Source organism: Prunus dulcis, chromosome 7 (genome assembly GCF_902201215.1).
Source record: "Prunus dulcis chromosome 7, ALMONDv2, whole genome shotgun sequence".
NCBI classification, from domain to species: domain Eukaryota; kingdom Viridiplantae; phylum Streptophyta; class Magnoliopsida; order Rosales; family Rosaceae; genus Prunus; species Prunus dulcis.
Genome location: NC_047656.1, coordinates 13096178 through 13163387, shown reverse-complemented (window position 1 = coordinate 13163387; position 67210 = coordinate 13096178). Strand labels below are relative to the sequence as shown.

The following is a 67210-nucleotide window of genomic DNA, read 5'->3' as shown; positions in this document are numbered from 1 at the left end:
ATATCAACAAATGAAAGAATCTTTGAGTCCCACGAAAAGACAAAGAAGAACAAAAGAGAAAAAAAGAAAATCTACTTGCCCAAAAGAAGCAGAAATGTTCATTTGATGCTTAAAACATCTCATTCTTCTCCAGGTTACTTCATTGATTGAACATCGCCATCTTATAGACCTGTGGAAGTCCACAATCTACTAATGCAGTCGATAAATTTTGTTAAGCAATTTCATCCCTTTTGAACATATAATCATCATACGGTCTGTTGCCACCAGCATCTCGCAAAGCCTTCCTATTATGCTCATCAATCATGCACATATAGTTCAGACCTATAAGAAGCTCCACAATTGCAGCTTCGGTTTTAGCCTGATTCGCAAAGTGGAGGGTCTGTACCAGAAGCACATTTGTCTTGGAAACTTCCTGCTGCTTCACAAAATTTCGCTCAGAATGCCACCTCACCATGTTATGGGCAAGGGGAGCAAGCCATTCCAGTATCTGCTCCAGTGCCAGACTCCACTCTCCTGCAAGGGCAGGATCATAGACAGATGTGCCCATAGTTCTGGCATATGACTTTAGTCTAGCTCTGAGAGTAGTTCTTATAGTTGTGGTTAACATATTGTATAGATCATATCTTGCGTCAAGGCTGATCAAGTGAGGTGATGAAGCTATATTTTCAATCAAAACAATCACATTTGCATAATGGAGAGCCAGAGCAGCATCACCAAGGGTAGACGGCGAGGCAGCCAACAGTGTACATTTTGAACTAAACAGGGATAATTTAGAATAGATACTGTGGCTGAAAGATTGAGATCCCATATGTGTGTACTTCTCACAAAGTTTCATATGGGTACTTCTCAACCTCATAGAACCACCAATTTCTGGCTTGCAGCTATGGAAAACAGGAGATTCACTTCCACCCGTCATGCATCCTTTAAAAGGTCCAACATGAGCAAAACTTTTGGCTTTTAACTGAGAATAATTTCCATGTTGGATGGATGACTGATGATGAGCTTGCCGCTGTTTGTTTGTTTTATTCTTACTACTAGCAATAAGCCTTGGCTTTGTAAGCGACCTCCCAAGAGGTCCTGAATAGAACCCACAATGATTACCATCAGATGGATGAACAGAAGAGTGCATGATAGCAGAAAATGAATGACTACGAGATAGACAAGCAGAATTGGTAATTTCAGAATTATTGTTTCCTTCTCCAGAATCCATTTGATCATATCCAAAGACCAGCTTGATCCTCTCTAAAATAGTAAACATGGATCTAGCCAGAAGTCGGACAGTGTAATCGTAAGTTCTACTCCATGGAGACATCTCTTGTAGATTTTTCACAACTTGACGCTGCCACATTACCTTTTGTTGAAACTCGAGCAATTTGACCCGATTTAACTGAGGATTAGCCCGCATTCTCCTCAAAGTTTGCTCAAGCTCAGCCAGCACTTCTAGCTCCTGAGACAATTGCATTGTGGCCTCAACAAATCTCTCCATTTTCTTCACTTTCCTCTCCATTTTCTTCCACCTGTACTCCCACCCAAGCCATTGGAAACCATTCTCAAGAGGGTCATCAAAAAATTCTTCAAAACGATGATAAACAGGGTCAGTGCACCTCTTACCAAGCCTGACCACTGACATGGCAAGATACCCCAAATTCTCAATGATCTCATTCAGTGCAAGTTCCATCAAGTAACCATCGTCGTCAGCCACAAGCCTTCTCATCCCAGGTGAGTTAACAATCTCTTCCCTCAACCTAAGCATCTCCTTTTCACCCACAATATTCCATAAATTCACCATCTTCAGCATCAACCCCGCAACTTCAAACGCCAGAATCCCAACCACTGGCTTCTCAACCTCCACCACACGATTCCATGAGAACCTCAAACTACCGAACCACGACTCGGACACCATCTCACCTTTCATTAAAGCTCATACACCAAAGTGCAAACCAAATCTCAACAAAAAATCTCAGTAGATCCCTTTATCCCTGCGCCAAAAGAAGAGGTACAACTTGTATTATGTTCTTAAACACAAAACCAAATCACAACTTTTCAAACAAACCCTAAATCTACCTTAGCTCAAAAGCAAAACCAAAAACGAACATGAAACAATTCTAACTCTAACCCTCCATTTGGTGGCTCAGGAAGCATAGAAAATACAAAAACGTGACTGATTACGAATTGTCTACACTCTCATCTCAGCTAAGTTAAATACCCAGAAATCAATAGGCGAAATTGATACTTTCCCAGGTTTCAAACACTAGAATTCCCACATTTTCTCACCAACCAAACATACATTGCCGATTGCCCTCCCAGATTCAAACAACAAACTAACATAAGCATATATTCGTACCTACTGCATCCATACAGTATGTTGAAAACTCACCGTTTAGGTTGAAAAAGGTGGCAGATTCACATCAATCTGGAGCACAAAAGCAAGCAAATATGACTGAGCTACAGAGAAAAGAAGAAAAGGTTGGGCCTTTTTGGGGTTGGAGTTGGAGGGTGTGCGTAGGCTTTGACCGTAGGCACCCAGCTGCGTACAAATAGCCGCGGCCGTAGAGCAAGAAACAAAGACAAGGCCGAAAAGAGTTCCCAAAGAGTCGTAAATCGGTCAAACCGAGGTGAAAAACAGGATATTACATCGGCCCTTGGGGAATACCAATGGTGTTCCCAAAAATGTTTCTAATTTTGGTACTGTTTTATAATTTGTCCACTAATGTAATGTTGATTGAGATAGAGTTTTGGGTTTTGTTATTTCCCTCGCTTAGATATTTTACTAGCCTCCCTAAATAATATAGTTTAGATTTGTTTTCTGAATGATTTAGTTTGATGAATGTTGTTAGATTCTTAAAATTCATCGAAGAACACGGTATCAGTATATTAAATACCCTATAATAAGATGAAGAAAGCTTGAATTTTGAAATACCAACTTATATAACTATTTTATTTAATGACAAATGTGATGTTGTCAAGGTAAAAGTATGTTTTTAAAGATTTTGTTTTTGGTGGAATATTTTGAAAGATTTGGTTGGTGGGTTAATGGGGACATGTAGTTGTAAGTGGTGGTTGCTCATGGTTTTTGTGGTTAACATCATTGGGAGTTTTGGGTTTGGGCTAATGAAACATTGATTGATTGGTTTGAGACCAATAAGGAAGAAAGGCTTTGCTTTGTTGAATTTTTTGTGTCATCACTTTGCTGGTTTTGTTGTCAGTGAATTGAGTTTGGGGTATTTGCAGGCACATATGCTTGGCACGTGAGACAAACTTGATGCGCAACTGTCACTCGTCTGAACTGGTGATTGCACAATGAACATAATTTAAGAGAGAGAGAGAGAGAGAGAGAGAGAGAGAGAGAGAGAGAGAGAGAGGTTCTCATTGGAGGATGCTTTGGTTCCATTTGTGTGAAGAAAGGCTCCAACTTGCATTGCAATTTGGTTGTGTTTGCACTTGGTTCTTTGTTGATTGTTGCCTTGCTGTTGCTGATCAGATTGTGAAATACAAAAGCTATCTCAAGCGTGTCAATTTTACCAATTATTAATTTTATTGGGACATTCTTGCTCTTTGTTTGTTGCGTTGAAATGCAAATAGCATTGCGATTCTAGAGAGATTATTATTCCTTTCACACTCTTGCACAAGAATATAGAGGGGTTGAGATAGCATATATAGAATGTCCCCTTAAGACTCAATAGGGTTAGTTCAAAGTTCAATCATTTATCCTTACATCCGAAGTCATAAGTTCAATTTTCCATTTTTTTCAAATCGCATGTATCAAAAAAATTTGAACTTGATCAATTCAGTCTTTATGTTTTATCACAATAAAAATCTTGGTTTCTTTTACTTAACTTGACGTTAATTTACTTAAATATGTGAGTTTTCATGTGTATCACATATCCACATTAATCACTCAAATTAGACGAACATGTCCAAAATAATTAATATATTAAAACACAAAGACAAAATTGACCAAATTAAAAGACATCAGGTTAGAAAACGTATTTAACCCTTTGGTCAATAACACTCTAGAGTTACTTTTTTTTTTTGGGGGTTCAAACGGCAAGAGAAGAGACTATCTTTTTGGTTAGGTTTGCAACGGCCCAAATGAGAGATAGCGAGTATCTTTCTTCATGGCCTTATTTCCATTTGTGTAGGTTTTATTAGAGGATGGGCGTTTAGGCCACATTCTCATCAATTATTTTTCCATGATCCCCATATCGATTGTTACATACAATTACTTGTTCTGTGTTTTTTCAAGATATTTCTTCGGATATTTATTACCTTTTTCTTTTTGGTATGTTCTTACATATTCTTTGATTATATATTGATAAGTAGGAAGTAATCTCCCCAAAATATTTCATAAGTTTTAAATAAATAAATAAAAATTCGACAATATATTAATCTCAAATTCTCTTATTACGTTTTTTGACATGTTACGTCACTAAACTGCCCTAATTTTAAACTATACACGAAACAAAAATTCTCTAAGTTATATGTTCACACTAAACATGTTAACAATTTAATAAAAGGGTTTCTCTGGTTTAATATAATGAATTGAGGCTTCGATCCTGGGGTGTGAACTGAAGTGTGAATATGAACAGGAAAAGGAGAGTTTGGTTCTATCACTTTAATAATAACTTTGCAGCTTTATTTTCATGCTTAATTTATTTAATTTATTTTGTGAGAGTATAGAAATGAAAATATTATGACTGGTCCCCCTCTTATCCATTGCTCAAGGCACCTCTTAAACTCAAGTGATTTGGTTTGTCTCTGAAGAGTAAAATATAAAAGACTGCCTTCATTCTGAAGAGATATGTTCTTTTTCTCTTTAATATATAATTAATTCTATTTGTTGGGACTCTTCAAGGGTTTAAATTTAATTTTTATATATTTGATTTTAACAATTAAATCTTTTTTATTACCAAGATTCAAAGGCACTTATTGGAAATCCCAATTTGAATAATTAATTAATAAGAGCCCACTTTGAAGTTTTGAATTGTGACCGAAAGGAGATAAAAAAATAAAAATAAATAAATGGAAATGGTGGCCTTGAAAATCCTTAGCCTCACATGGGCATCACTAGTGGAATCTGCCTTTTTGGATGCTTTTCTTCTTTTAAAATTTAATAATTTCGATATAAATTTTTTAAAATTTTTTGTGAACGCATGTAAAATTGAAAGAAGGAGACTATTGTTTGTGATGTTCAATGGTTTGAGGAGGATCTTGATCTCCATTGCTTTCAAAGAAGGAATGAGGAATTGAACTTAGGACATTAGATATAAGGATAAATGCTCTTAATCGTTCTTTATACAATGGTTATAATTTTATTGATAAAAACTCGCCTCTCATCGAGTCTTTAATAAAATTGTGAGTATCCATATTTGTTTTAGGTAAATCATCAATCACTTACTCATTTATAACCTAATATAATGTTACTAACTTTTGTAAAGAGCGATTTGTGTAAGCCCACTTTGGGATTCATTGCTCACTCAATAAGCCAAGGGTACCCAGATATTCTTATGCGTGGTAGCTTTTTCCAACTTCTTAGCTAATATAGGTGTGTTAGGTGAACGTGATTTCAAAGCTTTGAATGACCAATTGGTTGAAACGTTTCGAACAATTTGGGGATAAAGAACTTCCATGAACAGAGATCCAAAATGTAGATAACAAATTTCTACTAATGTCTACATCCACTACTAATGTCCACAATTTTTTATTTTCATTTGCCATATGAAGAGGACCACTCCATAAAAAATAAAATAAAATCCTTTTTCCATTTACATATAGCCGAAGTTTGAGAATTCTAAAAGTTTAGTTGACTTGGAATGTTTACACCCATATATTCTATATACATTTTTAAAAATTATATAAACTATTGTGTAGACACAAAAGTTATTGTTGCGACAGTGAAGAAGAATGACTAAGGGTTCATTTGAGACTTCTTCTTTAGGAAGTATTTATGCTCATAAATGCTTCTAACAAAAGTGTTTTTATTATAAAAATATTGAATTTTCATAAATAAAAATATTCAAGTGCTTCCTGAAGAAGCGCATAGCATGTGCTTTGGCTTTTAATTTTTTTTTTTTTGGTCAAACGCTAACTAAAAGTGCTTTATGCCTTTTGAAAAGCACTCCCAAACCGGCCTTAAAGCTCTATGTTTTTTCACAATTTGACATAAAATAAAAAGTTGGTTATCACACATTTGGGTACCATGATGATCTAATGGAAATATTATCATGAACTTACATGTAAAAAACCAACGTGAATGATAATCTCATCAAATCATAGTATCAACTAATTATTCCAATAACAAACTATGAAGTTATGTATGAATTAAAAAAATGAAGAAAATGTGTGTAAACTATTTCTTTTTCTATTTCAATTGAGCAATTAGTGATTATGGGTGGGCACAATTCGATTTGATTTGGTATAAGCTTCAAATTGCAATTTAACAAATGTTAACATCAAAGTTTGATTTGCTTCGATTTAGCCCTCAAACTAATAACATAGCCGAATCAAACCAATTCATTTAGTGATTGGGCTGGTTATTTTATTTCTCTTCTTATACAGTTAACCAAATATTCTATATTGTCTTACACATATCCAATGAACTTCATAATGCAAGTTACAATAATATCAATATGTTAATAAACAATAAGAAAATTTCAAGTGTAAAAGAAAAAAAAGAGGAGATATATGTGATTTAGTTCAATTTAGGCGGTGGTTTTTAAAATAGACCAAATCTAACCAAAATAAATTAATTGTGGATTGGTTCGGTTAAGTAAAAAATTACATTTTTAAACATAAAAACCGGAACAAACCGTCCGACCCAATTTAATTTAACCCGGGCGGTTTGATAGGTTGAAATGGTAGTTTTGCCTACTCGTACTAGACACTGAGAGGATATTTTTATTTTATTTTTACGGTGGATGTTAAACATCAATGTCCATGTGTACGGACAGAAAAGTGGGAGAAAGTAAAGGAGTCAGTAGCTAGCGATGGCAGAGACAGTAAAAAAAGTCTTTGTTCGCTTGTACTATTTTATAGGCCGTGGTCGGCTTCGTCATCCGGACCGTCAACGGTCTTACGGAAAGAAACACTGTTTGCTTTTTCAGAAGATAAATTTGTTTTCCTCTTGTTTATTTATCTCCTACTGTATTTTCACATTATCTTTTGAAGCCTTTTTTTTTTTTTTAATCAGGGCGCGCAGCGCAGGGGTTTTTGTTGTTGAAGTTATTGCCTTCTTTTTCTTTATTTTATAGAGTAAGGGAGGGAATGATCCAAAAAGAAAATAGAGCAAAGACCAAGAGGAAGGCATGATCCAAAAATAATAATAAATCCTTCAAATGTTTTAGGACTCGCTTGATTATTTGAGCTACAAAATTCTTTATATTTTTTGTTATTTAGTATATCTCTTGAGTTATAAGCTTTCTCTAATAGGAATTGTATTAAACGATACAATCTTAGCATGTTAAAAGAGTATTAGCCAACGAAGTCTAGTTTAGTAAAAAATGGTCTCAAGTCTAAACTTCCATTACACTTTAGTAGTGTATGTGTGAAAAATCTCATGCCAAACAACAGTAGAAAAAAAAAAATCCACAACCAAAAATAAGAAAAGTAACAATAATGACACATGAACCTTGCCATTTCATTGGAGGGGCCCACCACCACCACAGTAAATGCCATTTTACATCGAAGGAGGGAGGAGGAGGAGTTGCGTTTATCAAAAATTTAGGCGCCCATTGGCATAACTTTTTGGAAATAATAAATCCAGAGAGAAAACTAATTAGAGTTAGGAAACGTAAGCTTGGGATTTGAACTTTTCTTGTAAAATAATAAAATAAATGATTTTTTAAATTATTTTATGGCAGGTTATAGCTTTAACAGCACAGCGCTAAGTTTGACTGCATTTTTTATCTCCCAACAACTTGTTTTTCAGAATTCCAAAACAAGTTATCATTTTCCCGGTCTTTCATACACCAAAAATAAAAAGCAGAAACCGTATTTTCGATGACCAAATTGCCCTTCCGTTGTAATCGTGATATACCATCAATGTCCTCTATGCGGTCCTGTGTGCTACCGGTATTACCCTTCCTTTTTCTTTTATAAGTTTCATTTGTTTTTTTTTTTTTTTTTTTCAAAGTGTGAAAGTTCTTTTGTTAGTGGCTATATTTGAATACATTCAAAATGTACTTGGATCTTGCCTAAAAATAAATGATTTGCAAGATGTTTCTTGTACTTTTTAATTATTTATTTTCATTTAGTTTCGAAGCCAAACCAAAATGTTAAATTTGGAAAATTACAAATATATGCATTTTTTAAAGGAAGTATTTAGTTTTAAATGGCAAGATATTTATACCTTATCAAATATCATGAAATTTTTTGGTCAATATGTTTTAATATTCACCCAAAAATAATGAAATTACAAATTAAGAAAAAAAAATTTTATAAATTGCCCTAAAATGAGAGGGGTAAAAGGGTAATCTTAATTCTCAAAGAGAGGAACAGAGTCTTATGGTAATTTTGTCTCATGAGAGGACAGTGGAGTCCAGACAAGAAAATCTGAAAATAGCAGTTTCACAGTCCTTTTCTCCTCCATTAATGGAGGGAAGTTTGTATAAACTCTCACATCACCAAAGTTAAAAAAGCCCTCTTTACCACCTTCTACTTCTGGCGCCATTTGCAGTCTAAACACTTTGTTCAAAACTCCTCCAACCCCCAACCACACAGAACCAAAACCTACAATTCCTTCTCAAAGCTCAGCCTCTGTTTTCTCCATGGAGGAAAAGGAGAGCCCTTTTTCTGGGTCACCGGGCAACTCGGGGACCGAGTCACCGCCAGCGACTCAGATGGTGAATATACCCATGGGCATGGATGTAAACATGAGCTCAGAGATCATCAACAACAATGGCAACAACCCTGTTTCAACAACAACAACAACAACAACAGAAATTGCAGAAATTGCAGCAGCAGCAGCTACTGTTGGAAGTGGTGATTTGTCTGGGAAGAAGAAGAGAGGGAGGCCTAGGAAATATGATGCAGATGGGAACTTGAGATTGGGGTATAACAGTAATATCAACAAGGGTGGTGGTGTGGCCCCACCACCACCACCTGGGTTTTATCTTTCTTCCCCTGCTTCTGAGTTTTCTTCTTCTTCGTCTTCCAAAAGAGGAAGGGGGAGGCCTCCTGGATCCGGCAACTGGCAGGTTCTTGCTTCTTTAGGTAAGTTATCAGAGGGAAGGAAGGACTGATAACAAAGTTTGAGATTTTGAGTGCTGGGTACTTCAATGGGGTGTGTGTGTGTGTGTGTGTATGTTTTGGTGTTTCTTTGTTTTCTCTGTGTTTGATTTTTTGCCAAGAAAATGCAGCAAAAAGGAAAGATCTTTTGATTTGGTTAAGATAATGTGGTTGGTACTTGGTTTGGTTGCTTGTCTTTTGTGTTTTCCCCAGTTTTTGATGTGTAAAGCTCAACTTACCCACCTAAAAGAAGAAGAAAATAAACTTTCTTTTTCCCTTAAAATAGGTAAATTGAAAGGGTAGCCATAATGACCACAACTCTCATTCTTTTTTCTTTTTCCTTCTTGTTTTTCTTCCATTTTTCCCATCAACCAAACAGGTTCTTTGTGGTTGAATACCTCATTTGGGTACTAGGAAAATCAGTCTCACTTATGGCTAGTAAAAGATCTGAATTTTCCGCTTGAGAATAAAACAAACAATAAAGCTTTGTGGGGCTATAGGGATTTTTCTCTCCTTTTCAATAGGGACAATTTATTGAGGTTCATAGCAGAAGAAAACAAAAAAGTGGGGACAGATTTGGTCAAGTTGCATGTGTAGATTTTGGTCTATAATTCCAAATTTGATGGTGTGAGCAACATTAACATAGTAATTTGTTGAGTTTTCCCACTTAAAAAGAGTCATAAACAAGCTTTACAATTATCTTAAATTGGGCAATTTCTAATCTTTGCAATCTGATTTTGGCAGGTGAGTTGTTTGCAAACACAGCTGGTGGGGACTTCACACCGCATGTGGTTACTGTTAGCACTGGGGAGGTAATGTATGAGGATCTTTCAACAGATCCTGAATGTGCTTTTGGGTTGCATTGCATGAGCTGACAAAGGGTCCAAATTTTTTTTGACATGCAGGATGTTGCAGGCAAAATTCTTTCGTTTTCTCAGAAGGGTCCTCGAGGAATTTGTGTTCTCTCTGCCAATGGAGCTGTCTCTAACGTCACCATTCGCCAACCAGGTTCTTCTGGCGGCATTCTGACATATGAGGTATGTTTTCGGATTTTCTTTTTCTCTTCCTGTCAACATCATTTGGCCTTTTTCCCTTTTCTTTTTGGTTGCAATTGCTTACAAGTAAATCTGCCTTACAATATGTTCTTTTTTTAAATAAAAAAATGGATTGGATTGGATTGGATTTTTTACCTCATGGTGCTTAAGAAGTCAATCTAAAATACTACAATGAGTCAAAGAATTTCTGCATTGTTGATCTGGTTGCTCAGTCTGTAACTAACAACAATGTTATTGCTTCCTGCTATTTGGTGCTGCCTTTCTACAGCTGATATGCTAATTTAGTATGTCATTATTGGTTAGATTTATTTAGCACCCTTCTTAAATATAAAACTTTGTTGCAGGGCCGCTTTGAGTTATTGTCTTTATCTGGATCATTTACAGTCACTGAGATTGGTGGTGTAAGAAATAGGACTGGTGGCCTGAGCGTCTCATTGGCCGGCCCTGATGGTCGCGTTATAGGTGGTGGTATTGCTGGTTTGCTAACAGCTGCAAGCCCTATCCAAGTAAGGCCTTTTTTCCACATTTCCATTTGAATTGCCTGGGAAAAACCCATGTCTGTTGATCCCCCTTTTGTTGAACAACCGAACAGGCACAATCAACATTTGCTTGTTTTATAGTTTGCCACAAGGAATAAGCAGTTTAACTAAACCAGTTCGTTTGTCTCAAAACAATTGAAATGAAAATCAAATCCGTTTTATTAACTCATTGACAGAATTGTGTTCTGATTAATATGTCAGATTGTGGTTGGGAGCTTCACGCCAAATGGATACAAGGCACATAAAAGGAAGCATTATCGTGAGAACAATGTAGCTTCACCAATCTCAGGTTCTCTAGATACAGTCACAGTAGCAACACCCATTTCGCAAGCGCAACCCGAAAGTGAGAGCAGATTGACCACGATATCCCCTTTACCAGCACAAAGTCATGGGGAAGCAGATAGAATCATGATCCAAATGCAGACCTCCAATGCCATATCCACCAGTGCTGTATGGAATGGAACAGAGCTCAAGTCAGAACATAGGCCATCACCGGACATTAATGTATCCGTTCCTGGTGTATCAGTAACTGGGGAGTAGAATAAGGTATGATCCAATCATCCCTTCCATAAAAAAATGAGTGTTGTATAAGACAAAAGGCTAAACGTTTTTACCTGAATCTCATATCTTATGCCTGCAGCTTGATGAATGCTTAACTGCAGATGTACTTAGAGTAAGACAGGATGCAGCATCAGACTAATCATTTTTTATTATTGCTGTTGTAACATTATGATTCGGTGACAGAATTGGACAATTTCAGCATTAGATTGTAACAAAGTAGTGACATATGCAGCATCAATTTTAGCTCGATATGCTAAAATTATCGATTGAATATTTCTCAGTAAATTTTAGTTATTTGACATGGATTCTGTGCTTAAAACAAACTTGCATGCATGCATTAAATCAAAGCACAGCTACATTAATAGAACGTTCGAAAGCACAAGACATACTGAAATAATTTAAAATCAAGGCCAAAATTTAGTTCAAGATTCGAAATCAACAACTGAAATAATTAAACAACATAACACCCTGATAACAATTTCATTTAAATCACTCCAGCTTCATCACAGTGGATTTTTATTTTTTTTTGGCAGCTGCTCAACCTTCTGAAAACGACTGATAATCTTTTAATAGTAATCCTAATCAAAATGGGCAGTGGTTACTGCCGGCTGGCCAAATGGATGCTCTTTAACATAAGAGCATCCACAGTGTATTTTAACATAAGAGCATCCACAGTGTATAATGGAGTGTATGTTAAATATACACCTGTTGTGATTGGAATCACCCGCAATGGGGGGTGTAAATGAATGTATAATTATATCACCACCATGAGATGTGATTGGAATCACCCGCAATGGGGGGTGTAAATGAATGTATAATTACATCACCACCATGAGATGTAAATTTAGATGCAATTGATTGTACATCTTTTTTTACATCTCTTGCAAGTGGGACCCAGCTAAGAAAAGTAAAGGAAAAATGGAGAAGAGTATTTACATCTTTAGATTTACATTGTTTCCCATTGGAGCAAAAAACATATTTACACCCCCCAAAGGTGTAAAGAGGATGTAAGAAGGAACATCTGCATCTGCCAGTCCATCCAAATACACCCATGGGACCTAATGACACAATTAGAAAAGTAAACCCCTTGAGTAAATGAGAAATTAGATTACATTAAATCTAGAGACCAAGGAATGACCATGATTATATTCTACTCACCTAAAGCCATGTCATCAACTTGGTCAACCTTGTATTCAGCAGGACAGATAGCTGTGTGAGGCTGCAGAGGAAACAAATCCAAAAATTAAACACAGAAAAGTCTGAGATTTATACAAGAAAATGGCAGTAAGCATAACATATTACAGGGTTCAGCAGGGCCTTGTAAGGCTGGTTATCCATCAACAGTGTATTTGATGAAGAATATTTCCCAGTAGATGAAGATCTGGTTTTGGAGCACTTACCTTCCCATACTTTCTTCAACTCCTTCAGAAAGAGAGGCTTGTCTCTCTTCTCCAAGGTCTTGAACCCAGAATCAGTGCATTTAACTTGATCCTAAAGAAACTAAAAACACAACAAAAAAATGTTTGAAACTTCCAGAAAATAACCTATATCAATGTCTAGAAATCGGACAGAAGCGTTCGAAGGTTAAGAGTACAGTATTTACTTACCCAAGCAAATACCAGTTTACTCCTCAGTCCTTTCATCACACAATCCAAGGCAATGTCCAAATAACATCTGTTAATCAAATAAAAGACCAGAAAGGGCATCAAGCAAGGAAACAAATCTAGCTAAGCAAATTTGGATGTAGAGTTGTATACTCCTTTGCAGAAGAACATATTCCAACATCAAATCTTTCTAAACAGAATTTCATAAAATCTTCAGAGTGTGGCCTTTTGTAAACTGTGCAAGAGAAGAGCAAAAAAAAAAGGAACAGATTTTCAGTGAGGAACAAAATTCTAATTTGCTAACAAGTTGGAAGAAAAACAAAAAGCTTCCATATGATGCATCAACATAGCGAAAGCGTGGTATATTGGCTCTTTCGTAGCGGTGTACCCTATGACAAAGCAACCCGCCAAGGCTAAGAACAAGAAGCTTCTTTCTTGGACCAAGGTTCAGTTTCTCCAAAGGGAGGCCACATTCTTTGGCTTCACTACTACTGTTACCAGAACGTTCAACTTTGCCCTTCAACTTTTCTGACATCTTTGGCATGCATGCACCATGGAAAGACAAAAATATGTATATATCAGGATTGGAGGACACACAAAAAACTTAAATTTTGACACACTTCCTTAAAGGTTAAGCAAATACTTGAAAGAAAGCATAAATTTCTTTAGTAAATGCTTAACCTTGAGATCTATTATCATCTAACGGTTGAAATGCTTTTAGAGAAACACCATGGAAAGACAAAACTATGTATATAGGGTCAGGACCAGGGAAAAAAGAAGAAGATAAATTTTGACTCACTTCTTATTCTTTAGATTTATTATCATCTGAAAATTGAAATGCTTTTAGTACTAAAGAAAGCAACTTCTTTTATTATTTTATTAATAGCACCCACAGCAGTAGTTGATTTATAGATTAGATGAGATTTATGAGAGCCTTTTTATCAGTTGTTGACGACCTCTTTATTGAATGGGTGGCTTTCCAAGCTTCATGATTATGGGGTTATGAATCATATTTATTGAGCTCGACAACGATACTATCCTAACCTTAATCCATGGCTTTAATCACAAACTTATCTTAAACACTCTCTGAATTTTTTAAGGGTTGTTGCCCCCTTTTGGGGTTGTCGGCCTCCTTTCCTACCTCCTCTCCTCTCCTTTCATCCCTTATTTTCTCCTTCCCTCCTTTTTTCCTCAAGATTGTTAGTTTATTCTGTGATGTGGAACCAATCGCCTTGAAACGATGTTGTCGCCTTGATTTAGTCACCAAATTTTGGCCAACGTACACAAGGAGTTGGCTCCCTTCGACATACTTTGGAGCTCTAAAGAGGGGAAGATGTTTGGTTGCGTTGGGTTCAGGTTTAGCCAGTGCGGGACTATGGGTTTAGCCGGTACGGCGCTATGATTTTCTTCGGATTGCCTGAAAGATGTGAAGCGGTGGTCTTGTTTCTTAGTTTTGTTTTAGACTAATAATTTTCATAAACTCTTTAGGAGTTTGTTGTGATTTGTTTTCTATTTAAGATTTTTATTTCTTTTTAGCTTTTGGCTTTCGATACGGATTGCATGGCAGATTTGTATTGTAGATCTAAGTACATGTGCTTCTGGTTGCTGGACCGGGGATTTAGTCATTGTTTGGGTTGTGCGTGATTCTCTCCAGATAAATTCAACAAGTTGTTGTGTTTGGTCACTGAAGAAGATTTACCCATATTCGGCACATAGTTACTTTCTACTTTTGTTTGTTCATCAGGAATATACTATCGCTTATTTTCAAAAATCACAAACTTATCCGATTGTCATTTCACCAGCATTAGCAAGGCAAACTAAACACTTTAAATTGTACTTTGTTGACCTATGTGACAATTTGAAGAGTGAAATTTGTTACTTAACGCATGCACCATATGGGCCCGTTTAGTTCGCAGATTGAACTTCCTATGAGATGGGAATGGAAAATGTTCATTCCTAGATTTGGAAACATTGGGAAATGAGGATCATGAAATGTCATTTTATCTCATTCCTATGTTTGGTTTGTACAATATTACGACTGAAAAATTATTTAGTTTTTCAACAATACCCTTAACTTTTTTTTAATTAAAAATAAAGAAATACGAAAGAGTTTTAAGAATAGAACAAGGGTAACTTAGTCATAAAAAAATTGCATTAAATATTTGGGTTAATTACATTTTAGTATCCTGTTGTTACAACATGTTAGTTCATACCTTCTCAATTTTTACAATGACATATCTCGGACTTTTAAATTTGTTACAATGTAATTCCGCCGTTAGAGGTTCTGTCAGATCTTTTCGTTAGTTGCCTATGTGGCACTGTGGGTCCCACATTTTTCAATTTTTGTTAATTTTAAATTGATTAAAATATTAATAACAAAAAATAAAAAGAATAGATTCTCCGTGAGGAACAAAATTCTAATTTGTTAACAAGTTAGAAGAAAAACAAATTGTGTGATACCATGAAAGCTTCCATATGATGCATCAACATAGCGAAAGCTTGTTATATTGGCTCTTTCTCTTTCGTAGCGGTATAATGATATGCAAATGCAAAAGAGACACTGCTGCTGCTAAAAAGGCCAAGATTTTAGTTAAAAGCAGAACATATCCAACAAATCCCTGGACAACAAAATCACTTAAACCACTTCAGCTTCATAACAATGGAGTTTTTTTCTTTCTGCAACAGCTCAATCCTTCTGAAAATGACTGATAATATTTGAATAGAAATCCCAATCAGCATGAGCACTAGTTATTGCAGGCTGGCCAATTGGATGCTTTTCAACATAAGAAGTAACATCATCTGCATCTGCCAGTCCTTCCAAGTAAAGCCTCAACTCACCTTTAGGGCCTAATGACACAATTAAAAGGTAACCCCTGTGAATAAATGAGAAAGCAATTTTTCTCAAGACAATTAAATTCTACTCACCTAAAGCCATGCCATCAACTTGGTCAACTTTGTATTCAGCAGGACAAATGGATGTGTGAGGCTGCAGAGAAAACAAATCCAAGAATTAAACAAAAAACAATCTGATAAGATGAGATGAGATGTTCATCAGAAAACAGCACTAAAGCATAACATAAATTACAGGGTTTAGCAGAGCCTTGTAAGGAGTTGTTATTAATAGTGTGTTGGTTGAAGAATACTGCACAATCCAAGATGGAAGGGTGGCTTTGGAACCCTTGTTTTCCCATATTTTCTTCAACTCCTTCAGTAAGATAGGCTTGTCTCTCTTCTCCAAGGCCATGAACCCAGAATCAGTACATTCAGCTTGATCCTAACCCCCAAAAAAAAAAAAAAAAAAAAAGGGTCAAAACATCACACATAAAAACCTCAAAACACGTAAATAACCAACTAGTGTAGTGGTTTTGAGTCTTAGTATTTGTGTATTGTGTGTGAATTTTGTATATTATCGCCCCCCTTAATAGAAAAGTTCCTAAAAAAGAAAAAAGTTGAAAACTTTGAATAAATTACCAATATATTATTCTGGAAATGAATAAAAGGATTAGAAGAACAAGAGCATGATATGTACTTACCCAAACAAATACCAATTTTCTCCTCAATCCCTTCATCACACAATCCAAGGCGCTGTCCATGTACCATCTGTCACAAAAACACCAGAAACAAATAAACCACTCCAAATTGGGAAATTAAAGCATGATGCAAAACGATTCATTTTAAATCGAAATGGGAAAAGTGGGGTAAGAGTTACACACTCCCTTGCAGAAGACCATATTCCTACTTCAAATCTTTCCAAGCAAAATTTCATAAAATCTTCACAGTAAGGCCTCTTGTACACTGTGAAAAAGATTGAGAAAAATGAAGAGGTCTTCATGAGCAAAAGTTGAACTTCCTACAAACTTAAAAAAGAAGACGAAAAATATGTGCAAGAATTTTAATACCGTAAAAGTTTCCATATGCAGCATCTGGACAGCGGAATTTCGGTATGCTGGATTTTTCACAGCGGTATACCCTATGACAGAGCAATCCTCCTACACCAAGAATAAGAAGCTTCTTCCTTGGACCAAGTTTCAGTTTCTCCAAAGGGAGGCCACATTCTTTGGCTTCACTACTCTTGTTACCAGAACATTCAACTTTGTTCTTCAACTTTTCTGACATCTTTGGCATGCAGGCACCACAGAAAGACAAAAATATGTATATATCAGGATCGGAGGAAACACAAACAACATAAATTTCGACACGCTTCCTTAAAGATTAAAGGAATACTTGAAAGAAAGCATAAATTTCTTTATCATCTAACGGTTGAAATGCTTTTAGAAAAAGCAACTTTATTTATTTATTTTGTTTTATACAAGCGATATTCAAACATAGTACGAGGACGTGTCTTTTGCTTTCTCCCCCACCGCAGTAGTTGATTTATACATTAGATGATATTTATGAGAGCCTTTATCAGTTGTTGACCACTTTTTGAGTGTTTTTCATAATTATTGAACTGGTGGCATTCCATGCTTCATGATTATGGAGCATTTTTATTCACCACATAAATTAAAGGTGTATGTTCACCACTATCTTTAAAAGGTGACACATGTCCCGTATGTGAGAATAAATTTAAAAAAAATCGAAAAAGAGCCCACATCACAACACACTCCCCTTTTTTCCTTCTTTCCCTCTTCCTTTTATTTTTATTTTATTTCATTTCATTATTTCTTTTCTCCTCCCCCGACCTTTCTCTGTCTCTGTCTCTCTCTCCATTAAAGTCACTCAGCTTACAAATCTTAAGAAATTCAGCTCAGTTGATGGTGCCTACTTCATCAATCTCAAAATCTCTCTTTCTACAGCGCACTAGTATTAGTAACCAACTGCCACACCCATCAAAAATCAAAGAGGGAAGCTTTGAGCTTTGAAATTGGAATTAAGCCTAAGAGCAAGCAATTCCTTATTTTATTTTGTTAGATTTTGATTGATTCATAATTTGGTGGTGTATTGAATTTGGAAGATTTTAGTTTTAGTTTTAGTTTTGGGTTTAGGGGGCAGCCAAATCATATAGAGGAAGATGACATGGATTCAATGTTTGAAGGGATGATGTTGTTTACCCCTAACAATACCAATAATAACTATAATTCCAAATTGGATTTAAAGACATGCAATCATTCTGCCCTCTTTCGATTTTTTAATTTATTCTCACATAAAAGTTAACCAAGGTTAACTATGAGATAAGTGTTTGGCAAAAAAAAAAAATATTAAAAAAAAGTATGAAAAAAAAACTATGAGATAAGTGTCATTTTTTAAGGATGATGGTGAGCATATATTTTTGATTAATGCGGTGAGCAAAAATTCTCCATGATGATTATGGAGTTATGAATCAATATATTTATTGAGCTCGACAACTACTTTATACCTCCTAAAGGTAAAAGTATTTACTTTAACCCCTCACACTTCCATGGCTTTAATCACAAACTTATCTGATTATCAAAAAAGTAAAGATTGGAAATAATTATTACATCAATTGCAGGTTTGTACTACAAAAACACAACACCCAATATTTTTATAAAAATAAATGGTTTGAAGAGCCCAAATTCACTAGCCTAATCTGAAAAATGGAAGATATAAGAAGTGAGTCTGAAAATATTGATAAAGAGAGTTTTGCAGATATGACTTACTAGTTCAAGCATTACAAAGTACTCGAAGGTCGCGTTTAGTTCATGAAAAAGGAGGTTTGGGGACGGGAAATCAATTACTTTCACATGGTTGGTAAATTCACGCATGAAAAATGGTTGCTTGACACAAAGGAAAATAAGGGGGGAAATGTAACCCTCCTCCCCATTTGAATTTCATTTTCTCTCTTCCATAGGAAAGTTTGGTAAAATAGGTGAACATTATATGCACATTTTTCATGACCATTTTGTCCCCTTAAGTTTGGTAAAAAGAGGCATCAAGTACATTTTTTGAAGATGTTAAGTATATTCAAACAAATATAGACTCTTGGGCAGAGCTCCAAATTCCAACTTCAAATCAAATCTTTCGAGGCAGAACTGCATGAACTCTTCAACAAAAGGTCTTTTAAAGACTGCACCAACAATGAAGAAGAGAATGAAAGCCCACAGTCGCTTTCATCACTGTCACATGAAGCACTATTTTCATCATCATCATCATAATCAGTGTCATGGCAAACTATTCAATGCTCTAAAACTTGTGCTGAGTAACACATCGCCAATTTATAGTAGAGCAAGAAAGGCAGCTCATCAACTTCTGTGTTCCAACTTCCAAGGTTCATTTTATTGGGAACGTTACTGAAAAGAACACCCTTCAAATTCTTTAATTACTAGGTTATTTACTAGTTTTCTGCCTTGGACACAGTTAACGTCGTTTTGTAATACAATACAAGGGGTCAAAGATATTCAAAGAAATGTTAATGGTGTCGCTTGGGACTCGCAACTCCTGCATGCAGTTCATATTACAATAACTCTTCATTTATCATCAAAGCAAATAACTGGACCAGCACAAGAGAGGGATGATGAGAAATGCTCTCTTCTTCTCATGTAACATAGAGAATGTTTCCATTGTCATTGTGAATCTGGATCGTTGATCTCATGTTGATTTTTGCTAGAATATATGTTGTTCAAATTCAATAGGACATAGTTAAGTTCGGCACAAAGGGTTTGTAGCTCAAATCAAATAATTAAAAAAACATCACTTGGAATGATAATTATGAGATGAACAAGCGAAATCTTGGCAACACTCTTCTTTTACGTATTCATTCAATTCAACTAGGTCTTCTGGGCTATCTGGGTGTCCACTTTATTGATTTGGGTCAAAGATTTATTAGAATTAGGCCCAAGTTGCAGTCTTTTGAATAATTTGGGCTTGTTCAAATTGAATCCATGAAGAACCATCCATAACACACAGAAGTCCAAAATGTTACCTTTAATAATAATATCCATGCAGAACCTTCTCAGATTTACCAGAACAAAACGTGGGAATCTGCCATACACACCACACGGCAGAAGCTACTAGAGACACCTTTTCCAAACGCCCAATATCTTTCCAGCACCTTCCAGTACTCTCTCTCTCTCTCTCTGTGCCTCTCATATCTTATATAACAAACACAGAGACTTGGGTCTCCTCCATTACAAAACGACGAACACGTAGAGTGCAGAAAACACAAATGAAGCCCATCGACGCCAAGAAAGACACGGTGACGATCCGAGCGGTGAGCCACGACGAGGAGGGTCGAAAGAGAGAGGAGAAGACGGAGCTCCACACCCACAACGTCGACACAATCAAGTACATCGAGAAGAAGCTCGTCGACAAAGGCGTGCAGCGCCTCGAGCGCCACCCGAGAGACGGGACTGGGATCGGGCAGCGGCCGCCGAAGTCCGGCCACGGGGGCAAGTACACGTGGGAGGGGCCTGATGACGTGGCGGAGAATGAGATGGACCCGGTCCCACCGGCTATTGATGAGGGGGACCCGAACTACGTGGACGAGGTGGCGGAGGAGAGGATTGTGAAGGGGGAGGATGCTGACGTGGCGGGGTTGGTGGTGGGGAAGGTTGAGGTGGCTAAGGCTGCTGAGAACAGGGAGGGGGTTGCTAGGGTTGAGGTGGTTCCTCCTCACAACCACCTCGAAACTTAGTTGATTCCTAACACCCACCAGAAGTGATGTGGTTTTGTTGACAAAAAAAAAGAAAAATCATGTATGCTGTGTTTAAATTTGTTGTCTAAATTTATGTAACTTTGATTTTGTGCATCTTTTTTGTACCTATGACATGAAATGTTTCGATATAAGTTTGTTAACCACACTTCCTCAAAAACTTGCACTTGTTGCCTAATGCATGTTACATTACTTGTGCCCCACTTTAGGTAGTTAAGCCGCCGGAATCCGCCTAAATTGAAGCAAATTACTCGGAAAACCGCCATAAGTTCCACCTAATTGCTTATTTTAGTTTTATTTTATCTTTGTACTTGGGCATTTTATTAGTAATCATCATGTATTATTATGTATGTTTTATCCTCCCACATGTTTGCTTTTGTCAGTTATCACCATGTATAATGATGTTTTATCCCAAACTTTCGCTTAGGAGAAATGATGGAACTAAACTACTCACTACATGTGGTAATTTAGTTCGGTTATAAAACTAATTTGAGGCTTTAAACTTAACCAATTTCAATTTGGGGCTTTTGAATTGTAAAACCTCACTTTCTTGTTTTCATAAATGAGGATTTTTTTTTTTTTAAAATTTTTTATTTTAGGGTTTGGGTTTATAAAAATAGTCATATTAAAATTGTTTTCAATAAAGAGGATGTTTTTTTTAATTTTTTTTGGGTTTGGGTTTATAAAAATAGTCATATTAAAATTTGTTTTGAATTTATAAAATTGAATCCGAGTAGGATATTAAACTGGCTCTGTCGATAAGCCAAAGCCAAGTTGAAATTTGGACTGTGTTTGATGAATCCAAATCCAAGTTGACGATTGACCATTGGGTGTGTTTGTTCAAACTTCAGAATTCAGTTGGGTTGTGTCCTTATTTCAAAGGGCGTGATGGGCTCTAAACACTTGTTTTGGGACCCAAAATGGAACAACCTTGATAAATAGGCTAATAACCACTATTATGGAGGTTTTAAAAGTCACTCTCCCGATAAATCTTTTAAATTTAATTTAAAGTGAGTAAATGAAGAAGCACGGAATGAGATTTACATCCCAAAATCACTTCCAAATATTGTAGAAATGTTGATGAACCATCCCTTTTATGAAGAATTCTGATCCCACTTCTGTTTTATTCGATAGGCCAGTTTGTGCGTTCCAAGTCCTTTCAGTTCCTGCCTTGTTTCCAACCATTCTGACAAAGAATACATGAAGCTACGTTTGATCAGTAACATTATTATAATCCATTCCAAGTCCACCAACAATCACGTGAAACAAACTAAACTATCACACCATGACTGCTATCTAACTTATGTTTTGAACGTTTAGCGGCCCCCCTACAACATGCGATCAATTATTTGTGAACCTAAATTGACCTAATTGCTTCTAACTTAATTACCTATCCAAATGGTGACCCTCACATCACAAACGTGCACGTTTCATAATTCTAATATTATTAAGAACAGGTTGGTGAAGCATTACAACTTGTTGAACATTACAGTCTTTTTATACAAATGTTTTATTCCCTAATTCTGTTTGGTAATGGAATATGATCATTGATCATATTATGTAAGTATTCCTTAGTTACAAAACTTGTTATTAGCGGCTTGTTAATTAATAGCTAAAAAGGTGCCAAAACACTCTCCAACCTACCTAACCTTTTTTTACATATATAAGATTCGTATGAATACGTCATTTCTTGTTTAGGCGTAATTCTCTCTATATCAAATTAATATTTTGTTGTGTTTCGTTACTGAAGATATTATACATATATTCAGCATTATAACTCTTTTGTATTTTGTTATGTTTCATCAATAATTACTATTATTTTTCCTATGAAAAAAAAAAAAAACATTTGTATGAATTCATAGAAACTTAAACCACCAAATGTGTTTTCAAAAGATCTAAAAATTGTGGAAGTAGTACGAGATTTTCTTGACTGCGAGTCATGCACTAACACATGTTTAGAGATGCTGTGGATCTGTCACCAAAATGGTACAATCATTTGAACTTATTATTGAAGATTAAGAAAACCATCAAGCTTAAATTTATTTTCCAACACAGACAGAACACAAAATGGATGACAGCGCAGGGCTTGAGTTGAAGAGATGATTTGATGGCTGGTCGCTGGTTGCTGGTTGCTGAAAACGAATCATGCCTTTGGTTAAAAGGATAATTCTGTATGCATCTTATGGTGCTGGCAAAAAAGGAAGTTCTAACGTTTCCAATGGTAACCATTGTCGGTTCCATGTGTTCTATGTTTGTAAGATTACCGACGCATGACCATAGCATACTTGTTTGTATTTTATAAATGTACTTACCAGTATTCGTTTCAAACGTTAATTAACTGCGTGTTTGAATTGGATGCATTAGCGTAAACGAGTAATTTTCTACTGTTAGTCGACGTCATGAAATTATGATATGGCCCGTTTGTCAACATAACACGTTATAATGTTCAAGTAATATATCCGTTGTTGTTAGACAATTTATCATGTTATGTTATCGGACTATCGATTTGAATCATTAGTTTATTGAATTCTTATTAAGATGCATGATGTAAGTTAACAAACAAAATCACCTATATCTGTATACTTGGATACGCCCATCGGTCTCATAATATTATGGCGGAAATGATTAGCAGCATCAGCAATTGGATTCTCAGCTGGCTTAGAAATGATAATTAGAATGATTCGCCATAAAGCATGTAAAAAAGTAATTAAAAGGATCCAAAGAGCAGATCTCAAAATCAACTCAAAAGAAGTTATGCACTAATTTAATCTTTCAGCCACTCGTGTTCTGGCCTTAGCTACTTTGAAGACACTTTTCTTATTCTAATGCTTAAAACTCTGGGGCCAAAACAAACCACCAAAAAAGATACAATTAATCCTTTTAAAAATCAATAATGGAGACGAAGAAGGAACTTTTTTTATTTATAAGAATTAATTAGAAAATAAAAAGTGACTAGTTTTGAATTTTTTGCTCTAAATAGACTATACAAGGATTTTTTTGTATATTATATCATCTTAAAATAAGTTTATTAGTGAAATTCTTGACAAAGAATGAGCTTGGATAAGCAGTTTTTGCTGCGAAAGGAAAGGAAAAAGAGATAAGAAATTATTTAATTGTGAAGTACACATTTTGGTTGCTTTCAAAGTTCAACATTTGTCTTGGTTTCATACTAAAACAAGTAATCTCATAATCATTGTAACTAAGACCATGAAGAAAGAATAAAACACTGTTAAGATTGCCACATCTCTGGTGGAACACACTGCCCTCAAGTTTTCCTTATTGTGATTAATGGTGGCAAATTTCAGCTATAAGCCAAAATAATATATATATATATATATATTATAGCAAAAAATGCCCACACAATGAAGTTTTATTTTTAATTTTTTTTTTCCTTTCTTTGCTTTAAAAAATTAGGAGTCAAATTCAAAATGGGTATGAGATGAGTGGAATAGGTAGGGTGTCTAGATCAACATAGACGTAGAGACTTTCAACATTTAGGTTTTGAACTACGAAGGAATGAGATTGAGAGCTTCATGAGTACAACAAACAAGGTGCACAACACCAATATATCAAGTTTTTTAGGCAATGGAAATGGTAGATGGGATATCATTTCTATGTTTCCTATGGGCGTCCAAGCCCACCAACCCTGTCAAATATAAATAAATATTTTCATACCTAAAAATAAATATATATTAAAGAATAATACAATATGACTGAGTTTTTTTGTTTTTTTTAAGACTTTTCTTATTGAGAATGACGATAATATATTAAACTCACACATACTGCACGGATGCTATGACATGAACCAAAAAGGTTAAATGCACTACCAAGAATGGAATATCTTTTATTTGTATAAAAAAAAAAAACCATTTTTTAAAATATTTATAAAATACACATACAAAAAATAGCAAAAGCCTTACTGGGGATCATTGTAGCTGTGATATATGAGAGAAGATCATTCTAAAATTGAAAATTAAGTTGATTAATTATATTAAAATGTTAATGCCGTTGATTGTAGATTGGATATGCTTTGAAAATAACATAATAGTTTTAGGTGAAGAAAAGGAGAGATAGGTGACAATTAATTCAGACTTTCTTTTTAATTCTTGTCAAATAGGGTTAGTTGTGAATAAATAAAAGAAGAAAAAGCCTAGTCAACCATATTTCTCCCAAAAAAACAAAAAAATAGTGTGACAATTACAATTAGATAACTCAAAGCTTGTATTCAGTTGAACAAGCAACATGTAGGTGATTATTAATTCAGACTTTCTTTTTAATTCTTGTCGAATAGGGTTAGTTGTGAATAAATAAAAGAAGAAAAAGCCTAGTCAACGATACTTCTCCAAAAATAATAATAATAATTCTAGTGTGATGCATACTGCAAAAAAAAAGTATAGATTGTTTTAAAATGCTACATGCTCAAAAGAAATATAGAAAAATTCAGGTTGACCATAACTTTGGCGGTGGCAAAGGAGATTGCATGTTCTGGAAAATGTTTTTATTGTACATGTGATAGTTGTTCCAATTTATTCATACTTTTTGTCGGTGCCAGTGATATTTTGGTCTACAAAATACCAAATTAGAAATTGGAGAGCATTCGTATAAACATGCAAAGGTACAAATTCGTTGAAAAACTAGAAAACCACACTCCGATCTTCTCACTAAAAAGCATGTCACACGAGAACCATCTGAGCTGTCCCATAGACATAGACATGGACGACACCAACACCAATACTTTTCCCGTCGTTACATGATTTCTGGACCGACTACAACAACACCTCATCGCCCTTTCTTTCTTTCCCTTCTTTTTGCTTTCTATTTGCCTTTTTTGTAAATAGCTCATTAGCATACCATTTTACAACCTCTTCATTTCTTTTACCATTCTGCTTGCCCCATTCTTTGTAAGGAGATATTCATTTTTTATGCGAATCACAATTTGAGTGCACACTTGAGCTATAAAACACTTATTTAAAGAAAGAAAAGAGGATGTCATATATATTTTTTGTTTCTTTGATAAAAAATGTAAACAATAAAGGGGTTACACCTTTTTGCGTTGTAGCCGTTGTTAAGAAAAATGTACATTGTACAAAGTAGGTGATAGCTCTGGAGTGTGCTATAATTCATATCCTTTCTCAAAATACGAAATTTAAACACAAAAAAAAAAAAAGATTGATCGACTCCTTAAATTATTCTCTATTTTACGTAAGAGCATTTTGTGGCTCCACTCTCCCCCTAATATAGGGCAGAAGAGAGGAGGGAGAGAGAGAAGCTCTCAAATCTTCTAATTGTACATCAATTTAAGCTCACTTAAATTAAAATTGGTTAATTTAAAACAAAATTGTTATCCAAATCTTAACATAGGAAACATGGTTGGAATATCCACCTTTAAAATTGATGACTTAAAATAGTATTTTTAGTCGTTTTAATCAAAATTTAGTAAATAAAAATGGGTTTTTTTTTAATTTAAAAAAAATTATAATTTCTCCACAAGTCTAATGATTATAAATGTTAGGTGACAAAATTGGTAAAAGTTGATAGCGCCACATAGCCGTGATATGACGTCAGCTGTCGGTTATCTTACCGCCGGCACATTGCATATTTTCTTCTTCTCTTTTTTTATCCGTCAACCTTTTTTTGGTTTACTTTTTATCCCTTGAACCTTTATGGTTGCGAATTTTTACAAGCCGCAACATCACAACAGTTGGGACTAGTGGCTTATTTTTGAGGAGAGAGAGCTAAAAGCATTATAAATTAGGAAGCGAGAGAGAGAGAGAAACAGAGAAGCCAAGAACACCTCAAAAAATTCAAAGAGAGCTTCCATTACAGCTAGCTCTCTGATTCTCTCTTTGCTAGATCTCTCGTTTTATCTCTCTGTTTCTGTTTCTGTTTTTTTTCTGTTGCCGCATTTTGTACATTTATGCGCTGTTCTGCTTCTGTTTTCCTTGTTTTCAGAAGCAGAAAGGTTGTATTTTTAGGAAAAGGAGAAAGAGAGACGGAGCTTCTCGTGAGGCTTTTTATACAAATCTTCAGGTGCATTTGAGTTTCATTGGTGCCTTAAGATCTCAACTGGTTTGTGTTTGTTTTCTCAAATGTGGTGGAGGTTGAGCCACTGAATTAAGCTCTTCCTCCATTGTTTTTTGCGTATCAGACCTGCAAAATCACCCACAGAAAAGAAAATACTCGTGCTTTTTTCAAAAAAAAAATTCCTCCGAATCCATTTTAGTCTCTGGCATTTCTCTCGGAAACCAGAAAAAAGCAATCTTTACACTTTTTCATAGCTTGCTTCATCCCATTTGCCTCTCCTCTGTTTCTGGTTCTGTTTTTCTTGAGAAGAAATCACAGAAATAGTCCACAATGGAACGGCTTTCAACGACGACCTTTATACCAGATACATTTTTAGGTGCCAGAGATGACTTTTCCATGCAAATGGGAGTGCTTTGGAGTAAGATCAGAGCCCCATTGATCGTTCCTCTGCTAAGAATCACAATTGTGCTGTGCTTGATCATGTCGGTTATGCTCTTCATTGAGAGGCTGTACATGGCCATTGTCATTGTTCTGATAAAGCTTTTTGGACGAAAACCAGATAAGAGATACAATTGGGAGCCCATAAAAGATGATGTTGAGTTGGGAAACTCAGCTTATCCCATGGTTCTAGTCCAAATCCCAATGTACAATGAAAGAGAGGTTCTTATAATCTTTCCCTTAATTTCTCTGATTCTTAATCAGCTGTTAATTATGTGAAATTATAGCATTAAATTTGTGTTTCATAATTAAAATGCAGGTTTATCAGCTTTCAATAGGAGCTGCATGTGGGCTATCTTGGCCTTCTGATAGGATCATCATTCAAGTCCTTGATGATTCAACAGACTCAACTGTCAAGGTTCCTAGCAAAAACCCAACACTCAAAAACAACCAAAAAGCTTCAATCTTTCACCAAAATTTTAACTACCCTTTTCAAAATTTTCTATGCTTGGGCTAATTTTTGTGCATGGTAATCAAAATGCAGGACATGGTGGAGCTAGAGTGCCAAAGATGGGCAAGCAAAGGCATAAACATCAAGTACGAGATAAGAGACAACAGAAATGGGTACAAAGCTGGGGCTCTCAAAGAAGGCATGAAGCGCAGCTACGTTAAACACTGCGATTATGTCGCCATCTTTGACGCTGATTTCCAACCTGAGTCAGATTTTCTCTGCCGCACCATTCCCTTCCTTGTCCACAACCCTGAGATTGCTCTCGTTCAGACTCGCTGGAAATTTGGTAAGTCCACTGGTTTAATTAGTTCAGTGATTTAATCTGGTATACTTTATTTTGGTTGGATTCTAAAAACAGTACTGCCATAAAAAAACTGTCGGTGCGTCTGTGCTTCTGTGCTTGTTTGAGAAGATTTCTAGGAAATAGCTGGGCCCCACCTTCTGCCTTTTACTATTGCCGTGGCTGCCACTGGTTTTGCCACGTCTGTGACCTTTCTGTCTGCTTTCTTTGCTTGGGGCCCATATTCTAAAACCAACCCACATGAAAAATCAATTGTGAAATTCAATGGCATTTGGTGCTGTTTTCAAAAGGACCAGAGAACCCAGATGTTATTTTCATCCCCTTGTCCGTTTTAAGATGTCTGATATATTTGTGCTTGAATTGATTTATTGTTTGTTGGTGGGTTCTGCATCAGTGGTCACAAATGGAAAAGAGTAGAGCTCTTAGCTGGATGGCCCTTCCCATACATAACCTCCAAGCTTTAATGTTATCAACATAATTGACACATTTTGGGGCAGATTAGATATGACAGACTGAAAATAATTAACTTGTAACATGGTTCATTTATGGTAAGCAGCTATAACAGAGGGTCGTTAAAGCATCAACTTTTGTGGCCGAAGAATTGGATGGACTGTTGAAATAATCATTGAAATATAATATGAAACTTGTAAGTTTGTGCATTAGCAAAGTAATATTAGTTTTTGCCTTGCACCCGAGTTTGAACCCCCTCTCCGTACATTAGAATAGTTTAGAATACCTCCCTTGTTAAAAAAAAAAAATTTAGATAGCATAGAAGTTACAACAACAGAACACAATTTTTGGGGGGCCAAGTGTGCAGCTCTTCTTTGTGCTAAGCATGTTGCCATGTGCCTAGTGTTTCCCAGATAGGAAGTGCTAGATTTGGAGCACAAGTAGGAGGTTCTGCTTGGACCTAGAAATGGCAAGACATTGTAAGGGGTAAATCCGTCTTACCCGGGATTCTTTTTCTTTCTCAACCCGGCAGCAGCATGTGACATCTTAATGGTGTACCTCTGTTCACTATACCCTAGCCACCGCCTACCCTGCTAAAAGTGACAGACAGTTGAACTAATTCTCTGCTATTTAATTATTGTAATTTATACCAATAAAAAAAAGTCAAGCAGATTTCAGCTTCTACTTTTCCTGACTTGCATTTGCTTTTCTGGGCTGTTTTTGCAGTGAACTCAAATGAGTGCTTGATGACAAGAATGCAAGAAATGTCACTGGATTATCATTTCACAGTTGAGCAAGAAGTGGGCTCCTCCACTCATGCCTTCTTTGGATTCAATGGTAATTTACCAATTATCAGCAATTATTGTGCCATAAAAATATTTTATATTGAACAAAAGCTTACCAATATTTAATGATGGAAAAATCTGTACTTTTAGTAGTCTTTATGTTATAAAATGACAGAAATTGGTATTATTATAAGCTAAAATGGGTTTGAGATTGTGTGCTAACTTTTGTTGGTGTGATGCTATAGGGACTGCTGGTGTATGGAGAATTGCTGCAATCAATGAGGCTGGAGGATGGAAGGACAGAACCACAGTGGAAGATATGGATCTGGCTGTTCGAGCTAGTCTCAAAGGCTGGAAATTTGTATATCTTGGTAGCATAAAGGTACCATTGTTGACCTATGCTTGTACCTTTTCCTGCATTTATGTATTTGTGAATATTTAGCTGACTGATTCAATTGTGTCTCAAAAACAGTCACGATAGGAAAACGAAATTATAGAGAAAATGTGTCCTAGTGTGCATGATCTAGTTGTATTTTGAGTCTATATGGGCACTATGAGCAGAGGTCACAAATTTGATTATTCACATAAGTTACCAGTCGTATCCGGTCGACCCTTGAAGGCATGAAGTTATGATGAACTGATTGTTTCTAAAACATTTGCAAGTTATATTTCATCATCAGCTTTTGATTATGCCTGCACTTTTGAGTGCAACATCGGTCTAATCTATTTGGATAGCCGTTTTAATTACCAATGTTTAGTGTAGAGCCTTTCCAATTCCAGACATAATCCTTATTTTGTTTTCGCTACAGGTGAAGAATGAATTGCCAAGTACTTTCAAGGCCTACCGCTACCAACAGCACAGATGGTCTTGTGGTCCAGCTAACCTTTTCAGGAAAATGGTCATGGAAATTATAAGAAACAAGGTTAGCTTTTTTCGTACATTGCATCAAATTTAACCAATTGTAGGAGTTGAAGTGGAAATGAGTAAATAACTTACCCTTATCTGCATCTGTTTACTGCAGAAAGTATCACTATGGAAGAAGATCCATGTGATTTACAGCTTCTTCTTCGTCAGGAAGATCATAGCACATATCAACGCATTTGTCTTTTACTGCATTGTTTTACCGGCAACTGTTTTGGTTCCTGAAGTTGTGGTGCCAAAGTGGGGAGGAATTTATATTCCTTCCATCATTACTCTTCTCAATGCAGTTGGCACTCCAAGGTCTAATTTCCTTTCAAGTTCTGCTTTTTCCCATTTTGATTTGTATTTGTCTTTTGTTAAATTCGGTGTTCTAGCTTCTTAATCTTGTTTTTCCTATTGTGCAATAAATTCATGTAATTTGGTGCCCCTGCTCTCGCCATTCTTCTTTTTCATGTTGTTCTACAATTTTGCAGGTCACTCCATTTATTGGTGTTCTGGATCCTATTTGAGAATGTCATGTCACTACACCGTACGAAGGCTACAATTATCGGTCTGCTAGAGGCTAGTCGAGTGAATGAATGGATTGTCACTGAGAAACTTGGAGATGCTCTTAAGACTTTGACAGTAGCCGCAAAATTACCCAGGAAACCTCGAATCAGGATTGGAGAAAGGTATGCATTCTCTCTTGGACTCCCTATGCGAACTCAATTGTGTATTACTCCCTAAAATAAGACCTTGATGTTCGATAATACCTGACGTCGGTTTTCCATTTGTGTTTTCACATGTTAACAGACTTCATTTGCTAGAGCTTGCTGTTGGATGTTACCTCTTCTTCTGTGGCACTTATGACTTTGCCTTTGGGAAAAACTACGTCTACCTTTTCCTTTACATCCAAGCAATGGCCTTCTATATCATTGGGTTTGGGTATGTTGGGACATTTGTTCCCAACTCTTAGTGGGGCTGCTGCAGAAATACTACAAAATTCTGTTAACTGCCGTCACTATATGCCGGAATCGCTCTCTTCTTCAGCAAAATAGCAGCAAGCTTGTAAAAAGAGAGACCAACAAGAAAACAAAAAGGGTGGTCTTTTTTTTTTCTTTTTTTTTTTTTTCGTACAGCAGAAGATTTCGGGATGAGTCGTAGAATTTGTTCTATTGTGAATATTAAAAAAAAAAGTAAGGAAATTAAATTTACAGATTGTTCTTGTTGTGGGAGTGCAACACAAAGGAAAAAGGCAAAAGGTCAAGGTAACTCAAGGGTGCTGACCCCAATCAGAGAAAACATCTTTGTATGGATTGCTTGTAATTCTGAGATTTTTCAGATCTTTTTGTTGTTCATTTTGTTTTCCATTCTTGTTTGGATTTGCTAAAAATGCTTATCAAAGGAATAAACTCCATGGAAATGGGATGTGCTCTCTCTCTCTCTCTCTCTCCCCCCAATTGCGTACAAGTTTTCACATTTCAAAAAAATTCACTATCCACTGCGATTGATAACTACAAATAATTCAACACCATTCCTTCAGAGAGCACCCACAGCAATCTTATCTTTTAGAGAAAATACAAAAAGACCAGTAATGACAATAGAGCCAAGACCTTTCTATAGCCCCACAGTTGGGTGAGAGATGAAATTGGAACTGTATTGGTCTCTCATGCCTGCATAATGCTTGCAGACCAAGCTAAAGAATATTTGGAACAATTCCTTTTCGTATTAATGAAGATCCACCAAAGACACTTAATACTGTGACTATTGAGACGTCTTTTTCTCATTTATGCACGCATGAGAGGCTTGATATATTAGTCTATAGCCCTACAACTTTATTGGTCCAGCACCAACAGCTGTGAGCTACAACACCACAACCAACCAGCCATTTGAGTAGGTGGTGGGTACCATAACACAATTCCAGCATTAACGCATTTTTTTGTGCGGATACAACACACTTCTTACTACTTGCAACATTTTTTGTGTGGATATAGGAAATATTCTTAATTACGTGAGATACAAGAACATTGCCACATGCGAGCATTTTGTGTGGGGATATACAAAATGTATATGATTCATGATCCTAGTTAAATTTTGGTGGCCTAGAAAAACATGGATTGAATTATGTCTAATTCTACTAGGACCAAATGTAGTCGGATTATGAATCATGCCAAAATGTTGGGACGAAGTTGGATTGGATTATATCTCATCCTACTATGCCATGTAATAGCGCATTTCAATTCATCTCACCCCTTAATCATGTGTGGTACCAAACACATAATTGGATTAGTGTTATCATTCCAATCCAATGCAATCCAATTCAACCCTATAATCTAATCAAATCCCAATCACTAAACATGGACTCAAGATTCTTAACTAATTGGGCTATAAGTTCCTGCTTCTGAGCACCAACTGTAATGCTTGAAAGTTAAATTAAACTCAGCCGAAAAGAAGTTAGTGGGCTAATGAAAAGCCCAAGAAAGAGGTTGACCTCAAAACCCATGGGCTATATAGTGAAACAAGACTCTGACCTCAAAACCCAATGTGAAGTACTCTTTTTCTTTTAGGTTTTAAATTTCCAAGGACAAAAGACAAAGAGGGTTTAAGAAGGGTTTATGATAAAAAAAAACCAGGTATTTCTAAGACACTGAAAAATTGAAAATGGCAAGGCGCGTCTGTCTTCTTCCTAAATCCCCATTCACTGCCCCCAACAAATCCCAAAATCTCATCTCAGTCCCTCTCTCCTTCTCTCTCTGCACAGACTCTGCTGCCGGCCAAACCCATCAACCACAAATCGAAGACCAAACAGAGAACTACAACCCCACAAGCCTCACCAACCTCCAAGACCAACAACGCCATGAGCAAGTCAGAAAGCTCCGAGTTCTCCTCCAACAGGGTCGTTCTGAAACTGCAAGGAGGCTCATCAAGTCCCTCATCCTCCCCAACTCGCCCTTCTCTTCCCCCACTGATCTTTACACCCTCTTTTCTCTCTCTGCACCCTCCATGAAACCCACATTCTCTGACATGCTTTTAGCCGCTTGTTCGGAGTCTAAGATGCCGAAGGAAGCAGTAGAATTGTACGGCTTGATGAGGGAAACCGGTACGCGTCCTTGCTTAGCTTCTCTCAATGCAATGCTTGAATCTTTGGTGACTTCAAAACAGTTTGGTAAGACACTCGAATTGTTTTCGGAGATTTTTGAGTCGGGTCAGGGCATTCGACCCGATAGATTCGCGTATGGGAAGGCGGTACAGGCTGCGGTGAAGATGGGGGACCTGGAAAGGGCTGGTCAGCTAGTGAATTCTATGAAGATGAAGAGGATGAGTCTCGGTGTGTTTGTTTATAATGTTTTGTTGGGTGGGTTGTGCAAGGAGAATAAAATGAGGGATGCACAGAAGGTGTTTGATGAAATGATTGAGGGAAAGACGGCACCAAATTTGGTTACCTACAACACGCTGATTGATGGGTTTTGTAAGGTGGGGGAGTTGGAGAAGGCGTTTGAACTGAGAGAGAGGATGAAGGACGAGAATGTGGCGGCAAATATTGTCACCTATAATACTATGCTTAGTGGACTTTGTCGGGCTAAGAGAATGGACGATGCGAAAAGGATTTTGGAAGAGATGGAAGCTCATGGCTTTGTGCCTGATGGTTTTACATATAGTATTCTTTTTGATGGGCAGTTCAAGTGTGGTGATAGTGAAGGGTCATTGGCTTTATTTGAAGAAGCAACCAGGAAAGGTGTGAAGCTTAATCGTTATACTTGGAGCGTTTTGTTGAATGGCTTGTGCAAACAAGGAAACGTTGAGAAGCTAGAAGAGGTTTTGAAGAAATTAATGGAAACTGGTTTTGTTCCAGATGTAGTAATTTATAATACCATCGTGAACGGTTATTGTCGAAGGTGTGACATGAACAGAGCTATTTTGGCCATTGAACAAATGGAAATTCATGGGTTAAGGCCGAATTGCATCACCTTCAATACTTTGATTGACAAATTCTGTGAGACAAGGGATATGGATACGGCTGAGGAATGGGTGAAGAAGATGGCAGAGAAGGGAATTTGCCCAAATTTGGAGACGTATAACATCCTTATTAATGGCTATGGGCAGATGCGCGTATTCGACAAGTGTTTTCAGATTCTTGAAGAGATGGAAAATAAGGGGATTAAGCCAAATGTTGTGAGCTATGGTTCTCTTATAAATGGTTTATGCAAGGATGGGAGGATTCTTGAAGCTGAAATAGCACTGAGGGACATGATAAGCAGAGGGATTTCCCCAAACGCACAAATATATAATATGCTCATTGGTGGTAGCTGTACAGTTGGAAATCTGAAAGATGCTTTCAGATTTTTTGATGAGATGGCAAGCACTGGGATAACTCCAACACTTATAACCTACAATTCACTCATTCATGGACTCTGCAAGAAAGGAAGGGTAATGGAAGCTGAAGACTATTTCTCTCAAATTACAAGTAGTGGTTATAGCCCTGATGTGATCACATACAACTCCCTAATTTCAGGTTATTCTGATATAAGAAACACCCAGAAATGTCTGGAATTATATGAAACTATGAAGAATTTGGGCATCAAACCGACTATATATACTTATCATCCTCTAATTAGTGGATGTAGCAGGGAAGATATGGCATTGGCAGATAAATTGTTTAGCGAAATGCTGCAGATGGGTTTGGTTCCCGATCGGGCTGTTTATAATGCACTCATTCACGGTTATGCAGAGCAAGGAGACACTCAAAAGGCACTTTCTTTGCACTCTGAGATGGTGAACCAGAAGATTAATGTTGACAAGATGACATATAATAGCTTAATTCTGGGGCACTTCAAACAAGGAAAAATTGCAGAGGTAAAGGGCCTAGTGGATGATATGAGGGCTCAAGGATTGGCTCCTAAAGCTGATACTTATAACTTACTTGTTAAGGGACATTGTGAACTCAAGGACTTCAGTGGTGCATATTTTTGGTATAGGGAAATGTTTGAGAATGGTTTTCTTCTGAACGTCTCCACATGCAATGAGCTTACAGATGGACTTGAAAAGGAGGGGAGGTTGCGAGAGGCCGGGATCGTCTGCTCAGAAATGAGTGTCAAGGGAATGAATGACTGCAGCTCTATTGAGGATGTTGTTTCTGTTGCCAAGGTGTAGGGAACAAGAGTTAGCCAAGATAGATAGACAGTTAGAATATTGCTATTGTAAAACCAGTAGCTGTACATCTCTGCTGGGATATCCTTGAAGAAGAAATGTTGGCAGGCAGGAGGGAGCAAGAAGCTTTTCATTGTTTTGAGGACTGATAGTGTTATCAATGCGAATAAGCTTCGAGCCCCATATCTTTCTCCAAATGAAAAGGTATATTATGTTTATAACTATATTGTGAATTTAACTACTGCATCTCTCTTTTATCCTCATGAATGTAAGCCAAGAATTATGTATTTTCCGGATTACCATTCTGAAAACAACATTCTAACTTCAATTGCAAAGAAATGTAGAATTTGTTTAAACACTAGCTGAAACTCATGTAGTTTCATTTCAGTAGGTTTTCGTTTATGGTTTCATATTGGGTTGTTACTTAACACCCTGCTTGATGCCTTAGCTAAGCTAAGTTAATTTGCATCTTATGTTGTCGCAGATGCAGACTTCGCCTTGCTACGTATGCTTGAATCACACTTGAAGCAGAGTTGATCAAAGACTTACCTTCAGCTAATATACACCAGTCACTGTTTGCATCAAGACATTGTAACACAGAGGTTCAAAACCATCAAGGATGATCTATTAGTACATATTCTGTTTATTATTAAAACGCATCTATGCAAGCATTTACAACACTTTCTATGCCATTCTTTGGTAAATAATATTCCTTTGGTGGTGGTTTGCTTTTTATCACATAAATTTGCCTTTTCAATTCTTGTCAATAGTGAAACTAAAATAATTCATGAAAAACAAAACCCATCTCTGAGAAACAAAACCCAACATTTTTCTATAGCCAGAAATTCAGAAAAAACCTACTTGGGCTGCACTGCATCATCCCATCCATTTTATTAAGACAAAACCAGAACTCCTCCATACATATACTCATAAACCCAGAAACAAGACCCAAGAGAGAACAAAGCAAAAAAAAAAAACCTTAAAAGACCTAACAAGTCAAAATCACAGCACTTTGAGAATGTCCTCGGCTCCACTGGAAGTGAAGGCACCGCCTTCCTCCAAATTCAAGACCTTCACAACTCCATCTTCAGCCAAAAGCGAGTACCTTCTGGACCTCACGCCCAGCCCCACAGGCTTATCGCTCAAATCGAGCTCAGCCCCAATGGCCCTGGTGAAATCCCCATTTCCATCAGACAACAGCAGCACCTCGTCCCCGATTTTGAGGCTCTCCTTCCAGGCCTTGATCACAAAGGCGTCGTTGACCGCAATGCAGGCAATGGTGTCGACCCCCTTGGCCTTGAGCTCGGCGGACTTCTCCACGAACCCGGGGACGTGCTTCAGAGAGCAGGTGGGGGTGAAGGCGCCGGGGACAGCGAAGAGGACGGCCTTCTTGGACTTGGTGAGCTCGGAGAGAGTGACGGTCTGAACGTCGCCCGCGGAGTCGAGGTATGAGAGGGTGGCTTCTGGGAGCTTGTCGCCGACGGCGATGGTGGCGGAGATGGCGGGTTTGGCGGTGGTGGAGAAGCGGAGGAGGGGTTTTGGGTGGGGGTAGTGTTTGAGAGGGAGAGGGGTGTAGGAGAGCTTTGAAGAGAAGGATTTAGGTGAGAAAAGAGAAGATTTAGGTGCGGTGGTGGAGAGAGAGAGGGATTTGGGGGCTGCGAGGAGCCTGGAGATGGTGAGAGAGGCTGCCATTTTTGCTAGTTTTTCGAGTTTTGAGAGGAAGAGATTGACCGAGGGTGGGATTTAGTAGCTAGTTAGATAGCTTAATTAATATGTTGGGTTGTTGGGTCGGGTCGGGTTTGAGGGTTTCGGGCGGAGGGAACAATGAGAGGTTGAGAATAGATTGTTGTGGGGAAAGGGGGGTTAGATAGGAGTTTGGAGCCTTGTGATGTGGGCATCTGAGGTTGACATACCCTCCAATGCTAGACCTATCAAAATTATCAATGTGTGTGGTTTTGTTTTGTTCATTTCAATTTTTATGGTACAGTAGACTGTCATTTTCCTCCCTAAATTATCTTACTGTTCCAACTTAATTCTAGGGTTAAGTTTTTATTGTTGTTGTCAATTTAGCACTTAAAATTATATTAATAGGTCAATGTGGTAATTTTTGGACGAAAATGTGGATGAAATTTGAATAAATAAAAAATGGTAAGTGATGTAGTAACCATTTTAATATAGTTTCAGTGCTACATTGACCAACAATATTCTATAGGGTTCATCACGTAGTAACCAAAAATAATCATTTTAAATTAATGGTAATTGAGTTGTTTTTAATCATGTTATCTAAATCATACTTTTAAACACAAGCCCCCTTTCTCTCAAAAAACACTCTTTCCACCTTGAGGGGGGAAGAAGTCATTGTTCTTCCCCCCTCTCCTCTCTTCTCTCCCTCTCTTCCTCCTTTCACCTTTTCCCCCATTTTTAAAGACAAAGGGTTTTCCCTATTTGTCTTAGTTTTGTTATGATTTTCATCCAACCATTAGTGGCGGCTGCGGCTCAGCGTCGAATCTTTACCTGCATTTCGGCGTCAGATCTCCACCACCATCTTTTTTGCAATTTCTTTATGTTTGGAATAAGTTGCAGAGACTCTTTGGATTCTCTGTGTAGTTTTCACCTCTCCTTTTGTGAGAGTTTTTCATCTCTCCTTTGTGAGAGCTTTTCATCTCTCCTTGGTGAGAGTTTTATTTGTATTGTTATGGCTTGGTTTTTTCAAGCTTTATCTCTTTTTTATTATTCTAAGTTTGCAATCTTAGTTGGGATGCCTATGCCAGAGTTTCTTTGATCTTGCCTGATCGTTGGTGGAGACATACCTGATTTTCTTAATTTTGATATTAGACCGCTCTGTTATTGTAATGGCCCTTTTGTGGCTGGTTTGTATTGACCTTTTGTGGCTAGTGACTTTTTTGGCTGAATTATGAATGCAATCATAGAATTTCTCAACCAAAAAAAAAAATAAAACACAATTTACAATTGCAGATATGAACTTAGTCAAGTTGATTAAAGTGAATGTGCTTCCCACTTTGCACCCGAATTCAAATCTCTCTCTCTCTTGTATATAAAATAAAAAACACAAGTCAAAATGAATAATTGGCATCATAACTTGTCATTAGAAAGATAACAAATTTTAATTGCCACTAACCTTTTTTTAATCAAACGATATTGGAGGAGAAATATCCATTTAATTCCCTCTCAATGACAATTAACTTGCATAATTTAAATAGTTGCATCTTGTTTAATCCCCATAAGACCGAACTCAAAATCAACGGGATCTAGTCTAGTTAAAAATGACCTTGATTTGCAAGCCCGTTGTCTCACGTTCGAACCTCCATAACACCTTGGTAGTGTATGTGAGAACCCATCTCCCTCTTATAATTTAAATTATTACTTATACTATTAAAAAAAACAAAATCAAGTGTTTAAATCTTGATGTGGTGGTGACTATTTTGACCAAAGAAAAAATCTTGATGTAGTTTATAATTTGTGGTGAACTATACCATGAAATTTGAAGCCAATATGACAATGCCAATTACCAAGTTTAAAAAGGCGATTGAGAGATGTCCCTTTTCAAGCTGCCAAAGCCAGCATATCTGCATGTGTCACGTGAGATCACGTGTTGTCATTGACAGCTTGTGATATGCTTGCAAAGACCATGTCTTTTTTGTCATATCTTTTTTTTTTTTTTTTTTTGAGGTCCTTTCCTATTGAAAGGGGCGATAGCATATTAAATTCACACACACAACACGGATGCTAAGACTCGAACCCAGGACCTTGCCTGAGGGAGTAAATACTCCAAACCACTACACTAGTAGGTCTTTTGCAAAGAAGGGATGCAACACGAGGACTTCCCAGAACTAGGTCAAACGGGTTACACCCTAAACCATCAACATGCATTTTGACACACGTTAAGACACACATTTTTAACCCTAAACTGGACTACCTTTTAATTAAGCTAGAATTTCCGAGCAATTTGAAATGGTTGTCATTCCTGGTCCTTGAACGTTTTTCCCATTATAAATGCAAAGACAATTGGAAATGACCAACTCATTTTTCATGGAAAGAATTTCATTTGCTTTATGAGTATTGACATATCCAAACCCTAAACCCTAAACACTAGCAAAAGTCGTTTTTTCTTACCTCTCTCAATGATATCAAAACTCAAAACGTTGATTGTTGATTGCAAAGATGAAGTCGAAGATGAAATCAGTGATGGTAATGGTGGTGGTGCAGATTTTATATACTGGGATGAACATATTTTATAAACTAGTGGCTCAAGAGGGCATGAATCTCACCATTCTTGTTGCCTACCGGCTGATTTTTGCTCCTGCTGCTATGATTTCACCCGCCGAGAAATCTCTGAAAGGTTAATATTTTGTTAGAGCACGAAGGAAGATAAAAAAAAAATTACTACTTTAGGGGGTTTTTTTAGACTTTACAAATAGAGGCTTCAAATCATGGATCTTGTACATCATTTCCGAACCGAAGAGGTTATAGTTTTTAGTTTTCATTTTTTTAACTAGAGTATAGAGGTAAAAGAGTGAGAATGGAAATGAGAAAGAAAGGGAAGATGAGAGAGGAGGATGAGAGGATGAGTCCCAAAAGTGAAAATAAAAACAAAAACTGAAATCTATTTGAAATATTGATTTTCACTTTCAAGTTTTTGTTTTCACTTTTGTTACTCTTCTCTCTCATCCTCTCCTTCATCTCCCCTTTCAATCTCATCCTCACTCCCGTTCTCATTCTCATTTTCCTCTATATTCTAGCACAAATAATGAAAACTAAAAAATAAAATTGCTTATCAAACGGGCCCATAGGTTTTTTTTTCCCTGCACATGCTGCAATAGAATTGTATAAACATAATTTGAATGAAAGATTACTTGATTGTCTTCTTCAAATAGTAGTCAATTCATAAGTTATTCTCACCAGATTGCAATTAGAATTAGAATTATTCTCAATTTAAAGGGACAACACAACAAAACTAACACGGATGTATTGTTTCAAGCTTTTCTCTGCGGGCTATTTGGGTAACTATAATTTCTCTTCTTCTTGTTTTTATGCAAATTATTTAAACTTTTGATCATGATTTTTCTGTTTAATCAATCATTATTAGTGTGATACAAAATTCTACATGGCATGTGGAATTCATATCTCCAATAATTAAGTAAAAATTATTTCTTAATTTTAGGGGTTTACTGTCTCAAAATTTATATATAGAGAACCTAGCCTTAACATCTGCAACATATGCAGTGGCCATGTTAAATCTTGTCCCACCAGTTACCTTTATCCTGACCGTAATTTTCAGGTAATGTCCTTGCAAGGCTCCTGATTTTGACTGTGCTTAATCCATTAATTTTATTATATATTTCAGGATGGAGAAGTTTTCTATACGAACTAATGCAGGGAAAACTAAAATTCTGGGAATGGTTATGGGGTTAGGAGGGGCTATGCTCTTCAGCTTCTACAAGGGCATAGAGATTAACATATGGTCTACAAATGTTAATCTTCTCCATAATCATGGCCAACAAAACAAGGCATCACACAAAAGTTTTGAGTATTTTGTCCGGCTTAATGCTATTTTTGGGTCGCTGTGTGTCCTATGCTTTGTGGTTGATAATTCAAGTTACTTTTCTTTATTTCCTTTAAGTGTTTTTATTTCTCAAACTTTTTCTTGTTTGTTATATATTTATTTCAATTTATCAATGCAGGAAAAAATGAATAAGACATTCCCATACCCTTTTTCAAGTACGGCTCTAATGTCCTTAATGGGTTCGATTCAATCGGTTACATGAATTATAACATATCTAAAATAATTAATACTTGAACTCCTAATAGAATAATAATTAGAATACAATTAATACTGTTATTTGTTGCTACTATTAAAAGTTACACCTCGGAAGGTACATATGACAGGACCCGATCCCAATTTCACTTTGGAATTCGAGCCAAGTCCTGTGCGTGTCCGACACCTGGCGAATATCAGGTACAAATGACCTTTTTACCCTTCCTGTTACAATTACCATTAAAACTTCCCTTAGACTCCTGCCAAAAATTCGGCAGAGTCACCCCTGTATTTTGTTTAAACCCAAAATCTTCCACCTGTTAAACAAGCAAATAATTTTCCACCAACTGCCAGAATAAAACATCCAAGCATTCATCAGATCAAGCTTCCCACTAAAACTAGATATCAGAGCATTTTCTACTAATTTACAAGATTTCAAGAACTTTTACAATAAAATCATACGTTCTTGGTGGCGCGGAAGCTAGGAGTGGCCCGGTGGTGGATGCCTGCGCACTTCTACAGCCTGGGGGCGAAAAACAGGTTTGAAAATGTGAGTGGACAAAGATAATGTTCTCAAATCAATTTATAAACATAATAACCCCCAGTATAAGATAAATAGGGTTATAAAGCTATAGTTCGTCTGAAATCAAATAATAAGCATTCAATGCAATAAGTATGTGTGTACGTATCGATACAGGTATAAAAATATGCACGAATATCATAAAACTGATATAAAATAACTGAAAACCACAAGTATATAAAAATACTGGAAGTCCTTTAAAACTACCACCTAAGTGTACTCCTGAAAGATTCGTCAACTCCCCTGGCAGGTCTCGGCGACACACAGTTTATCCGAGCTGCAATCTGCAGGATTCAGGGGACTATGGTCAGCCTGATCCGTCGGCAGGTCTCGATGACACCAAGTCGACTCGAGCCGCTCTGGTAGGATGCAGGGGAACGTAGTCAGCCTGATCCGCAATCCTGGCAGGTCTCGGGGACACAGAGTCAGCCGAGATGCAAATCCTGGCAGGTCTCGGGACACCAAGTCTGCTGAGCCGCAAATCCTGGCACTCAAGGTCTGAGCGTCCCCGAAACTCGTGAGGCAATGTCAAGTGCACTGACAGTACTGTAAACAGACTGGATGTTCAAAGACATCGGTCCGTCTGAGGGTAATCACCAAATAAAGAGCGGGTACATGGTGGTTTTCAAAAATAAATAACTTTAGCAAAATCTGATTAATAACTGTAATCTCAATTCTGCTGCTATCTCATCTGATTCGAACCTCAAACTCTGTTTCTATAACTTTTAGTTTGTGTAACTAAGCAGCATAAAATTTGAGAAATGTTACTGTACTAATCATGCTCGGAAAGCATTCGATAAAACCTATTCAAAATCAAATAATGAAATTTGCCCATATAAACTCATTTATAAAACTGAATTATATAAAATCAATATAAAATCATTTATGTAAACTCATGTATATAAATCATTTATATAACTCATTTATATAAAATCATTTATGAAAGAAAGTCCACTCACTGCTGGTCCGAGCTAGCTGGACCCTTTGAAGGTCCCTCCTGTGGCTCAATCGGGCCTCTGGTGCCTGATTAACCATGAATAATAAATTAATAAACTGCTCAATAAAAGAATTAAATTAAACATCCTGCCCTGGCTCCTAAAAATGCGTGCACTTATTTTAAAGTCACTCCTATGCCCACTTTAGCCTTTCGGATAATTAGAACGGCCTTGAAAGACCCGAAACTTTACTAAGCGATAAATTACCAAACCGGCCGATCCGGAACCCCGTGGGATCCACGATCTCCGATGGCCAATCTGGGATTCTATAAAGGTTCCTCACAGAGAAAGAACCATGTTCTGCGAGTTTGGTCCGAAACAGATGGTCGGATTAGCCAAAATCGCGTTATCGCTTAAAATCCAAACCCTAGCCCCAGGGTTCGCGATTTCGGAGTATCCGGGACTCCGATTCGTAATCCGTCGAATCCTACACGATCCTAAAATCATGTAGAACGACATATCTGAATTTGGGTGCGATCCAACGGTTCGACGACACTGCACCTAGGGATCGCTCAATATGGAAAATCCGTTCGGGGCTCAAACGGACTTTAAATCGAGATCCGCGAAATCCTACGAGCTCGTGACAACATAAGGATCGCAACAAGACACAGTGCCACTACACCACCCTCGCCCACGCGCCCCAGCACGCGCCGGCAGCGATGGGTGTCTAAAGCGATTTTGGCTCGCCGGAAAAACTTCAAACCACGGCTCCAAACTCCTACCCTAGGTAAAACACCATATTTGGAGCCACTTTTGCTCTTGGAACTATCCCAAAAAGTGACTGGAAGTGGCCGAAAACAGAGGCCAAAAATTGGCTGAAACTTCAAGCTCAAAAATCCGATGGCTACACTATAAATCGATCTAATCCGACCCAACAGGCAGATAGAACAGCTCGAGAGGTTCAAGATCCATACCTGGGTCGACGAAAATGGTGGCCGGAGGAGGGAGATCGGAGGCCTTGAAGTTTCGGTGAGTTCCCGTCGTTCTTTCGCAGCTTCCGGCCAGCACAGGTCGTCGGCCGGCGGGGGATCGGTCGGGAAATGTAGAGGACTCGACGGCGGTTCCAACGCCACCGGTCCAGTGGCCAGTGGTGCTCTGAGGTGGCGCCAGCGAGCTCTGGAAGGCGGCGGCCCGTTTTCGCGCGAGAGAGAGAGCTGACTGGGTTTTTATAGATCCAACTTTAAAATATTTACGGTTATGCCACTGAGACTCTTTTGACCATAACTTTCTCGTTACAACTCCGATTCGAGTCTACTCCGTGTCTACAGACTCGTTTCGCCGTGCTCTACGCAACGGCGTAAGCAAAATTGCCAAATTTATTTTTGATCAAAAAGTCAAAATTTTCCCTATTAAATAATGCGATGACAAAATCGTCTTTTTGCTAGAATAAAGAAATCCTAATTTTTAGATATTTTGGTTTGGGTTATTACAACATACATATCATGAGGTTGAATAAAAATAGTGAATTTGGATGATCAATTTCAAGTGAAATAATATAAATGACAATTTTCTTTTGAAATAAATAATGAGATATTTAATGATATACCCATTTCTAACACTAATATTATAAATAAACCCTACACAATTGAATTTCTATAAACAAACCCAAAAAAAAAGATCAAAAAATGATAGCTGGCGTTATTGAATTTAATATTGATTATCAAATTACTCTGATGCCCTATTGAGTGGTTTTGGTATTTTTATGAGATTTTGGGGTTGGGCTTGTTTTAAGAAATTGATGACAGTTTTGTAATTTATAAGAAGTTAAAAGCTTTTTTGTTATATTGTAAATGAGTTTTTGGTGTGTTTCTAAAGTCCATTTCATATAAGGTATTTTTATAATTTAGGCTCCCATATTGGGTATAATAGTAAATCCCCCATAAATAATTAGGAGTTTGTTGTTCTCGAAATCGAAAACTAATAGTAGTTGAGAAATGTTTGCAAAAGCTTTTGTATGAAATCAACACCATTCTGTGGAATAGAAAAGTAAGGATGATGAATCCGATTCTCAACCAAAGCAAGAAGTTGTTACATCATTACACATATTTCCGTTTCAATTTCAATTTGTTGTAGTTCCTTCCTACTTTTGCCTAAACCAATCAATTATTGTGGAATAGTCCTATTTTTTATTGACGAGAGGAAGATTACTTTAACTTGAGACTTCTTCAAACTTTAAAAGAGAACATTGTTCATCATAGGTACGTATGGCTATTCGTAGTCTTCTTGAATATATTTGTTTAATAAAATATACATATTATTTTTCCATTGTCCAAATTCCGAGCTCATTTCAAAGTCTAACTAATATCAAGCATGCAATCGCATGCGCATGAGGCACCCATTTTTTAATGACAAAAATAAACAAAGAGTCAATTGTGAGATGATGAAGGACACAATTTTCTAATTTGCAATACTAATAATTAATAAAAATAAATGAGGCTTGTTCACCCGTTTTTTGTGTTTGCTCCTGTGGTGGAAGGGCGAAGTTCCCCGCTGGCTTGGAGACCATGTACTGGTCAAGCAAGTCAGCTTTCTTTGGTGTGCGAGCGTGCCACTGCTAGCAACGTGAATTCTAGCAGACTTCTCTTTAGAATAGATAACTTGCGCCCCAAGTTACTGACTTCTAAAAATCAAACGATTGTGAATTTGGGTGAGGAATATCTCCCAAGTAAGTTCTTTTCTTGCCTTAGACTGGTAAGGACTTTCATAATTTATCTCAGTATATAAAGAAAACGGCTGTTCTGGCCAGAAGTGTTTGATAGAAGTGGACTGTTTTAGGCAGAACTGCCTTTTGCAAGATAATAAATACACATATTTAACTCTAGACAAGTTAAAGGACTGTCGGAACTTCGTTTCCGCTTGAATGGAAGACTCTGCTGTAGGCTGGACTGGACATATCTGGATTGGTCCGCACTGCTTTGTGACTTCAAATGCTAGGTTGACCTGCAAATCGATACCAAAGTTGGATTTTGGCAGAGCTTTACGTTTTCTTCACGCTTTGTGAGGCCTTTTGAATAGGCAGAACTGCAATTCCTCCTGCTTGAAAGGGACAGAAGTGGCTATTCTCGATGGTCTGATGAGCTAAGGATCGTACTACGAGAGTTGTTCTGCTTGAATAAGACTCGTCCTGAGTTTTCTGGGGTCTCCACGTCTGTGAAAACTCAAACTCTGCTTGTCTTGGCTTTTGCTGAACCAAATTTGTAACGAGGTGTCTCGTTCTAGAAGACTTGTTTTCTAAGTCTGAATTTCGGATTTCAAGTGAGCTCTTGGCTTTTTCTTGGTGTTGTGTTTTTGATTGATGAGTTGATTGTCCTTTTCTTTCTTGACTGCTTCTGTTTTTATAAGAGATCCTTTTCTGGAGGTGTTTTTTAAACTTTAAATGGGCGGCAAAAAGATCTCTCAGGAAAGATCTTTATCAACCGTGGCAGACAAGCTCTCAGTAGTCTCCAGTGATCCCTTCCCTAGTTCCCTGGGCAACTGCTTTTTTTGTTTCAACCAACGACAACGCATGCTTTTCATGGCGGTTTGGTTTTCTTCTGTATTTTCTGAATAATTCCTTATTTCCTGTTCTAATTGAGAAGGCATGGCCTGTGAATCCTTTTGAAAAGATGGACTATTGTCTTCGGGGCAAAACAAATCTCTGAAAATAGGTGGGCTTCTTGATTTCCTGTCGGCAGTTTCCCGGAGACGTCTCTTCCCATAAAAACTCTAGTTGAAAATGTTGACCCTCTCAATAGCTGAGGTAGCCACGTGGGAGATATATTTGTTTAGTTTCTTGGGCTTGAATCCAAACAAATTCTGTGGGCTGATCCTTTTAAAGCCCGGATGACAGTTTCTTTCTTTTGGGCTTTCTTGGGCTGGGAACTTTTGTTTTTGATAAAAACGTAAAGCCCAAGCCATCTGGATCCTAATTTTATTGTCCCCAAGCTTTTGGGCCGAGTGGGAAATTTCATTATGGGTTTTATCTTTTTCTGATTTTGGCGCGTCAATTTTAGGCCCAAACAAGGCTAAGAATTCAGAATTGACTTTGTTGGATGGCATGAACCTATTTATCCAACCTGCAATTGTTTTAAATAATAAATATATTTGTTTTTTTCAACTGAATTTTTAGATAATAATATTCTGCAACTACATTATAATTATTTATTTATATTATTTTAAATTGTGTGGACTCAAAGAGGCCCTGTTGTCGTCACGGACGATGGAGAACAAATAAGAAATGCAGATCTTGCAGTTTTGCCCTTTGAGTCAACCCTCAACATGCCACAATAAGGATATTCCCTCAGCCCCTGAGCATCTCCTGGTGGATCACATAAAAGCCAATAAATTAGCAAATTAGCAAAAACTTGATTCGAGTGGTTAAGAATAATTATCTATACGCCCGAAATTATGTATTCGAAGATAACTATATAAATACTAGTTTGAAAACAATTTTGTCCAACGCCACGTCCATCATTACAATCAAATTCATCGTTATATCTTTACTATAAAATGAAATTTAATTAGGCTTCTTTCCTGTTTTGTGAGTGTAATTAATGAAAAAATCTGCTTGCACAATCAAATTCCTTGCACAACAATCAAATTTCTTTTGACCAAGTAAGAAAAATATAATTCCTTGCACAATAATTAATTTCCTTATTTACAGAAAAAAAATTGAATTAAATTCCTTGAGCAATTACCCACCAATGTACCCAAAAAAAGAATATTAAATTTAAAAAAAAAATCCTTGAGCATTTTGCTTGGCCCACCAATACCAAACTCTAAGGCTTTGACCGCCTACTGTTTTTTTTTTTGGCTACATGTACAATGTTTTGGACTTATAGTTGGTTTGGTCGCACACGTTCATCATCGAACACAGTTAATAAAACTCTTACCGACAAAAAAAAAAAAAAAAACTCCTACCCAACTAAAAAGTCTAAAATGCCCCTAACTTTTTCCTTTGGCAACTCGTGTGTGATGTACAACTAGAAAGTCACCTAACCCTTCCTCCAAAATAAATAAAAAATTAAAAGTAAAAAGAAAAAAGCCCTAATCAAAATTACAAAAATCCAACGGCTGTAATTAACCGAGGCTCCTCTACAAATACGTGGTGCACCGTCCGTCTGTTCACACTACTTTGCCCACTCTCACTCTGTTTCTCTTCTCTCTCTACGCGAATACTCATCTTCTCTCAGTCTCTCTCTTTCTGCATCTATGGCTACGATCCAGACCGTCAAGGCAAGGCAGATCTTCGACAGCCGTGGCAATCCCACCGTCGAGGTTCGCATCTCCACAATCTCTCTTTCTATTTCTTCGATAATTTCGAAGTCTCCGATCTGCTTGTTTAAGCACCGAGGCACACTCATCTTGTATAGTTTTGATTTTTTCGGTCCGTTTCTTGGTTTGATTTCTCTTCGTACTGAAACGATGCGTTTAATCCATGATAAGAGATGGAGATTCAGTAGTTTTGTGTTTGAGGCTGCACACAGTGTTATTCTGATTATATATAATATATATTTTTAATTTGTTGTTGATTTCGAAAGTTAATTTTGTGATGTTCAATTTTTCAGTCCTTGATTTTGTTGCATGTAGTTCTGTATTAGATCAATACTTGTACGATTGAAAAAGCTGGATGTGTGTTATTGTAGGTGGACATTGTTCTGTCAGACGGGACTTTGGCTAGAGCTGCTGTTCCAAGTGGTGCATCCACTGGTATATTTCTCTGATCTGATTTTCTTTTGGTTCTTCGAAATCGAAAGGCTATGATTTTGATTCAATTGTAAAATCGGAATTCAGGGCCTAGCAGTCGATTGGTTAGTATGCTTATTGTCAAACACTCATTATTTATTGTTTTTTAATCAACTTATAGGAGTTTACGAGGCCCTTGAGTTGCGTGATGGAGGATCAGACTACCTTGGAAAGGGTGTCTCAAAGGTGAGTTATCGCGTCTTCCTTACTTGTTTTTGTATACCAGTACCACCCAGAATGAGCGTTGCGATGATCGATTTGTGATTCGTTATCTTTTGTTTATGTTAGTCATTAACTCAGTATTTTTCTATATGCGTAGGCTGTCAACAATGTGAACTCAATCATTGGACCTGCTTTGATTGGCAAGGTTGGTTGAATTTACTGTTTCGGTTGTCATCATATTGTTTGGAACCTTAGAATTGCTGCTGATGTTTTACTTGGCTAAGTAATGTTTTCTCTGGGTATAAACTAATGTTTGTGGTTGCATCGTGCAGGACCCAAGTGAACAGACTGCTATTGACAACTTCATGGTTCAACAACTCGATGGAACTGTTAATGAGTGGGGTTGGTGCAAACAAAAGGTACAATATATATATATATATATCTGTTTGTTATATTCGGCCTATATCTGCAAATCCTTGGTCGTAAAATTAAATTAACTGGTATATATTGTGGTTTTTCAGCTTGGTGCAAATGCCATCTTGGCAGTGTCTCTTGCAGTTGCCAAAGCTGGGGCTAGCGTCAAGAAAATTCCTCTTTACAAGGTAATATTTTCTTGATCAGATAATTTCTATTGCTTTTCTTTCCTTTTTGATTGTTCAGTGTTCTGATTTTAGTGTTACTGTATTTTCAATTACAGCATATTGCCAATCTTGCTGGCAATAAGAACTTAGTGTTGCCTGTTCCTGCATTCAATGTCATCAATGGAGGATCACACGCAGGAAACAAACTTGCAATGCAGGTATGCTTCCTAAAAATCTCTTTGATTTTTCTTTTTTTGTTGTTGTTAATTTGCTTCTTGATTTTGAGTATTTGGTTAACTTGTGTCTGCAGGAGTTCATGATTCTTCCTGTTGGAGCTTCCTCTTTCAAAGAGGCCATGAAGATGGGTGTGGAAGTGTATCACCATCTAAAGGTGTGTACCGTTGGTTTCCTTATTTTACGGGAGTGGGGGATGTACTCGCTTAGAGTTTTTGGGAATGTACTATCTTCTCTTTAATTGCTCACTGAACACTCTGTCTTTTGTTCTCCTTAGGCTGTGATTAAGAAGAAATATGGGCAGGATGCAACCAATGTTGGTGATGAAGGTGGTTTTGCTCCTAACATTCAGGTTAACAATAGTTTGATGAAGCCTAAGCATTTAACTGAAGTTACTAATTATTCCTCCTTGTTCCTTTCACATCTGTCTACTGAAATCATCATCCTTTTTGTGTGAATTCAGGAGAACAAGGAAGGTCTTGAATTGCTCAAGACAGCCATTGAGAAGGCTGGATACACAGGCAAAGTAAGTTTATTTTTCAAACCAAAGTTTTTTTTACAAAGAAAATTTGATGACATTGCAATAGTATTGAGGGAAAATTATTGTTGTTTTCTCTTCAGGTTGTCATTGGAATGGATGTTGCTGCATCTGAGTTTTATGGATCAGATCAAACCTATGACCTGAACTTCAAGGAAGAGGTGAGTTGTCTGTTAATATATCCTCTAATTGGATGCAACAGTGTTTATCCGACTTTGAAATTTTTGTTATTCTTAATTACCATTAACTAAATATTCCATGTTTGTTTTGTCTGCACAGAAAAACGATGGTTCCCAAAAGATCTCAGGAAATGCTCTCAAGGACCTTTACAAGTCATTTGTGAGTGAGTACCCTATTGTGTCAATTGAAGATCCATTTGACCAAGATGACTGGGAACACTATGCCAAGATGACAGCTGAATGTGGAGAACAAGTACAAATTGTGGGAGATGATCTGTTGGTCACCAACCCCAAGGTCTGCATAGATTATTGATTTATTCTATTGATATCTTAAGGCAGTATTTTCCTTTCTTTCTCTATTATCCAAAGAGAAAAGGGAATCAATTTGCAGTCTCTAACTGAAAAAACAGAACACAAAAGATAGGTTAGGACATGTCCTTACTTTTCTTGATATCTCTACTTTTCTATTCCTATTTGCAGAGGGTTGAGAAGGCAATCAAAGAGAAATCTTGCAATGCTCTTCTTCTGAAGGTACAGCAAAGAGTCTCTCTTTAATAGATCTTATTTGAGCATGTTTTCTTTACCATTATGAAAATGAATAACACCTTTTAAACTTATTTGGATACAGGTGAATCAAATTGGATCTGTAACTGAGAGCATTGAGGCCGTAAGAATGTCCAAGAAAGCTGGGTGGGGTGTTATGGCCAGCCACCGAAGGTTAGGAAGTTGAACCTTGAATTGCAATGGCATAAACTGAAATTCAATTCTCTTCACCATAATATAGCGATTTCTAGTAGCTGATGTGGTTTAAATTTCTTGACTGCAGTGGGGAAACTGAGGATACCTTTATTGCTGATCTCTCTGTGGGTTTGGCCACGGTAATTATCTAATTTGAGTTCTGTATCTGACGACATTAATTACAAGCTCCCCAACTTTTCCTCGAGTCCCAGTTCAATTTCTCATGAAATTATACTTTTTCTCAGGGACAAATCAAGACCGGAGCTCCCTGCAGGTCGGAGCGTCTTGCCAAGTATAACCAGGTCTGAACTAACATCAGTTTCTTTTGCCTTCGTATGATTTTGTAGAATTTTGTTGACCATTGTTTCTTCAAATTTCTTCAACTTAGATGTGTGGTTTTTGAACATCTTATGCTTTTTGTATGTGCAGCTCTTGCGAATTGAGGAGGAGCTCGGTGCAGAGGCAGTCTATGCTGGAGCCAAGTTCCGCGTACCAGTTGAGCCCTATTAGAATATCAAGTGCTTCCAAAGCTTGTGCGGGACGGGATGAAATGAAAAAATAGAGCTTCACAAGTATGGAATAAGTTTTTACTTGTAGAACGGGTTTTAGTTTATGTGGAACTCGAAACCTTTTTTCCAATAATTTTCAGAGAAGTTTTGTTCTGAGCACTTGAACACAGTGCACTACAGAATTTTTTGAGTAAGCGCGTTCGTCTGTGTAATGTTTTGAGTTGCTTTTAAATGTTTGCTGCTACTAGTTTTGGCTTATGGTTTTATCAATGTGTCATCGGGAATTCTCTCTTTTTAAGTTTGCCGTTTGAGAGGGCAGCTCTTCATCGTCTTCATCTCCATGGTGTTCAATTATAATAGACGACGTTGTGCTCAATACGCAAAAGTCGTTGCCATAAAAACATTAACAAGAAACCTCCAAAAGCTCTTACTAGGCCCCTTATTTATTTATTTGCGTCCAGGCCAGCATTATTTACAACTTATTAAATCCTAGCTAAAGTTAAATTTTCAGAATTCTCTCAAATTTTGTGCATTACAGACATTTCAATTACAAATCGCCATTGAATTGCATACCTGGGTTAGGTTTGTTGGAGAAAGCAGTGGCCTGTTTTCTTGTATTCAAGTTTAAATCCCCTCATTGTAGAAAGTTCGAATCCTCTAGCTTTAAATTAGATTAATTTATAGTAGTTTAAATTATCGCTTGTATCTACAAAATTTTAAAAAAACTACTGTTGACATCTTAAACTACAGATTTCAATTCAAAAGAATCACCATGGACCATTGATTGCGTTGATGACCACATATTGAAGATCCATGTACATTACATAGGTTAAAATCTAACAGTTAAGTCGGTGAATGCAGATTTGGAGCCGTACACAACATTAACAATTAAGTCGGTGAATGCATAATTGGTGCAGAGTTCATAACATATAACACTTTGAGAACATAAACTTTTAAATTATCTAAGCAAGAAAATATATGTATATATATATTATGGAAAAAAAAAATTGTATTTTTTGCATTTCATTAATTTGATAAGAAGCTACATTATGGCAAGTAAATTAATTAATCAATTTTTTTAAAAAAACCTGAAAATTAAATGTAAAATTACAAAATATGCAGGCTGTGGGGTTCGAACCCACGCGTACTTATGTACAGTAGATCTTAAGTCTACCCCCTTAACCTCTCGGGCAAACCTGCTTATTGTTTATTCCTCTGAACTTTATTTTATATATTCGTTGCTCACATAAATACAACTTAGAAACAACATAGCGCTGCAGCTGCGCGTTTGTTCAAACTTAAAACCCTAATAAGATCAAAAACAGAGAGAAGGGGACCGACATCATAATTCACAGGTTACAGCTATGGCGGAGCACTTAGCATCCATCTTCGGCACAGAGAAGGACCGTGTCAACTGTCCCTTCTACTTCAAGATCGGTGCTTGCAGGCATGGCGACCGATGCTCTCGCCTCCACACCAAGCCCAGCATCAGCCCCACCCTTCTGCTTTCCAACATGTACCAGCGGCCCGATATGCTCACCAACCCCGGCGTCGACCCCCAGGGCCAAGCCTTAGACCCTCGAAAGATCCAAGACAACTTCGAGGTCTTTAATCACATCCCCAATTTCAATTGAAACACATACACACTCTCTCTTTCTTTAGGTTTGAATCAGAATTTGCTATTGGTTTTGTCATTGAATTTTTTTTTTTTTGTTGTGATTGTTGAGTGCAGGATTTTTATGAGGATCTGTTTGAGGAGCTGAGCAAGTATGGACAGATCGAGAGCTTGAATATCTGTGATAATTTGGCTGACCACATGGTAATATTTCTAGGGTTTGTCTCTTTTTTCTGTTTTTGTTTTTGTTAATAAGTTTTGTGTCGGACTAATTGATTGTTTGGGTATGTGTTTGTGAGTAGGTTGGTAATGTGTACGTTCAGTTCAGGGAGGAAGAACATGCTCAAGCTGCGCTTCAGAATCTCACTGGGAGGTTCTATGCAGGTTACTTTTACCATTCCCCTTCCATCCAAATTTCTGATACATTAGATTAATAGTCATGATGGTATGGCGACTTGCCGCTGTAATCCGTTCAGCAGAAGTCAATTTTCATCTGTTGCTTGATATATGTTATGTAGATGTACTGTGCAACATCACAGTTCAGCGTGTGTTGTTTCGCAAAGTATTATTGAAACTTTCCAACGTAGAGTTGAGTTTCATTGAAGACTCGGTTGGTTTATAAAGCGCAAATCACCCTTTTTTCTTTTAACATGCCATCTATCAGGTCTGGCCTTAGGATTCATTCATATTTTGTTTTTATATTGTTAGAAGACCTTATTTAGTAGATTTTAAGTCATTTGAATGAGTTACTCAAATTCCATCAGTCATTATATCACCATTTCCTATGGTGATGCATGATTTTTTCATGGCTTGGCATCAATGTAAACAGTCTTATTTCCATAGGAAAACCTGTTGTGTGCATAGTTTTTCAGATAATTGTGCCTCTTGGTGATACACTATTATATAACCGTCTAGATATATATAAGAGAATGGTCAATGAATACTTGTGAGCTATATAGATACATGGGATTTAATAATAAATCTGGTTTAAGGTCTTTGGGATTTGAGATTCAAGGTTTCAAACCAGAGCTAGTTTAGTCCAAGTCGGTTGGCACGACCGAATTGAAATTTCTGAGCCATAAGCATTTGTAGTTTGGCTCATCTTTTACTCATCTTAGATTACGATCTGATGAACTACATTTTGGTCAGGTAACTCACAGTTAAGCAAGGATTAGCATATTGTCTGCACTATTTTTTTTTTAATTGGACAAAAGCACACAGATTTAGTTCCTCAGTGACATGTAAAACTGTTAATCAGTGTAACCATTTACAGGTTAAGGTAATAAAGCTTTATTCATTGAAATGAAGTATGTGGGTAAAATTCTGTCTTGTTTCAGGGATTTGTAATTGTATTTGTTGGAATTAGGAGAAAGCATGAGTTATGATCGTTTTGTTAGTTGGTTGTGGCATGTGTTATTGTGGCCACAGCTGTTTCTCTCTCATCTTTTTTTATTATTTCTTCATCATAATGATAGTACTCATTGAGTGTTAGATTACTGTTTTCATGAAATCAATAACATTTTGGCAATATGATGAATATTAAAATACTAGGGCGCCCCATCATCGTCGACTTTTCCCCGGTGACGGATTTTCGTGAAGCTACATGTAGGCAGTATGAAGAAAATGTATGCAATCGAGGTGGCTATTGCAACTTCATGCATTTGAAGAAAATTAGCAGGTGAGATTATTCTTCGCTTGTTTTACAAACAGCCTGATTTTCATGATGACTTGGTAGTTTATTAACCTATTTGTGCCAATTTTAGGGAGTTGAGGAGGCGATTATTTGGGAGAAACAGGAGAAGGCATAGTCGCAGTCGAAGCAGAAGCCGTAGTCCTCAAAGGCATCATCGTGGTGGTTATCAGGAGCGACCACATGGAGGTCGCGGTTTTGGCAGAAGAGGAGGAGGAGGAGATGATGACAGAGATCATCGTTTCCATGATAAAGCAAGGAGGCCTAGAAGTCGTAGTCCTGGACGTAGAGGAAGAAGTAGAAGCCCTGTGGGCACTGGGGGGAAAAGGAATAGGAGTCCTCCAGCCAGGGAAAGCAGTGCTGAAAGAAGGGCTAAGATCGAGCAATGGAACAGGGAACGGGAACAGGTGGACTCCGGAAGTAAGTATGATAATAACAACAATAACAATAATGATGATGAATGGAATGGTTATGCTGAGAACAGCGATCAGTACTACGAAGATCCTCAGCAGCAGCAGCAGTAGCGTGATAGGTACAAAAGCAAGCTTCCTGCTTCTGAGATCAAGCCTCAGTTATTTCAGGCAGCTAACCGTGTTACTTGTATACAAGTTGGCTGTTGTCCAAGAGCTGTGTCCAGTATTAGATGTGATGGGTTTTGGAGGCGTTAGGGTAATTTCCGGATCCTGGTGCAGGAAAACGCTGGCTGCAAGGGTGAGTTATTATTATAGGAAAGATCCAAGTGTACGGGAAGTAAGAGACAATAATGTTTCTACTAGAATTATGAAATATTGTCTGAGATGTCTTATTAAAGTCTTTAAGACCATGTTGTTAGAATTGTTAGCGTGATTTTTATTGCTGCTTTTGCTAATTTGAGCTTTGTGATATATTTATTGTTTCCCAAGTTCCGGTGTTGAATTTTCTTAGATAGTGTAGTTGTATGGCTCGCTATAAACAGTTTTTACTGTTAGTGACTATTTTGGGTTCCTGCGAAAACAGGATGCGCATGGCATGCCAAGCGTAATTGGCTTGGATGGGAAGCATGATTTTAACTGGAACTGTGTAATTTTTGTTTGGGAGAGAATCAAATGATAGTATATTTTTCTGAAAGTCTCAATCCTGAGGGAGAATAATAGAAATTTATGAATATCACAATCCAAACCCTCAACCCAATCCTTCCTAAACCCTAATCACAAGTCCATCTCCTTATCCAATTTTGTGACTTATGATAATCCTAATTCCTAATCCTTTATTGTACCTCGCTTGCTTCGGAGTATCGTAATCCTTTTTTCTTGGATTATCTCCAAGAGCTTGATTTGATTTCTGTTTTTTTCCTATCTTATTTTCTTTACAAGTATGGTATTTATGTTCCCATTCCAATTAAACAATTTAACTTTAAAAAGCACTTTGTGAAATGACAAAAAATATGAGTGCTTCTGTCGTCGGATGGAAAAGCATGTTAATACCAGATTTACCAATACCAATGGGAAGGCATGTCAAGAAATGGAAGTGCTAAAATAGGCTTGATTATCTCCAAACTCATCATCAACCATAATTACATATTTCCTATCCTAGTTTGACTAGTAAATCATTTAAAAATGAAATCATACTCTTAGTAGGACTAGTAAAACCAAAAAAAAGAAATCACATTCCCGGGTAAATGGAAACAATTAATCCTAATCTCATATGACGAAGACAAACGAGAGGCATTTCTTGCGTAAAAAGGCATCCTAGTACGAGTAGTACATGGATTATGATCATTATAAAAGGAAACCAATGTCAAGAGCAAACATCAATCTCTCACCCATCAACAAAAGCTTTTCACATCTCTCTCACAAACAAACGCAACCTTCGCTTTCCAATCGAGTTCAAGATGTCGCCTGCCTTCAAACCCAGTTACTCCGATGACGACTATATCGTATACGTGACGGCAGAGGATCGATCAGGTTCCCGGCCGAATGGTGATGCTGATCCATCCCTTTCCATTGATCATCTGGTGGTCTCAGTTACTTGGAATGTAAAGAGAACCTACTATTCGGATACTGACCTCAACAAAAGATGGCCAATCAGAGACCTCGATGAAGAGCACGCATTCGATGGCATGCAATTACCATCACCACTAGAATCAGAACATTCACTGCGATTGCTTATAGGCACCATGACAGTTGATCATATGATAAACGAGAAAATACCGTTCCAGTTCCTTGGCCACAGGCTGCGCTGGAACGAGCATTCTTCTCGCTCTGCAGGCACCGCAGACCAAGATCAATGGACACCATTAGAGAGCGTACGTGATATGATTCACAAAATATCCGGTGTTCTTAATGGCATGGTTCTCTCGGGCCGCAAGAAGATGGACATTCGTGTGACATTTCATAAGCAAATTACACTCTCTCCTCAACAATATGAAGCAGTGGCTAGGCGAGCTAGGAGACTTTGAGGCTTTGCCTTGGAGAAGTTGGTATTTGACGGATTTATTTTCTGTACTTTTAAAGCACTTTTCTCGATTTTCTTTGTTTCTAGCATTTAATTTCTGTAGTTTCTTCACTCAATGTGGTTATTAGAAATTTTTTTATTGAAAAGTTTATTTTATTATTATTTTTTGTTCTCGACTTCCAATAGACTGCGATTTCGTTTTGACAAATTCTGGGTAGGAAACGAGAGCGAAGGACCAATTTCTCATATATTAAGAAAAATGCATTGTTTGCTCATAAGAACGTACCAAAACCTTAGAATCCAAAACGAGTATACAAGAAAATGCCACCCAGATCAACAGCAAAAGATTTTCATACAAGCCTGGTAATAACAAGATCAGTTAGTCACCAATAATTAAGCTAATCTCTCTCTTCATATTTACTATACTAAACCTAACTTCCTCCGGTAATCAATCCCAAACATCACCATGGTAGGAACTATTCCGCCTTTCACTTTGCAGCGCTGTGCTTTGCCTTTGTATGGCTTTGCAATGCACCATCTGAGTTGAACGACCTGCAAGAACAATAGCATAAGAAATTACAATTTTGTTTTAACAAGACAGAAATTTGGACGAACCTTTTTTTTCTAAGAAAAAAAATACCTGTTGCACGATTGGCAATTGAATGTGCCGCCTGATTTTGGAGCCTGCTGCTTTGACTGGTCAGAAGTAGCTGGTTTTTTTCCGGCCTGCTTTGCAGGGTGAGGAGTTGCTATGTGGACGCTGCCTTTCTTGCTATCTGCTCCAACAGTTAGCAGTCAGCCAAACATCTCCATTTTGATCATAGAATTAGGAGTTGAAACAGCTTAAAGACACCCAGACCCATATTGAATCTAAAGGTAACATATAACATCGTCAATTTGACTGATGCCTCAGGCAGCCTATTCCACCACAAGTCCATAAGCGTTAAAACTTAGAAAATTAAATGTGTACCTTTATGAAATTTTGTAATTTGTGTCTTCCACAGCATGCAACGAAATTTAAAATTGTAACAAGATAATTAATAACATCGGAATACAAAGAACTTACCAGTCTTTTCAGGGGTAACAAACTTTGCCTTCTTGTTATTAGCAAGTCTTTTAGTAGACTCGGCAGGTCGCTTCTTGCTCACATCAGCCTTAACAATAAATAAGATGAGTGCATTTACTTAACAATAATAATTGGATTATGATAACAATCCAGAACAATGTAGAAGGGTAGAGGGCATCTGAAATTGAAACTCTCCACATGAAGGTGTTTATAAGAAGAGTGCTATTACCTTTTTCGGAGTCTCTTCATCTTCTTCCTCACTGTCATCAGTTTCATCTTCACTATCAGCATCGTCATCATCGTCATCACCACTTTCATCCTCATCTTCACTGCTACCTTCCCCAAACTTGACCTTGGTCTGTATAACACACCAGCAAGCAGATATATTCAGTACTTACTCTTCTATCCAGATAATACCATGCAAAACCACATCATTATAGTTGAACAAAATTTCCAAATGAAAGGAGTTGATCATTCCAAAGTGTAGACAGAATCTTATAGCCCGAATGTCAATTCAATGTTTTAAAAGGTCAAACTTCTGGTATATGTAGTTATGTGTGGGAAACTTCTGTGCTCAAGTACTCATGCTCCAGAGCCCAATACTTATTTCCCAGTCCCAAAATCTATATTTCAAGAAATTAATACCTAAATAAAGTTTTTTCTGTTTAGAATCTTTGAAGACCATGACAAAATATACCTAAACAACAGTGATGAAGGTGACATTTCTACTTAAGTACATTGATACCCCATCCCAGAGTACAAGTCTTTGACATATATAATTTGGGCAATGAACCATTATAATTGGCACTATTAATAATATAAGAAAAAACATGCTTGCTACAAACGTACCTTTTGTCAGTCAACCACTGTAGTCACAATAACTCTAGACAGGGTAAAATGGTTCAGTCACTCAACATGGTGTTCAAACAGATTAGAAAGATAATAAGAGTACCTGATCAGCACCAACTTCTTCATCATCAGATTCATCATCATCACTACTAGCTTCCTTTTGCTCAGATTTAATAGCTTTCTTAGCATCCTCAGTACTCACCTTTGGTTTGCCTGATATGACAGGTTTTCCTACGTAAACATGTTATGAATCACAGAAGCAAAAGATTACAAAACTCAGATCACATTACTCAATAATAAATAAGCATATCTTTACCATTATCAACCACAGTAAGTGCTACATCCTCTTCAGAATCTGGAAGCAAAAGAAAAAAAAGGTTAAGAGCTTAAGAGCTTAAGAGTTAGAACTACAATAAAACCACATGCTAGAACAGTGACTCACCAGAATTATCACCTGTGGTGAGACAAATCAGAATGCAGTCAAGGAGATAACAAATGATTCAATGATCAAAGAAAGTACTGTTAGATGTAAAACATCAAATTCAAACATGAAAAGGCATTAACAAAAAGGATATTTCGACAGAGACTTATATCCAGTGAAGTGGACGCTCCCATTTTTCCAGTTATGGGATAGCTCAAATTTCTCTCCAAAAAAAAAATCCAAAGGCAACTGGGGGAATTTCTCAGCAGAAAGAATTCCAAGAACAAGCTTATGATTGCCAGTTTTCACAAAGAGTGAAATAGGATTGCTTCCCTTTGCTTTCTTGACATCATCCAGACAAACCTACATTAAAAAAGTCATTTGTACACCATGCTGAAATGACAATAGAGGAAAAAAGCAAAAAATTTATACAGCTCGCTAATTACCTGTGAAAGATGCACGACCTTATTTTTAGGTTCAACAGAAACAGACTGCCCACTTTTTACCTCAACACCTGGAAATTGAGTCGCATTAAAGTAGTAAATTAACAATTGAAATATTGGCACTAACAAAAAGTAATGTGGCAAAAGTTTTCAGAATGAAAACAAGGCGTCAAAGGGCTTTTCTTTTCCCATGTGTGAAGCCAATATGATTTAGTGACAAACATGCAGAAGACAACAAAATAGTTCTTTTTTCTTCAGCTGAAATATGTACAGCGAACTCAGACTCAAATGTTCTTTCCATTTAATTTCTCGGTAAACAAACAGAGTGAAAGCAAACATATTAAGTTCTAAATGAGCACAAAACAAATCATTTGAAAAGAAAAAACTAAAAGCCCTAAACGCTTTCCTACTTGGAGTAAAATGACCAGGGAAAAAAAAAGAGAAAATAATAAAAAAGACTCATCACGACCGAGTTAGACAGTTGAATTATGGCTTAGTCTGTCATGTTCCTGTAAGATATCAAGTCACATCATGAAAACCTAACCAGACTAGTCCTACCATTTTCCCTAGTTTTCTCGGGAACCAAACGGCAAAACATTGCTTGAAACGAAAAGACATAACTCGTATGTGAGAAAACAAAATCCTAACAAATCAACGATCAGAGAGAAAGAGAGGCATACCCCAAAACTCCATTGTTGAATGGCAGAGATTGTGGTGCGGTCAGCGGTAGGTTTTCTAGAAGGCGCTGCAGAAATTCTGGGTTTGGGTTTCTGGTTTCAGTGACACATGAAATGAGGGGATGGTTTCCATGGGGATCGTTTTTATAGTGTGAAGCAGAGTGAGGAAGTGATTCCTTTTACAACTGACAGGTGTCAAACCCGAGTTGCTTTGGGCGGGTAGGGGTTGAAATACCAAATTAAACCCAAGGCACCCAAAAAGGTGTTTTGTTTGTACACCCAATTCCTTTGACAAAATAAAGCCCATATCTAAGGGTATTTAATCATGTGAGGAAAAAGATAAATTAACATACGACTTCTAAATTATGTCACGAGAGAAATAGATTAACATACGACAGCTAAAATTTTCTGTGTGGGAAGGGAACACCACTTTTTGTCAATAATTAAAGATCAAATAGAACTGGAGTTCAAGTGATCCCTTTTAATGAGTGATTAAAATAAATAAATTTTCGAACGAAAAGTTAAATAATTTTAACCTTTTAAGTATTTTACGAACAAAAATGGCTTCGAAAGGCAGAGTGAAGAAGTAACACGTATCAAAAGGCTCAGACCCGAGTTGTTGGTTGGGCTGGTCAGGGTTGAAACACCAAATTCAACCTAAAGATTGAGTATTGACATCCAAACGGTGTCGTTGCACCCCGAAATTCCTTTGATAAAATATTGCAACACATTCTATTCATCAATCAGCAGTTATACACCGACGATTGCAAATTATACAAATATATTTCTATGGTTCCAATGAAAAAACTGAAAAAATAGAATTACAAAGATTATCAAATATCAGCCCAGAAGACAGAATGTAAACCCTCTGAACAAACTAAGGTCTATGTAGAAGAAATTTTTAGTTCAGTTCTAACAGTAACAATAGTAAACTCATCCTAACTTCTTCTGGGATTTATTTAACACATTTCACATAAATAAAAAAATAGAGTAGGATAGAATGAACTTCAATAATGAATCTCAAACTTAAAACGAAGAACGTCGGCTACTGATTCTTTCTAATTTTCAGTTTTCTTCTTTGTTTCCTGCGTGCACTCCTCCATCTCATTCAACCACAGGTCTGCAAACTCACAATTCTTCCAAGCCTCAAACCATGGTCCTCCACGAGTATAGTGTACAGCCTTGGGGCGTGTTTGGGGATCATTTTCGACAACCTTGTTATGTCCCTCAAGAAAATTCCAAACGAATGGGATGGACCCAATTTCACCATCCTCAAGCCATGAAAACCTATGAAGAAAAGCACCTGTTTCTGTGTTCACAACCTCAGGTGTCAAGACCTTGTTCTTGGGATGCCCACAATTATACAACACCATGGAAGACCAGTTCTTCCTTGGATACACAGTTTGCACTGCTCCATCCATTTTCGTTGTCTCCTTTGGAGTATAATCATGTTGAACACACATTATAGCATACTTTTCATCAATCAAGTCTCTCAACTCCTTAATGTCAGCAAGGTAAAGAAAATCACAATCCACAAACATTGCCCAACCTTCATAATTGGCCAAATGTGGAGTCAAGAACCGAGAAAAAGAGAACTCGGTGCTTTCAAACTTCCCTCTTTCACGCCAATAGAGGCCATCCTTCCGCAGATCTGATTGTTTGATTGGTGTGATCTCAACAGGGATTGAAGATCGTTTCAAAATGGAGTGGCGACAGACTTCATATGCGAGATCTTCACGTGGATCATAACCCACAAAGATCTTGAAGGGCTTGTCCTTAATGTCTCCATTAGAACTCACTGGATGAATCTTCCCATCACTCAAACTCATCTTAGCTGATGAGGATTGTACCTCACTCTGTTCAGAATCGAAAAAACATGCCAAAGATTATTCAGACAAAGAATTTAGAACAATTTATAGGTGAACAAGGAAAGATATTACTCCAATTGCCATAAACTACCACCAAGCATACAATTCACAGATCTGAATCGAAATTTAAAGACGAAACCAAAGAGATCTACGAGGAACCACCGAAACAATATACTAACTAAAGAGAAGCTAAATTAACACCTTCACAAAGAAAATGTTGCAATTGTTGGAGATTTAAGACATCAGAAACAACAAGAACGCTTGTGTGTGTGTGTGCATATATTACCCCTTATTTGGTCATCAAGAAAATGAAGAAAATCCATGGATCTTACACTTATCTATTGGAATGGATCAACTAAATTTTATCAATAAGAAAAGATTCAGGATTGGAGTATTTAATTTCCTTAATTTTCTTCAGTTTCAATCCGACCCAAGAAAGCAAAATTCAGGATTCTGGGCAATAAAAGAAAGTAAAATCAAATGCATGTATCAAATGTGAGTGAATCAGCATAAATCAAAGAGCAGCAAAGATATTCAGACAAGAATTCTAGAAAAATCCCATTTCTGGTTTCGGAGCAAATGCATAAAACATAAACAGAAACTAAACTCCTAGGCATAAAAAACGCAGAAATATAAACACAGTTGCAGAAGTAAAAGGAGAAAGAGCAGTACCTAAACTGGAAATGACGCAGATCTTGTTGTAGGAGGAAGAAAAAGATAAAAGTCAGGCACGTTCAATGCGGTGCTTTGTTTTCTTCTTTTGTTGAAGTCTCTTGACAAAATTTATAAGAGAAGAGACTGAGAAAGATATTTTCAAATCAATGGCGTAGAGGGAGAGAGAGAAAGAATTGAGCGAAGAAGCGAGAATTGAGCGGCAGCGCAGTGTGTGGACTGTGGTTTGTGCCCATCAAATATATAGGGAGGATGAGATCCAATTCAATTCCCAGCCTTCTAATATTAGTAATTTTTCAAGTCCGAAGTTGACTATATTGTCCCCGTCTGTCCTGTGATTCGGTGGGTTGGATTACCGCGTATAACAGTTAATCAGAAAACCTGTTTTCTTTTTTCTTTTTTCTTTTTTAATTTCTAATTTTGATGATCTGCTCTGCACAAACAAAACAATTTGCTACAAGGAAGAAGCCCATAGTGTTCATGCTCACTATGCCATGTCGGCCCGCCCACAATATTGAGTAATCTGGTTACCAAAATTCCATATGAAAATCAATTCTTTCCCAACATCGAACGCAAATGAGATACTTTCTTTATAATTGGAGAATCGAATGTAAGACAACTTGGTATAAGCATTCCTCACAATGTTTAGCAGGTCGCTTTTTGGAGGACTACAAGATACTTTTCCAAAAAAGTACTTGAATTTTTAATAAGAGTTTCAACATGATTCTAATAAATTCGCTTACAGTCCAAAATTAGCCCTTAAATCTAAAATGGTGTCGTGTTCCTTTGTTTTTTTAAATGTCCTTAGCCCCTTTCTACAAAACAAACCTTCATATAACATAAGAGATGCTCGAAGAGCTTTCTTCGCATGCTTGAGCCGTTGAGGAACATAAATCTACGTTCATTTGTAAAAATAAAAAGGTAAAAAAGGAAAATTGAATTTAACTCTATAGTTATGTATGGTTGATCATGACGGTCGGAAGTCAATTGTGACTCTAAGCAAGGCGCCATAACATTTGGTCATAGCTGTGAATCTGTGATTTCACTGAAATGTACATGATCTCGTTAATAAGCATACCCAATAGTTTTAATACTGTTACTGTGGTTTGCAAATCGTTCATTTTCCTATCCAGAAGAACCATAAGTAAAGTACATGATGACCATAAGAAATCGTCCCATAATCAGAAAAGATGGCTCTCACAGGCACATACTATTGGGAAAAGATAGATGCAGCCAAAGATTCTGTTTCTTGCCATCCTCATACTGCAGTGTTTATTCAGGCTTTCGACATGTAATCACGGAATACTTGATAAGATCCTTCTTGAAACCTTGGATCATCAATGGCATTGCCAATGCACCCTTTATTGTTTTTGTTCCTGATCAATTCAATCAAGAAACACAATTAAATAGATGGATTAAGTGAAAGCTGAGACTATATCTGTAGCTCTAAGCACACATAAACATAATCTTAATGCAGCTACAAAAATTGAATAATGAAGTAGGAAAATGTGCATCCTTGAAAGTTTTAGTGGGCAAATTGAACAGACATTGAGCATATCTAAAGAGGATGAGCAAACAAAGACCTGTCAGAAAATGAATTCAATTGGTTCAAACAGAACCTAAAGGGATATAAAAGAAATGCTAAGTTTACCGGAGCGCAAGAGCGATGTGAAACCCTTCCATGTCAATGCCGAGCGTATAACAGCTGGCCAAAATGGGGCAACATACGGAGACCAATCTTCTGCCTTGATGTCCTGCCATGGAAGGTTCAGATGTCAGTGCAGGTTGGTGCATAGACACCAAGTTGTTCACTCAAAAAGATGGGGCTCATGCCCCAAATGACTTGACATGTTTTAAAGGAGCTTCCGACCAGCCAATTTTGAGCAAGTAAATACCTGGAGGGATAGAGACTGAAGTAATTGGACATAATCAGCAGTAGAACACCAGGCAGGAAGATAGAAAGCATTGCATATCTTGTCCAGGAGCCTTTTCTCCTCTGGCTTCAAGGCTTTTTCAGAAGCACCAAGATCCCTATGGCACCATGTCACTAATATTATTGTTGCTCCTGGGGCAGCAACTCGAACCAACTCATTCACAAACTGCAGAGAATTTCTTGGGTAAGGGCTAAGGAGCAGGGGGGAACATGACTAATAACAAAAGAACAAGTACTTGGAACTTCAAGAGAAAATAAACCTTGGCTTTGTCAGGCATGTGTTCCCCACTCTCCATGGACCAGACCAGATCAAATTGCCCATCAGGAAATGGTTGATCCAGAGCATCTGCAACTTGAAAGGAAGCCTGCAAACCTTTCACATTGTTACATAATGAATACGAATTTCGTTGAATTAAATACCTGATGTAGTCCATGATGAGTGAATCCAGAAAAAAATTGTTTAATTCTAAATAATTTCAACCATTTCAACCTTAGCTTAAGGATAAAGGACACATCGGTACCTTGTTGGCCAACCCTTGAGCATCAGCAAGAGCATTGGCCCTCTCAGCTTGAACAGGGCTGAGGGTGATGCCTTTGCAATTGACCCCATATCTACCTGCCAGGTATCTGGAGCTGCCCCCGATCCCACACCCAACATCAACCACATTCTTAGGCCCTCTGATTGGGGCTTCCTCTGCAACCAAAAATTACAACCTTCATTACAATCTTAATCCAAAATTATTATAACTAATTAATCACAGCAATTTAAAAAATTAAAAGATAAGAGGCAGAGAGAGAGAGAGACCAGAAATGCCGGCGAATCGGAGGACTTCGTCGATCATGCGAATCTGGGCAGCGCGGTGATCTGGAGCGGAGACCGAAACGTCGGCGTTTGGGTCGTAGAAGCCGTGATGCATGTGGTCGCCCCAGATGTCCTCCCATAAGCCAGACGACTCGTCGTAAAGCTCAGCTATCCCCTTCTTCAGCTCCGCGACCTCCATTGCCGCCGTCTCAGCAACCGCGTTCAATCTCCTCAACCCACTCGTCTTCTTGGAGCTCGCTCCAGCTACTACTGTATTCGCACGAACACGAAGATGGCACGTGCGAGACTGTGTCTTTGGTGTTGATGATGACGACGATGACATCAACGCACACGTCTGGTACGATAAGCATGCCATGGGGGCTTAATAGAACAAATTAATATAACTCACAGATCTGAATTGAATTGAAATTTCAGAGATTAATAACAAAAAGTCAAACACACAGAAACAGAGAGAAGTGTTGCAGGCAGAGACCACCTTGATAATTTTTCTCAGTGAACCAGTCCTCTGTTCTTCGCGGTAGAGTTTTTGCTTTCAGTTTCAGAACCTACGTATGGAAGACGAGTTAATTATAAAATGCAGTTGGGCTTATTTAGACAGCAAAAGCTGCAAAAACCCAATAATCTGTGGCTCAAAATTAGCACTTTGAGTGGTTTAATTTGCTTACTGGTGATTGCTAATGGAGTTTTGAAGCCTATAGCTCTACCAGGAGAGGCTCGATGAAAGAGAGAGCAGATTGAGCAGGGGAAGAGGAACAGTTAGTGAGCGACTGTTCTGGAAAGTACGTGGCTCTTGGAAAAAAACTCTTTTAACTAAAAAAAATAAAATAAAATCTTTATCAAATAAATAAAAATAATAATTTTTAGTTACATTTCTGTTCTATTTGTAGCGTGCAGTTTGACTCATGTTAGACGAGGCCAAATATTTTCTGAGCGGAAAAAATAATAATTTAGTTTTCTTGATAACATAAAAATTTGGGTTAATTACAGTTTTGGTCAGTTGGGTTTGGCTGGAAATCATTTTAGTCACTGTGATTTTTAATTTTTCTAATTTCATAACTATACTTACAATCATTAATAAATCAGGTCACATCTCTCAATTTTGTCAATTTAATTGTATGTGCTAAATGTGTGCATGGACAAAATTGTATTTTCATCATTTAAACAATTAATTAAAAAAATTATAATATAAATATTAACAACCACCCATCCACCATCCTCCTTATCCCCAAATTCTTCCTCCTTTCTCCTCTCCTTCCTCCTTTCATGTGATTCATCTCCATAAATCCTTAGTAGTCCACCCAAATGTAGCTTAGTAACCCATTGTCCACTCAACTTTGTAGGCTTATAATCATCTTAGATTAATTTATCTGCTCAATTAAGAAACATAATCCCTCAGTAAACACTCATGAATTTAACTCTCTACATGTTATTATTTTCTCCCATTGTGCACCCTTAATTTGTTTTTATCATAATTCATTTTAACACCTTTTTCAATTAGCTAGCCTTAAGTACTGGCGGATCCAGAAATTATTCACGGTGGGGCAAAGGTAGAC

At 37.2% G+C, this 67210-nt stretch overlaps 13 protein-coding genes and 1 non-coding gene across 19 annotated transcripts in view; 6 read left to right on the top strand and 8 right to left on the bottom strand.

Moving 5' to 3' along the window:
- LOC117636101 (protein PSK SIMULATOR 1-like) overlaps positions 1-2657 on the bottom strand; it is a 2771-nt gene extending 114 nt beyond the window's left edge. Inside the window, exons 1-2 of the mRNA XM_034370562.1 lie at positions 2378-2657; positions 1-1979 (exon numbers count right to left, since the gene is read on the bottom strand). The exon at positions 1-1979 is cut by the window's left edge and continues 114 nt beyond it. Of these exons, the coding sequence (XP_034226453.1) occupies positions 212-1915 (1704 nt within the window). The 5' untranslated portion in view covers positions 1916-1979; positions 2378-2657 and the 3' untranslated portion in view covers positions 1-211. The remainder of the gene's footprint in view (positions 1980-2377) is intronic.
- Positions 2658-8526: 5869 nt separating this feature from the next.
- Positions 8527-11665, top strand: LOC117633468 (AT-hook motif nuclear-localized protein 1-like). Its single transcript, XM_034367091.1, has 6 exons — positions 8527-9210; positions 9970-10037; positions 10131-10262; positions 10625-10786; positions 11021-11365; positions 11460-11665. The coding sequence occupies exons 1-5, from the start codon at positions 8766-8768 to the stop codon at positions 11357-11359; spliced, it is 1146 nt and encodes a 381-aa protein (XP_034222982.1). The 5' UTR covers positions 8527-8765; the 3' UTR covers positions 11360-11365; positions 11460-11665.
- A 293-nt stretch (positions 11666-11958) lies between these two features.
- Positions 11959-13519, bottom strand: LOC117635405. Its single transcript, XM_034369732.1, has 6 exons — positions 13305-13519; positions 12988-13054; positions 12683-12871; positions 12539-12599; positions 12219-12438; positions 11959-12154 (listed from the first exon to the last, which is right to left on the bottom strand). The coding sequence occupies exons 1-6, from the start codon at positions 13517-13519 to the stop codon at positions 11959-11961; spliced, it is 948 nt and encodes a 315-aa protein (XP_034225623.1).
- A 1941-nt stretch (positions 13520-15460) lies between these two features.
- On the bottom strand, positions 15461-17337 carry LOC117634558. The gene is made up of 6 exons (XM_034368716.1): positions 16884-17337; positions 16698-16779; positions 16518-16584; positions 16070-16258; positions 15910-15970; positions 15461-15831 (listed from the first exon to the last, which is right to left on the bottom strand). Exons 1-6 carry the CDS (start codon positions 17107-17109, stop codon positions 15671-15673), a joined length of 786 nt encoding a protein of 261 aa, XP_034224607.1. The 5' UTR covers positions 17110-17337; the 3' UTR covers positions 15461-15670.
- Positions 17338-19942: 2605 nt separating this feature from the next.
- On the top strand, positions 19943-20929 carry LOC117634811. The gene has a single exon (XM_034369052.1). It carries the CDS (start codon positions 20108-20110, stop codon positions 20573-20575), a length of 468 nt encoding a protein of 155 aa, XP_034224943.1. The 5' UTR covers positions 19943-20107; the 3' UTR covers positions 20576-20929.
- A 5225-nt stretch (positions 20930-26154) lies between these two features.
- Positions 26155-31442, top strand: LOC117634340 (glucomannan 4-beta-mannosyltransferase 9-like). The gene is made up of 9 exons (XM_034368411.1): positions 26155-27277; positions 27375-27473; positions 27600-27852; positions 29044-29154; positions 29348-29484; positions 29912-30025; positions 30125-30324; positions 30498-30695; positions 30817-31442. Exons 1-9 carry the CDS (start codon positions 26948-26950, stop codon positions 30977-30979), a joined length of 1605 nt encoding a protein of 534 aa, XP_034224302.1. The 5' UTR covers positions 26155-26947; the 3' UTR covers positions 30980-31442.
- Positions 31443-32630: 1188 nt separating this feature from the next.
- LOC117634535 (pentatricopeptide repeat-containing protein At5g12100, mitochondrial) lies at positions 32631-35886 on the top strand. The gene is made up of 2 exons (XM_034368684.1): positions 32631-35355; positions 35636-35886. Exon 1 carries the CDS (start codon positions 32665-32667, stop codon positions 35152-35154), a length of 2490 nt encoding a protein of 829 aa, XP_034224575.1. The 5' UTR covers positions 32631-32664; the 3' UTR covers positions 35155-35355; positions 35636-35886.
- Positions 35887-35941: 55 nt separating this feature from the next.
- On the bottom strand, positions 35942-37035 carry LOC117634536 (peroxiredoxin-2E-2, chloroplastic). Its single transcript, XM_034368685.1, has one exon. It carries the CDS (start codon positions 36841-36843, stop codon positions 36154-36156), a length of 690 nt encoding a protein of 229 aa, XP_034224576.1. The 5' UTR covers positions 36844-37035; the 3' UTR covers positions 35942-36153.
- Positions 37036-47601: 10566 nt separating this feature from the next.
- Positions 47602-51502, top strand: LOC117633671 (enolase). The gene is made up of 17 exons (XM_034367346.1): positions 47602-47758; positions 48127-48190; positions 48348-48412; positions 48546-48593; positions 48721-48807; positions 48910-48990; positions 49086-49187; positions 49280-49360; positions 49481-49555; positions 49667-49729; positions 49825-49902; positions 50021-50215; positions 50401-50451; positions 50549-50637; positions 50747-50798; positions 50904-50960; positions 51088-51502. The coding sequence occupies exons 1-17, from the start codon at positions 47693-47695 to the stop codon at positions 51166-51168; spliced, it is 1335 nt and encodes a 444-aa protein (XP_034223237.1). The 5' UTR covers positions 47602-47692; the 3' UTR covers positions 51169-51502.
- A 782-nt stretch (positions 51503-52284) lies between these two features.
- Positions 52285-52367, bottom strand: TRNAL-UAA. The gene has a single exon. It is a non-coding gene; the product is annotated as a tRNA-Leu (tRNA).
- Positions 52368-52391: 24 nt separating this feature from the next.
- LOC117634703 (splicing factor U2af small subunit B-like) lies at positions 52392-55509 on the top strand. Its single transcript, XM_034368894.1, has 5 exons — positions 52392-52771; positions 52900-52986; positions 53085-53166; positions 54334-54460; positions 54546-55509. The coding sequence occupies exons 1-5, from the start codon at positions 52532-52534 to the stop codon at positions 54994-54996; spliced, it is 987 nt and encodes a 328-aa protein (XP_034224785.1). The 5' UTR covers positions 52392-52531; the 3' UTR covers positions 54997-55509.
- Positions 55510-57128: 1619 nt separating this feature from the next.
- LOC117635907 (histone deacetylase HDT1) lies at positions 57129-60488 on the bottom strand. 5 transcript variants are annotated; one of them, XM_034370288.1, is made up of 10 exons: positions 60365-60488; positions 59688-59755; positions 59396-59604; positions 59263-59279; positions 59137-59175; positions 58924-59051; positions 58201-58329; positions 57972-58059; positions 57546-57681; positions 57129-57457 (listed from the first exon to the last, which is right to left on the bottom strand). In XM_034370288.1, exons 1-10 carry the CDS (start codon positions 60375-60377, stop codon positions 57394-57396), a joined length of 891 nt encoding a protein of 296 aa, XP_034226179.1. In that variant the 5' UTR covers positions 60378-60488; the 3' UTR covers positions 57129-57393. The 5 variants fall into 5 exon arrangements, with proteins under 5 accessions (XP_034226179.1, XP_034226182.1, XP_034226180.1 ...); XM_034370291.1 differs by having other exon boundaries at positions 58924-59033; XM_034370289.1 differs by having other exon boundaries at positions 59263-59276.
- Positions 60489-61065: 577 nt separating this feature from the next.
- On the bottom strand, positions 61066-63291 carry LOC117633881 (protein CDI). The gene is made up of 2 exons (XM_034367712.1): positions 62902-63291; positions 61066-62217 (listed from the first exon to the last, which is right to left on the bottom strand). The coding sequence occupies exon 2, from the start codon at positions 62188-62190 to the stop codon at positions 61420-61422; it is 771 nt and encodes a 256-aa protein (XP_034223603.1). The 5' UTR covers positions 62191-62217; positions 62902-63291; the 3' UTR covers positions 61066-61419.
- Positions 63292-63924: 633 nt separating this feature from the next.
- Positions 63925-66456, bottom strand: LOC117633880 (tocopherol O-methyltransferase, chloroplastic). Of its 2 annotated transcripts, none has more exons than XM_034367710.1 (8): positions 66323-66456; positions 66133-66202; positions 65640-66049; positions 65356-65528; positions 65095-65199; positions 64797-65000; positions 64553-64655; positions 63925-64277 (listed from the first exon to the last, which is right to left on the bottom strand). In XM_034367710.1, exons 3-8 carry the CDS (start codon positions 66010-66012, stop codon positions 64174-64176), a joined length of 1062 nt encoding a protein of 353 aa, XP_034223601.1. In that variant the 5' UTR covers positions 66013-66049; positions 66133-66202; positions 66323-66456; the 3' UTR covers positions 63925-64173. The 2 variants fall into 2 exon arrangements, with proteins under 2 accessions (XP_034223601.1, XP_034223602.1); XM_034367711.1 differs by having other exon boundaries at positions 65640-65991.
- Positions 66457-67210: the final 754 nt, after the last annotated feature.

Bases quoted from the DNA above. Each gene is read 5' to 3' on its own strand.
- LOC117634703 (XM_034368894.1), top strand. From the start codon at position 52,532: ATGGCGGAGCACTTAGCATCCATCTTCGGCACAGAGAAGGACCGTGTC. The intron at 52,987-53,084 runs GTAATATTTCTA...GTTTGTGAGTAG, and splicing joins ATAATTTGGCTGACCACATG to GTTGGTAATGTGTACGTTCA. The intron at 53,167-54,333 runs GTTACTTTTACC...TTAAAATACTAG, and splicing joins CACTGGGAGGTTCTATGCAG to GGCGCCCCATCATCGTCGAC.
- LOC117634536 (XM_034368685.1), bottom strand. From the start codon at position 36,843: ATGGCAGCCTCTCTCACCATCTCCAGGCTCCTCGCAGCCCCCAAATCC.
- LOC117634535 (XM_034368684.1), top strand. From the start codon at position 32,665: ATGGCAAGGCGCGTCTGTCTTCTTCCTAAATCCCCATTCACTGCCCCC.
- LOC117634340 (XM_034368411.1), top strand. From the start codon at position 26,948: ATGGAACGGCTTTCAACGACGACCTTTATACCAGATACATTTTTAGGT. The intron at 30,026-30,124 runs GTTAGCTTTTTT...TGTTTACTGCAG, and splicing joins TGGAAATTATAAGAAACAAG to AAAGTATCACTATGGAAGAA. The intron at 30,696-30,816 runs GTATGCATTCTC...ACATGTTAACAG, and splicing joins CGAATCAGGATTGGAGAAAG to ACTTCATTTGCTAGAGCTTG.
- LOC117633671 (XM_034367346.1), top strand. From the start codon at position 47,693: ATGGCTACGATCCAGACCGTCAAGGCAAGGCAGATCTTCGACAGCCGT. The intron at 48,991-49,085 runs GTAATATTTTCT...TTTCAATTACAG, and splicing joins AGAAAATTCCTCTTTACAAG to CATATTGCCAATCTTGCTGG. The intron at 49,556-49,666 runs GTTAACAATAGT...GTGTGAATTCAG, and splicing joins GTTTTGCTCCTAACATTCAG to GAGAACAAGGAAGGTCTTGA.
- LOC117633880 (XM_034367710.1), bottom strand. From the start codon at position 66,012: ATGGCATGCTTATCGTACCAGACGTGTGCGTTGATGTCATCGTCGTCA. The intron at 65,200-65,355 runs GTACCGATGTGT...AAAGGTTTGCAG, and splicing joins CTCAAGGGTTGGCCAACAAG to GCTTCCTTTCAAGTTGCAGA. The intron at 65,001-65,094 runs GTTTATTTTCTC...AATTCTCTGCAG, and splicing joins ACATGCCTGACAAAGCCAAG to TTTGTGAATGAGTTGGTTCG.
- LOC117635907 (XM_034370288.1), bottom strand. The intron at 59,052-59,136 runs GTAAAGATATGC...ATGTTTACGTAG, and splicing joins ACTTACTGTGGTTGATAATG to GAAAACCTGTCATATCAGGC. The intron at 57,682-57,971 runs GTAAGTTCTTTG...CTGTTGGAGCAG, and splicing joins TGTTACCCCTGAAAAGACTG to ATAGCAAGAAAGGCAGCGTC.
- LOC117634811 (XM_034369052.1), top strand. From the start codon at position 20,108: ATGAAGCCCATCGACGCCAAGAAAGACACGGTGACGATCCGAGCGGTG.
- LOC117633468 (XM_034367091.1), top strand. From the start codon at position 8,766: ATGGAGGAAAAGGAGAGCCCTTTTTCTGGGTCACCGGGCAACTCGGGG. The intron at 10,038-10,130 runs GTAATGTATGAG...TTTGACATGCAG, and splicing joins TTACTGTTAGCACTGGGGAG to GATGTTGCAGGCAAAATTCT. The intron at 10,263-10,624 runs GTATGTTTTCGG...ACTTTGTTGCAG, and splicing joins GCGGCATTCTGACATATGAG to GGCCGCTTTGAGTTATTGTC.
- LOC117633881 (XM_034367712.1), bottom strand. From the start codon at position 62,190: ATGAGTTTGAGTGATGGGAAGATTCATCCAGTGAGTTCTAATGGAGAC.
- LOC117635405 (XM_034369732.1), bottom strand. From the start codon at position 13,519: ATGTCAGAAAAGTTGAAGGGCAAAGTTGAACGTTCTGGTAACAGTAGT. The intron at 12,872-12,987 runs GTAAGTAAATAC...TAGTTTCTTTAG, and splicing joins GTAAACTGGTATTTGCTTGG to GATCAAGTTAAATGCACTGA. The intron at 12,600-12,682 runs GTAATATGTTAT...TTTCCTCTGCAG, and splicing joins ACAAGGCCCTGCTGAACCCT to CCTCACACAGCTATCTGTCC.
- LOC117634558 (XM_034368716.1), bottom strand. From the start codon at position 17,109: ATGCCAAAGATGTCAGAAAAGTTGAAGAACAAAGTTGAATGTTCTGGT. The intron at 16,585-16,697 runs GTGTGTAACTCT...TTTTTGTGACAG, and splicing joins ATATGGTCTTCTGCAAGGGA to ATGGTACATGGACAGCGCCT. The intron at 15,971-16,069 runs GTAATTTATGTT...TTTTCTCTGCAG, and splicing joins ACAAGGCTCTGCTAAACCCT to CCTCACACATCCATTTGTCC.